We start from the raw sequence: 60,948 nt of genomic DNA on the forward strand, positions 1-60,948 counted from the left end.
TGAAGACGCTGGTGATACTCCTCTAGTATGATGCATGCCGCATCCCTTCTCTCTTATGCCAAATTCAAATCGGTTGCTAGTATGTTTTCATTCAAACCCGCTTCCACTGCCTTTGTTCACGTTGTGGCTACCACCATTTCCGGGGGATCACGGTCTCAACGCCGTAAGCTAGAGAGAATGGAGTTTCACCGGTGGATGTTCGCAGGCGTGGTTCTATAAGCCCATAGAATGTTATTCAGTTCGTCTACCCACACACCTTTCTTATCCTCTAGCTTTCTCTTGAGATTGTTCATAATGGTTTTATTATAGGATTCCGCCTGCCCATTGTCTTCAGGATTGTATGGAGCCGAGAACCCTTGTTTCACCTTGTATGCTTGTAGGAACGCCTGCACCTTTGCTCCCGTGAACTGAGTTCCATTGTCCGCAATGATAGTATACGGCAATCCAAATCTACATATGATGTTTTCCCATAAGAATTTAATCACTTGCGCCTCATTCACCTGCTGCAGGGATACAACCTCTATCCACTTGGTGAAATAGTCGGTGGCCACTAGCATGAACCTCCTTTTACCACTGGTTATGGGCAGCGGACCTACTATATCCATCACCCACATCGCGAATGGCCATGGGCTTGACACGTGATAAGCACCCAAAAGTGTATTATGAAACCCCATTGAGACATATAAATTTGGTTAACTATGTGTTTAATAATCATAAAATAAATATGTTTTCATACTTTTGCAGGTATTCGCGATGAACATGGAAATATGGTTTAAACCCGCGATAAAGCACGAGGAACAACATATATATGAAATCTTCCAAATCCGCACAGAAGCATCAAACTTCCGAGGCTCCTACCTCTTGAACCAGGACTCCAAATGCGACAAGTGAGATGCTCAGACAATCAGGGCGATGAACTCTACGCATAGGCGGAAGTTGTAAAATTGCCCAAATACTGGACCGCCACTGGACTGCACATAGGACCCACTATACGGGCCCGCAAGATTGGATGAGTCATCAATCATGGAGCATGTCAAGACAAAAATGACAAATTATTGGTGCAAAGTTGACACCTTGCATGTAATTAATTAGATTAGGTGTTAATAGTGAAAAAAGGCAAGGTGTCACTTTGTTTTAATGTGGTGGATAAAAATGGAGTAAATGTGGTTTGATGTTTCACATGGGAGGAAATGAGATGTCTCTCAAATGAAGAAGAAAACAAAACAAAGGGGGGACACTCCATTTACTCCCTTGACTTCTTTTCCTTACCTTGTATTATTTTAGTTCCTTAGTCATTCATATTATTTAGTTTTTTGTTTGGTAATAAAGCTTGTAATAGTTTTAATGGAGGAAACCTTGGTTTTCTTCTAAGAAATAAATAAAAAGCAAGTGAGTTTAGTTAGTTTTTTTTCTTCTTCTTTCTCTCTCTTTTGTTCTTCTAGCTTGTAATTCATCATCCCAAGGATCATGGGCTAACTTCTCTTTTGGGGAGTTAATCCATCTCATGTGAGAGAGAATATTTGTGGTTGGCTTGATAGGTTGTTAGGAAGAACAACTAGACCTACATCCTATCCCAAAATGATAGTTGGTGTAGTGTCTAGTTAGGAATCAAAGTAATGAGCTTAGAGATAAGTCATTGCTTGGTTCCACTTGCTAGCATGTATGAACTCTTTAATGAGCCATACATGTTAGGGATCAAGTTTTCTTCCATTAGGGCTTGTCTATGAGTCTAGGAAGAATCAAATGAACCTTTTCAAATCAACAACTAAATGTTATTTTCACATGAGGAGGATTAGCTCTCCACCTTTTCTTTACTAAATTGAATTTTGTATTAATTGCATGATTTCAAATCTTAATGTTTTTTTTTCTTTAATGTTTGTATAGGAAAGAAACCTAGCAGTAGTAGTAAACTTACTCACTAGTTCCCTAAGAGTAACAACCAATTTGTAGTTGTCCTAGACTTTAGGTTGGTTTGAATCCTTATTCCAACTTTACGAAACGAAGATCGTGAGTAAGGAACTTTGAGTTCGCTTTCGCATCAAATTAGAGAGTCAAATCTCTAAGTAGTAAAAAAAGCTAATATCAACACACTATGTAGTGGTTCTGTTGGTGCAAAGATCATATGAGCAAATCTCTGACATTTATCACATCGCTTAGCATATTTCACTGCATCCATCTTCATATGGGGCCAAAAGTAGCCCTGCGTTATCAATCGGTGCGCTGTGGTTCTCCCCACTGAATGGCTTCCATAATCTCCCTCATGTAACTCTGCTAGCACCTCTAAGGCCAGCCTTGGCCCGAGACACTTCAACAAAGGCCCGTTAAAGTTCTTTCGATATAACTCTCCTTCTAACAGAACGTACCTATGAGAAGATTATTCCAATCTCATACTCTCCTTTTTATCCGTCACCAAGTCACCAGATAAAAAGCACTTGATAGGATTCATCCAACTCTCCTCTTCCTCCTCGGTCTGACATACCTCCACCACTTCCTCTGTGTTGGGTTTTTCCAATCTCTTTATATTTATCACTCTCTCCTCATACCCGGGTATTACCGTGGCCACATATGCTAGGGCATCAGCATGTCTGTTCTCGCCGCGACCCAAATGCACGAACTTGATCTTTACAAACCTGGTGGATCTCTTTTGTAACACTTTTAGATACCTTGCCATCTGCGGACACCATGCGGCTAACCCCCCATTCGCCTGACATACTACTAGATTCGAGTCCAAATACACCGTCAGCTCTTTTACCCCCACATCCTCAGCCATTCTCAATCCCGCTATCACCGCCTCATACTCTGATTCATTGTTAGATGCCACGAATCCTAGTTTCATGGTTAGTTCCATCCTGTTGTTATATGGTGTAACCAATATAATCCCTATCCCACTGCATGCATCCGTGGCCGATCTATCGGCAAACACTCTCCACCCATTTCTCTTGTCCCAAGGGTCCAAGAAATCCCGCTTAATGGTTTTTTCCGGCTCCATGACCATCTCTTCTCCCCAGGTGGGATCCTCCGCTAGAAATTCTGCCACAACCTGCGCCTTCTCCGCAGTCCTGATTTGATATTGTATCTTGTAAGAACTCAACATTACTGCCCACTTTAGCATTCTCCCATATTTTTCCACTTTTAACGCTTGTTTTAAGGGCAAATTTGTTACTACCACTACCAAGTGCGCTTTGAAATACGGTTTCAACTTCAAGGCAGAAAAACCAACGCCAAAGCATACTTTTCGACTCTACTATACCGGGTCTCGGCATCCAACAACGTTTTACTTTGGAAGTAAACCGGCTTCTCTATTTTACTAACGATTCGAACTAGCACTGAGCTAACTACATATTCCGTGACCCCCAGATACAAGTAAAGTTTCTCTTCCTGTTCAGGTAGTGACAACAGAGGAGCCTTGCCCAGATAACTCTTCAATTCCTGAAATGCCTCCTAACACTCTGTGGTTCATAAGAAATTTGGAGTGTTTCTTAGCAACCGATACAGCGGCCTACACTTGTCTGACGACTTAGAGATGAATCTGTTCAATGCTGCGACCCTTCCCAAAGTCTTTGCACCTCTTTGATGTCCTGCGGCGATGTCATCTCCACCAAGGCTCTTATCTGCTCAGGGTTAGCCTCTATCCCCCGGTAAGTAACAATGTAGATCAGGAACGTCTCCGTGGTCACGCCGAACATACACTTATATGGGTTGAGCTTCAAATTGTGCATCCGCAATATACCGAACGTCTCCTTCAGACCCTCTAAGTTCTCCTCCTCTGACATGCTCTTCTCCATCATGTCGTCTATGTATATCTCAATCCCCTTTCGGATCTTGCTTTCAAACATTTTCTCTCCTAGCCATTGAAATGTAGCCTCGGTGTTCTTCAATCCAAACGACATTCTTGTATAACAATACGTCGCACCTCCTACCACAAAGCCTGTCTTTTCCTGATCTGTCCCATACATCGCGACTTGGTTGTATCCCATAGACGCATCCATGAAAGAGAATATTTTGAACCCTGCAGTTCTATCCACCAATTCATCCACTCTCGGCATGGGGTAGCTGTCTTTAGGACATTCTGAGTTAACATCGGTAAAATCGACACACATACGAACCTTGCCATTCTTCTTCGGTACCGCGACCATGTTAGACAACCAGTCGGTGAATGCCACCTCTCGTATTATACCAGCTCCCTTCAACCTCGAGACCTCCTCACGGATCCCTTCGGCATATTTAGGCCTATATATTTTGTCTCACAGGCTTAACATCTTTCTTTATATACAACTGATGACATGCGAATCCCGGGTCCAACCTTGTGACATCCTCAATCGTCCATGCAAATACCTCTTTATTGGCAGACAAAAATTGTACTAATTTAATCTTCCACTCCTCAGACAAACTAGAACCTATTGATGTGAACTTCTCCTCCTCCCCTTCCCCTAAATTTACTATCTCTATCTCATCCAGGGTCTTCGGCCCCTCTGCCGACTTAGCCTCTTCCTCCCCGGAGGCACATTGTAATTGCTATGCTTGCCTCTTCCTGGAATGCAAAGTCTCTCCCTTTGATCTACGGACCAATCACTTCACTGTACTCTGATGACTGTTCTTAGCCGTCACCTGATCACCGCGGACCTCATACACCCCGGTCGGGGTAGGAAATCGGATCACTTGGTAGTAGGTGGAGGGAATCACTTTCATCTCATGAATCCACCTTCTTTTCAATATTGCTTTCAATATTGCGAATCGGCATCCACCACCTTGAACCGAGAGAACACTGTAATCGGTCCTGTGGTCACTGGGAGTAAGAGCTCCCCCAGAGGCTCAGTCATGCTTCCGTTGAACCCATACAAATTGGTCTGCGAGGGTCTTAGCTGCTTCCTTTCTATCTTCATTTCCTCCATTGTCCCTCAATGATCTATACATCTCACTAGCAATGAATACAGAATAATCAAGTCAAAACCTAAGCTAATATATGCATAATAATCAATTATCTACGAATAAACATATATACAATGAGTAATACTATGAAATGCACTAACAGGTTCGTTTCTAAAACTTTGGAATAGCGTCTTTAAGTAGGTCCTCACATAAATGTCAAGACAAAAATACTCTGATTTTTCCGCTCAAGTTTCGCTACTCCAGTGTGCAGTGGGCACACTTTACCTTACAATCTCAATGACACACAAGGAAGCCGAAGTCGATCAAATACATCTGCCACTTACTATCACACTAACCTATTCCTAATTGAGCTAGAGGTCTTTATTAGGTATTGTGGGGATTATGTGATGGTTTAAGAATGAAGAAAGTGGATATTCAAAAAGGACAAGTTTGAGATAATAGAGTCTTCATATTATGTAACTAGAGAAAACCTTGTTCTTACTTTGCTTCTACACTTTGTTTCCATCCTTAGCCATTTTTTTTTCTTTGGCTTTTGACTCCTTTGATTCTATTTTTAGAGTTCTAACTCTTTATTTTATTTTATTTTATTTTATTTTTATATTTTATTTTTCTTTTCTTTGGATGGAAACTTTCTTTTCTTATTTGAAGCAACTAACAAATTTCTTGATTTCAAAAGTCTTTTTCTTTTCTATTTTTCATCTCTATTCTCAGACTCATCCAAAGAATGGGTAGGTTGATTTTTTATTTTGTTTTGTTTTTGTAAAAGGTTAAAGGATTTGTGGTTTATGAAAGGCTAAAGAAAGGTTCAGAGGGGACTAGCGGAAAATAATTCATAGGTTTGAATTTTTGGCTATATCGATCCAAAGAAGGCCTAAATTCTCGCTTAGGATATGGTACAGTGATCAAGCAAGTGGACGTGTGATTTCTTTATGCGGATTTTACTTCTCCCTTATGTCATTTCTCAAATGTTTCACTCATATAAGGCTTTAGGCGATATTCTCACAGAATTTGTAGAATAAGTACTCTAGCTTAGATTTCAGAAACTTACTGCCAAACAATCATAGATACTCATGCAATATATTTATAGAAATATGCAAAGATTATTACCTACATATTAACCTAAGTTTCTAAAAACTATTATAATGCAAAAGCTAACGTGAAACTTCTAGATTATTAAGAGCATAGATAAAGAAACAATACCAATATTCATAAGTGCATAACATAACTTTTTATTTATATTTTTAAATTTTTGAAATTTTTTCTAGAAAATAAGCGCATATTGTACATATCTATGTCGTAACAGATGCCTTAATTACACGTGTTTCTATGCCACCCCCAAACAAGAAGCATGCTTTGTCCTCAAAGTATTGAAATAAAAAGGGTAGAAAAATACATTGGAAACGCGTGAAATTTTGGAACATCTGTGAAACAAAGTTAAAACATACTAATATAGAAAAAGAAAAACAAACGCAACTCTATATGAGTTCCACCCGTTATGGGGTTACAAGAAGTAAATTGCTTGGGACGTAAGCACACACGAACTGAAACTAAAAACTTACCTTAACTCCATCGTTTAAGCGTCATCCTCCTCCTCTTCTATAAAGAAATGAGGTTCCTTCGCATCCTACCATGCCATGATGATTTGCCAGGCTTCATGCCATTTATCATCTACGATCGCTAACATGTTAAGTGTCACTTGGTCGGATGGGGTGTAAGGTGCAACCTGATGAGGTTATATCCTCCACCATTGCCAAGTCATTGCACAGAAAGATCGAATAATATAATTGGTGGGTCTCACAATGTTGACCCCAACCCAATCCGTGAAGTAGGCACAAAAATAGGGAAGAAACATAGCATAATACGATAAACTAAAACAGGCATAAGAAGGTACTTATGCCTCATGCTATGGGCTCATGCTAAACTAGATATTAAGGTTTGGGGAATATTATAAAGTATACGTCCCCCAGCTAAAGCAAGGAAAATATCACAAATTTTGTCATTCGCAGAAGAATAACGCATTCCCCTCTAATGTTTAGCATGATCCAAAATATAACAGTGCCCACGTTCATGGACAGGCTTCCAAGGGCGACGTTATATTTCCTTTGGTCCTTTATTCTAAAGATTCCTGCCCCATAATGGTCATGCAAATTCTCGTAGTTATAAAGGTACATATTATTGACCAAATAGGCTTGTGAGTCTTGTATTTCAGCAGGCATAGCAAGTCCAAGAACAAAGACTAGCAAGAACCTGGTAATTTCCATTGGTTCATCCTCAATGGTGATAGAGAACACTTGTTCTCCATCCGATCTATCAAAGAACTTACAATTATCATAAAAATAAGATGTAAGTGCCAGAGAATAATGTCCATCAGGTCTTACCATTATCGGTTCCCAGCCTACGTGTATAATCACCTCCCGAAACCAAGCACCATAGGTGTCGCTTTAGAACAAATCTTCAAAAGACTGCTCTGGTATGATTGTGGGAGATGTCATCACAATAAACACACTCTAGAAGTGCTGCAAACAACCCTGGAACAACTCACAAAAAATCATAAATTTCCTGGGATACGAAGGTTAGGGCGCGGGGTGCGCTCCGGAATAGCCTTAGTAGGGCGTGGTCGCACTTAGGTCTAAATCGAGTTACAGTATTTTCAGCGCTAGGCGTACTCAGAATTGGTCTTGCTAGGGAGCGAGGTGCGCTCCGTGTGTGAAGAGCAAGATGAAGTAAAAAATAAAAGGAAAAATGTAGAGGTTCAGGGTGAGAGATGAAAGTGAGATGTGTGGGTTTTGTGTGTAGAATGAATCAAGTATATATAGGGTTTTAGTTTCTAAATCGAATCGACAAGTTACCAAAAAAAATTTAAGGCAATTGTCGAAAACAAAATATTTCCAAAACCTAAAATGGAAATAACCCATATTCTTTATTCCAAAACAAACCTAATATCTTTTAGATTGAATTTAGAATAGCAACTTCCTAAGTCATTGAAATTTCATCCTACCACAATATCTAATCATAGCCACACCAATAATAGCAACATTCTCGACCAACTCATTGCAAAATTACTTCTAAAATGGTGGATCAGATAAAAGCAATGCTAAAAATTATAATACCACCCCCAAACAATTCGAGAATGTGGGATTACGCAAAAATCATCGCATACTTAGACAAAACCCAATTTAAATTAAAATAGAAATTCAAATAACAATTAACTACGAAATTCAAATTTAACTACTGAATTTAACAACTTAACATCCAATCTACTAAAAACAATAAAAACAACATCAAAACAACAAAGTGAGTCTTTTATAGTCAGATACTCAAGACTATATCTAAAACATATGTATATAATGAACATGCAGTTTACCATATATCAACAACCGAAATAGTTGTGGATCTTGCCATAAATAATTAACATGGAATGCACCCCCAAACAGAATGAAGCACCAAGATTTTCTACGACACAACTTAGTGAAATGAAAGCGAAGTCTGATAGACCTAGAACGTAACCGAGCATACACCTTCTTCTTCATCTTTAAACAAAAGGGTGTCAAAGTGAATGATCGTGAGAAAATGGATGTTTGTGGAAGATATGTTGGATATGTATAAGTTTTATAAGGAAAGAATGGAAAAAATGGGAATGTGGGTTTAGCATAAAACTCATTCATGGTGTAGGTAGGAACTATCTCAATTCTGAAAATGAAGGTATCAAGTGCCTTTTCCTTGGGAATTATTTTCGTATTAGGAGGATTTAGAAAATTATGAAGCACAGGAGAAACAAGAGGGTCAAGTGCAAACTCAAGGTTCCTTTGAAAAGGTGGAAGATGGGGAAAATTGGTGATGAAAGATGAATGAGTGACAAGATGATGTGAGGTGGATGAATGGGGCTCGACTAGAGCTCTCAGGTCTAGATCATCAGAAGCCTTGAGATAAGCAAGACATTTCTCAATAGGTGGGTCAAAAGAATCACTGGGATAGAGGGTGAAAAATTTATCTTCCGTCATAGCATCAAGGAATGAATGGATATTGACAGGGAGGGACTCGCGAGGTGGCAAGGAAGAGTTGCAAAAGAGTCGAAGAAAATCTTCCTCGACTTCTAGGGAGTTCTCGTCGAAGTTGGAACTTCCAAAGGAAAGGAATTTGTGCATCTAATTATCAGGAAACGTGGTTTTGAAATAATCTTGAGTTAAGCTCTCGATCATGCTAACCTCTCCATCCGAAGTTGTATATAAGAACTATTTCTTCGTTTTAAAAACATTTACCTCAACAGAAAGATGGCCAAAAAACATGGACATCGAACCATCACGACAGTTTATGAGCCAAAAAAGGGCGCCCTAAAATGATCGGAACAGAGTCGTTAACGACTTCTGTATCAAGGATAACAAAATCAGTAGGATAGTAGAAATCCTGAACCTTAACAAGCACGTTTTCAACCACACCCTTAGGATACTTAATAGACCAATCAGCTAATTGTAATGTCATTTTAGTTGGTTGCATTTCCTGTAGACCTATTTGTTTATATAAATAATACGGGAGTAAGTTAACACTCGCCCCCAGGTCTAATAAAGCGGTTGTCATGTGGAAATCTCCTAAGGTGCATTGTACAATAGGACGACCAGGGTCCTTGTACTTAACGATTCCATTATGTTCGGTTAAAGTTGGAAACTATTCAGTTAAAAATGTGTCTTTAGGAATATTTGTCTTACGCCTAGTAGTATACAACTCTTTGAGAAACTTAGCATGGTGAGGTAACTTTTTAATCGCTTCGAGAAAAGGTAGGTTTATCGTTAGATTTTTAAAAACCTCCCTAATCTTATCAAAATTTGTATCCTTGTTCAACATAGCTAATCTTTGGGGAAACGGTGGTTTCTCTCTATATTTAGTATATGGATCAACAGAATGTTTAACCTTGGCTTTTTGTTTCTTAGGTTGTGGTTTAACTGGTACCTCTACTAAGGTAGGATCTTCAGTTATCATTTTGGTATCTAGTTCAATATCCGGTGTAGGGGCTATAGGTAGGGTAACTACAGGCATAGTTACGGCGTTATCAACTACTCTGCCAGAACGGAGAGTGGTGATGGCATTTAGCTCACCTACATTTGCATTGTCCTTACTAGTATTACCGTTTACCTCAAAGGCTGTGTTTGTTATTTTAGGATTAGGTATCGCTTGACCTGGAAACACATCTTTGGATTGTATTTTCTCTTGGGATAACTGCTGTAAGAAAAGTTGGATGGCTTGTAAAATCTGTTGTTGGGATTGCATAAAGGCGTCAAAATGATCCGGTTGTGGAGGAGTGTTTGTTACAGGTTGTGTGACAAGAACTATGTCACGTTGATTATTAATAGGTGGGTTGTGATAGTTATAATTAACTGGAACGATACTTCTATTATCATTATAATTATTATTATTATAATTACCCTGACCTTGTCATTGTCCTTGTCGTGGTGGAGCTTGGTTATAATTGTTTACTGGCCTAACATTTTGATTATTATACCCTGGAGGTGTAACTTGTTGATTATTTCTCCAACTGAATTTGGGATGTTGTCTCCAAGGGGCGTTAAGAATAGGATAACTATTAATTGAGAAAACATTATCTTGTTGTGATGTTTGTTGTTCATATGCGAGAGGACAATAGGAGTCGGGATGCTCAGGACTTAAACAAAAATTACATGGATTAGAGTTGACATTCATGACGGGGACAAACTTTTGTTGAACAGAAATAGCTTCTACCTTTTTAGTTAGAGATTCGATTAAAGTTTTAAGCTTAGGATCGGGTTTAATCTCAAACATACCGGCGGCCTTAACTATTAAAGAAGAACTAGCGGAGCGGGAGATATCGTCACTACCCCCCAGTTATTATTACGCTTTGTTTGATCTTCTAAAAATTTATATCAAGTATATATTTATGATGGTGTAAAAGTACCTTGAAAAAGGCTCCTTTACTGAGGAAACTACCCCCATTCATTATATCAAGTACTTCTTTATGGTGGTGTAAAAGTCCCTTGAAAAAGGCACGAACTAACGTGTCTTTCGCAAGGTTATGTTGTGGACACTCTATAAGAAGGTCAGTGAAACGATTCCAAGCCTCTTAAAAGGATTCATGAGGATTCTGTCAGAAAAAATGAATCCTGGAAAGCATTTCATCTGTCTTTAATGGTGGGTAAAAATGTTCCATAAACAATTGAACAAGTTTGGCCCATGAGTCCACAAAAATTAGGCACTTGGGCAGTTAACCAAGATGTCGCCTTGTTGGCTAGGGTGAAAGAAAATACCCTAAGTTTAATTTGTTCCGTACCAACAGTATGATGATGGAATGTGGTAAGGACTTGTTCAATCCTACGCATATGCTGATAAGGTTTTTCATGGTCTAACCCATGAAAAATGGGTAACAAATTAAATATATTTGGGGGGATTCGGAAATCCCCCACTGGGTCTGCAAGAACGATGCAAGATTTTGGGCTATCATTCAAGGCTTTGTAAAAGTCAAAGAGAGGAAACTCTCTTTCTTCAGCCATTATTTCAGGTGTAGTGTGTGGTATACTAGCTAGAGGTGTAGTGAGTGGTATACTAGATAGGCGTGTTTGTTGACGTTGATGTTTGATTATGTTAGGTGTTTTTCTTCTACCTGACCTTAATCTCATGCAAGGCTAAGACCAATCTTAACTAAACACGACAAACATCAAAACAATCCTGATATGCTAGTATAAATCCTCTAACAGGAGATGCGAGGAGTGGAAGAAAGAAGTACGTGAATGCCTCCTTGCTTCGCTTATGAATAGCGTCTTGTATACGCGAGCTCAGTGTATTTAACAAGTTAGAAACACTGAATAACTTGAAGAAACTGAAGTTGTTACTAATCGGGAAAATTGGGTTGTTCAAGAAGAGGGCGCGGGTCGCGCTCAAGTCCAACTCGAGTTCCAGCGCTTCAGCACAGGGGGCGCTTTGAAACTTGCCTTGTATGGGCGTGGGTCATGCTCAGGTCCAATCTCGAGTTCCAGACACTTCAACGCAGGGCGCGCTCAAACTTAGCCTTATATGGGCACGGGGCGCGCTCAGGCTTGTTCTTGGATTTTTTTTTTCTGAACCAAACAAGGGTGGGTGGGTTTAATAGGACTTTGGGAAGACTAACAATACTAATGTAAACAATTCTAAACGGAACTAAGATGGCAGTGGCTGCCATTTGATATAATGTAAAATGATAGTTTTACTTACGCATAAGCTATGAGACTCACACTCAAGTAAAACTAAAACTAATTTCAGCTTAATTATCAAAGTTTTCTACTCACAATGCTATTGTAATATAGTTGGAATAGAAAGTTCATTCCACTTCTAGTTCTTTAGAATTTAAGTTAACTAAGATTATCAGTTTTATCAAAGTCGATGAGAGTAATGATGGAAATTAAATTAATCAAGATGTGACAATTCAAAATACTAAAATACTAAATTGACTATATGATAATGAATTAGGAAAATTTGATTCCACCTTAACTCGACTTAATTTACTAACGAAGAATTGTTGTAATCCGAATTGCAATGCTTCCGCATAACAATTGGGTGTTTCTAATCCCTAATTGTTCATGATAATCTCTACCAACTAACAACTAGTATGTGAAGAAATCAAACCCATTCTCATGGTGAAATAATTACTTTCTAGAATGGAATAACACATTACGAACTATTCTACGCTAATCGAAATCAAGTTTCATCAAGACTTCTTCAAACCCCTCTAATAGAGGTTTTAGCCTTGAATCATTACACTTTCATTTCTTAAACAAGAATAAATATAACAACTCATTATTGAATAAATGGTTGAACTTTATAATCTAAATTAATAATAGTCTAAGATTCAAAATGGATTAAACCGAATTTAAAACTAATTTTGAACTAAGATTATGAATACTAATTATCAAATTAAAACAACTAATTATGAGTTTAAGACAACTAAATCTAAATAAGAATTGAATCAATAAACTAAATTAAAATAAAAAACTAATACTTTATTATAAAACTAAATCTGATTCTAAATAATAATCTACTTTGTTCTAAAACTAATTAATTGAATGTAAAAAACTAGATCTAAAACTAAGTTATTGGATAATGGCTAACTAAAAAACTATATTAAAAAACTAATTGACTAAGTAAAAACTAAGCTTTTAACTATTTTTTGATCTAGATCTAACTATGCTTAAGAGCTAAGTCTTTGTTTGTTAAATGGAGGAGACCAAGATCCACAAAATCGTGCATGGGCTAAGGAACCTGTTTTGGGCCGGAAAAATGAGCCCAAAACCTCAGTACTTCAGTCCACAAAGGGTTTTTCAGTTAGATTTGACTTAAACAGCTTTTTATCCACTTTTCCTCCTCTTATTAGGTTAAGACTTGGACCGTTGGAAATCTCTTTCCAAGCCGGTCGTTTTGACATAAGGTAGGCCTAATTCTGAGGTCTAGTCCAAAGATACGGCCTTTGGATGTTCTGTTGACTTTTGTGTACTGTTTCTGCCCACGTTGACTTTGACTTTTCAGCTTTGACTGGGCTTTAAAAAGGCCTTTTCTCCTTCAATCTTGGCCTTCTATCATAGAACTTCTTAGCAACCAACCTTTGCTCCATTATCTCGCAAAAGGGGCGTATTTCTACACATATTCAACTCCAATGCCTGAAATACATAAGAACACGATAATAGTACTAACTCTTACTTATTAATCATATAATTAGTCTAAAAGTAATATTGTTAATGGGTTAAAACTACAGTTTTGGGCTATTATCAGGTATAGATCTTGTAATGTCGCAATTTCATTATTGGCTACCGACTCATGTTCCCTCGTCCCTGGACGTACACCTCTCTTAAAAGCTATCACCACAGTCTTTTCATCCAAGTTCTCCACTTTCAAAGTCTCTGCCTTGAATCTGCACAAGAAATCCCTCACAGACTCTACAGATCTTTGTCTTACATTGAACAAGGCTGCGATGTCAACTACTCGCTTTTTTTGGTGTACGAAGTGATCTATGAATGCCTGCTCTAACTCCTAAAAGTTGTTGATACACTTACACGATAACCGGTAAAACTAGTCTGAGCCCTTTTAAGCTCGCCGAGAACATCATGCACCTCAACCCATCATACCGGGGCTCCTGCTGAAAATTGGTGGATGTGGTCCGCTAGGTCCCCCGTCCCATCATACCTCTCAAACCTTGGTTGGTTGAATCTCTTTGGCACCTCGGACTTCCAAACTGCGTCCGCCAACAGGTTGCAGTTTAATCCCGCCACCACCTGGCTTGCCACTCCACCCACGCCCTTGGCCTATTCCAGGTTAGCTTTTAGATCGCTGGCGATCATTTCCCTCACTTGGTCCATTGTGAGTCCAGCCACCGCCTGATCTACCAAATCTGGCCTCCCTTCCTCCTTTCTCTCTGCCTTCGACGCCTCCCTCTTAAACTCCTCTATGGTCTCCTTCTCTCTCCTTAACCCATCATTTTCTTCTCTCAACCTTGCTATCTCCTCATGTAACAGCCTCATTTTCTCCGAATCTAACACTATTGTCTCCTCCCCGCCTCGCTCTCCCCCTTCACTCCTTACTGACTTTACGTCCTCCTCGGTGACCGCCGCCTTTCTCGGTCGGTCCATTCCTCTTTTCGCCCTCGTCACCATCTCTCTATTTGTCTCTCTCGTTCTCACAGACGGCGCCAAATGTAGTAACCTCTTTTTCACCCTCTAAAACTCACCTCTTTCTTTTCTGTTCAACCCCTTCTTTTGCACCTCTCACCTCCTCTTTTTTCCTCCTTTCTCCTCACTCCACTATTCTCTTTATACCCCCTCTCACTCCCTTGTGGCCCTCCATCTGTCCCTCGATCTCTCGGTCCATTTGTTGCCGCATGTAGGGTTTTCGTACATGCCATAGGGTTCCCCCCATACCTTATGTCACGCGTGTATCATGCTTGCCTGACTCTAGGCTCACCCCACCCTTGACTCGCGACCTTCCCCTGTCAGCTCTAGGCCTTAGGTGTTCATCCCCTTCCCACTGTATTCCGGTGGCCACGACCTTGCTAGGATGCCTCCCATTCCACTGTCTATCTTATTTCCATGTCCATTTGCCACCGGTCTTCCGGCAGTCATAATTTAGGTCGCTACAGCAACCTTATATAAAAGAATGATAGACTGCAGAATATGCTTCCAAGATTATATTAGTTACACTAGTTCTTCTTTCCATTGATTTGATTATAATTGTGTAGCTACTATCATTTGCTAATAATAGTATCATCATTAGTTACCAAAAAAAAGTATGTGAAAACTGCGTACTAGGACTTGGTAGTCAGCTCAGCATTTGGTCAGCTGAATTCAAGCGGTGCACTCATTTACGTGTGTTAAAAAGTTACAAATAAGAATGTAATAAAACTATAATCCGACCTCTCCAGAAATTGTGAAAAAATAATTTGAATTTCAATATTTCAAAGTGATTAATATAATTTGAATCATCTTCGACAAGAAGCAGAAAAACCACACGAGGTCCTCCCCGAGATGAATCATGAATAGCAAAGATCTCTTCCCCGACGAAAAAGTATCATTATTATCAATGTAAAACATAATCTACGCATATCATCGCTAGTACCAACCGTTACCATAACTTTCAACAAGAAATTATTCACCAAAAATCACGACTGATTCAACAATTGTGCTTCAAGTCTTGCTTGTCTAGCAATGCTTTATCGGACCTATGTCAACTGAAGTTCATAGTTATAGGCGGTGTTATCGACCGGCTGGCCCGTGGTTTGACCTGTGTTAATCGGTTAAATTGCTCTGCAGCCAGAAGTTGAACCCCGGTTGTTTGTGTAAACCAACAATTGACCTACCACTTCTCGCTACACATTATTACTTGATAGAACCTAACACCTCAAGCTATATGACATAAATAGAAATACTTATATACACACACAAAAGTTTTATGCGGTTCAACCAAGATGTTTTTATCGGGTTGGATCGCCAACCTAGTGACCCATCCTCACACCGGGTTGAGGTCCGAAGCTAGGTTTGATAGCATTGGTTATAGGTCAATGCAAAACCATAAGAAACCGAATCATTTCTTTTCATTTTCTAGATTTTCAAAACGACCAAGTAAACCCCTTTGTTTGTAACAATGCCAATTCCATCATGTTTAGAAAAATTGACATATGAATCTGTGAAAGGTAAAATAGTTGATGATTTACCCAGCACTTGATTAGTTTAGTTGGTTCTGCTATTGAGGATTTATCGATTGGATTTGATGGTGTTGTCATTCTGTTAAGTTAGACATCTCTCTGCATATGGTGCTTTTTTCTGAGACGACTTGGTGAGTAGATGTTTCAGCTTCAGTGCAGATCTCCAATGCCATCTTAGTGTTTGAAGAAAGGCATGCATCAGTTTGCTTCTCCATTTCTATACACCCCATATCCTTGTTAGCAATTCGCTGAATTATTCGCGGATAATTTGCAAATTGAATTTTTGAAGGGCAATACATATAATACTTCCGAATGTTTGAAAGATTCGAATAATTCCCAATTTTTTGCCTTGGAAGTTGGAACATATAATACGTTTTTGGCGAATTTTTCAAAAATTCGGCTAAAAAATATAAAAATAAAAAAAATAATGAAAATTCGGTTGCACTTTTGTTATTTTTTATGTACTTTATGTCCTCACTCTTACTTTAAGTCCCCCACTCTTACATTCTTAGTGATAAATTAATCCAAAAGTTTTGCTTATATATTTTTTGGGCAAAATTTAAATGTTGTCATGACATGGTGTGTATATTTTGAAGTTTGAACTGTAATTTCAATCCAAATTAAAAACAAATAAATGAAGGCACATATGTGGACCGTTCAATTGGTTTCAATGTTTTTGTAGCTAAATTGCTTAAATATGTTTGTTATGTTGTAAAGAATGACAACTATTATTAATATTTACTAACATAATATCATTAATTTTTTACTTCTGAATTTTTGTAACCAAACGTTTAAAACGCGTATTAATTAAACACCGCATAATTTCCGTATATATTACTAATTTTTTACCGTACCGTTTTTTTGACTCACCGAATAATTCTTGAATTATTCCCGTATCGAATTTTTGCCATATCCCAAATTACTAATAAGGCCCCATTTCATTTAGCAACTTAAATAACCTGTCAAATTGTTCATCCATCCTTTTCTCATAAAGATCAAATCTGACATCTATTTTCTCCAATCTGATCAGTTCTTCCACCTCTACCAACGTCATCTTTGCCAAAAATGAACTGCTCTGATACCAATTGTCCTGTTATGAAGATATTTAATAAGAGATACACAAAATAAAATAGAGAATAAACAAAAGAAATCCCTGATTCAAAAGAATAAGGTTGGAATTTGAGCCGAGCGGCTCGAGCTCAGCTTGTTTAGTTCAGCTCGAGCTCGTTTGTTTAACTATATGAGCCGAGCTCGAGCTCAAATTAAAACTCGTGTAACAAATGAGCTTGATGAAGCTCAGCTCGTTTGACTCAAATAGTATATTTGTAGTGTAAAATGACCGAGCCACTTGGGCATGGCTCGTTTAAGCTCGGCTCGAGCTCGCTCGTTTAACTATATGAGCCGAGCTAGAGCTCAATTGAAAGCTCATGTAATTAACGAGCTGAAATTGAGCATGGTAAAACTCAGCTCATTTAGCTCGAATTCCACCCTACAAAAGAATACAGAGCCTAAATCTCTGTTTCAAAAGAAACTATAGCTTAATATTTGTTTCACTGAAGAAACTAGAGCCGGAGTTTTCACTTTTTAGTTATTAGCTTTTTTTTACAATGAGTTTATCTCTTTATTTAATACACCAAATCCAAGAGCCTCTATCTTTACCATACACGTGTTCAAATCCTTACAGACCTTAGTGTATGAACCGTTATTTAAGAATGCAAAATTTCTACAAACCGCGAAAACCCACGCACAGCAGAATTAATGGGGTTTACAGTTTTGGATTAGAGAACATACTTTTTAGATCCGGTTTTGATAACTCTGAGAATCCAAGCTTTATGAATCCGAATCAACAATCAACCCCTTAATCTTCTATTGTATTCCTTTATAATAGATTGGACGTTGTGTGGGCAACGATCTACCAACCCCTTTCTTTCTCACAAAGCTAGATCCAATTTTGATCTATCTTTCCTTGCCTCTCTTTTCTGTTCCAGTGAATAATGATTTCGGCCAAGAGAAAAGAGATTCTATTTATAGGCTACAACAGGGACCATGAGGAGAAATTAAGGTTGGGCCTCCTAACGGGCTTGGGCTTCCCATGTTCCCCCAGAACACACAGCCCAAGTCTGTCAACAAATGGTTTATTCCACTAAAGGTTATTGTTGCACTACCGCCCTAATCCCAAATTACGTGTCAACATTTATGGGCTCCATATTATATGGTCGTTGATCTCCCCATGTTTAAGATATCGAATGTTCGTTGATTAAGTCAAGTTAGTGACAACAACATCAATCAACTTCTTATGTCCTTGAGTAGTACCACTCAACCTCATTGTCATGTCGGATCAAATCCACTTGCAGGGTTTAGATGACAATCCTTATAAGCTCCTCAAGGGCACATCATCAGCCCGACTTCTTGGGGACACAGATTCCTTCTATAATCAACATCACACCTTACATACAATGTCATTACCCAATCCATCGAGTTTGTTGATTCACAAATGAATCTCACTCATTGATGATTTAAAGCAATGTACAATGCACGTTAGTGCCCATTATTATATCCGGATTAGGACGACAAACATCCATAATAACAGAGGTGTTTGTTCTCTTATATAGTCAGTATAAAGAGAAACAACCTCACTCGGTCCTATTCAATACACACAAAGTGTACTAGTGTAATCCTATAATCAAGATAGACTAATACCAGATTATACTACAACCGTACCAATGGTTTGTCCAAATCCATCTAGGTTGTGAACGATTACTTATACTTTATAAGGTACTGATGATATGATCTTATGTGTGTTCACACCATATTATCTACAACATAAAGTATTAGACACATGCATATAACTAATAACATATATAATATGCATAATATTTACCTATATGATTCTCATTCAAAATATAAAGAATTAGAGTTAATACAAAAGTAATGCTTTTAGTATATAACCCTATCACTTAGTTATTACAATCACTAAACTACCCTTATGAACTGAAGTAGTAACTTTGCCAGTTCGTGTAAGACATAACCGTTTTGCTAGATCTAGTAGGTCATGACATTAACCTGCTCTGAATCCGACCTGTGGCAGTGAATTTGACCTTAGTTGGCCAATTAAAATTGTTTCTTCTTCCAATTTTACCCTCACTCTCTTGGAAAACTTCACAAAAATTTTCATTTTCCATCAATCACTTCTCCGCCTTTTTTTCATCTTTCTTTTGAAACTAGTGATGTAGTTTTAACAAATTAACTTTGTAATAAAGATTAGATCCATTATCTATAGTATTTCCTTTAATTGAGCAGATTTAGACCTATGAAAATTATATAGATAAAGCTAGTTTAAACACTTAGGATTGTAATGAGATGGTGTGTCATCAACAAATATGATAATCTGGTTGACTAAAAATTATGTGATTATTAAATTATTGTAGAGGTGCATTTTAGTCACGATCTTACCATCTTGGAGAATATGGTTTGTATAAGATATTTGACTGAACTCAGGTTGGTGTTCTGAGCTGCCTATGTATCCAGTTCTCTAATGAACTAGAATTAAGTTAGATATAGTTCATCTTGAGTGATTGAGTTGGAGATAGAGAGAATGTGAACCTCCCCCTTAAGAATGGAGAAGATGCCTCCTTTTATAGGTGTAGATCCCCCTTTTGTGTTGTCTTGATGATTGCTTTTACTCCTTTTGTTACGAAGTAATAATCTGTCATTAATGATGTTGTTGACTAGTTTGCAGCAGTTACGTTTTCTAGGTCGTTTGGATGACATGACCTTAGGTCGTATGCACGTCTTACTTGTAGTCTGGACACGTGGTCTGCCACGAGTGGTTGAGAGTGGAGGGTACTGACATAGCCCCTTTTCTTTATATCACTATTTGTAGAATAGTGGTGTAAAGAAAGATAATAAAGGAGACCGTGTGTCTTACTTGGTTGAAAATGGAGATTGCTACGAATTGAATTTTCTATGTTTGTAGGCTGGATGTCGTTTGTTGCTTAGAGCTTTGTTGGGAGTTGATGTGGTAGGTCCTACGTCGTAGTGCGCAGATCGTAGCTCATAGTGCGTAGATCGTAAATCGTATGTCATAACTCATAGTGCGTAGATTGGATTTGACTAATAATTAGCATTTGAGTGGTAATTACAGTTGAATCAAGTTTAACTCTATCAAAGGCCTTAAGTTGATTTGTGGTCCTTTTGGGAGTACCGTGGATTGGATTTGACTGATAATTAGCCTTTGAGTGGTAATTACAGTTGAATCAAGCTTAACCCTGGCGTTGGTGTTAAATTGATTTGTACGCCTTTTGGGGGCATTTTTGTTGATAGTTAACCTTTTGGGGGCATCACTATGGTTGATAGCTAGCCTTTTAGGGGCATCACTATGGTTGTTTCCCATTGAGCGTCCTTGATTATGATCTGACATCGTAGCAGGGTGTCAAGCTGATTGGTTGATAGCTACCCTTTTGGGGGCGCTATTGTTGTCGTCGATGCCGTTTGAGTTGGCTGATTAGTAAGCCTTTTGGGGGCATTACTATGATCGTAGATGCCAATTTGGTTGGTTGATAGTAAGCCTTTTGGGGGCATTACTATGATTGATAGTTAGCCTTGAGCTAGCGTGCTTATAGCTAGCCCCCAGTTCGTAGTAGAAGCAGCCTTTTGTGGGTGTTATGTTGTTTTGCCCCAGTGTTGGAGCTTGGTTGACATGTTTAGATGGCAATAACTTATCCCAGTTCAGAGATGGCTATGGCTAGCCCCCAACTTGATTAGCTTGCAATAAACTGCAAGGGAGTAAGCTTTTATTTTGCAATTCGATCGACTCACTAGTTTGTAATATATGTGAACTGTTAAGGAGGGAACTACGTGCTTTGAATTGTCGTTATATCTGATTCGAGAACACTTGGATGCTTCTCGGTTTGGAATTGTTGATTCCTTGATTCGACAAAGTATTGCTTCCCCTTGATTTGTTATTTCAATTGATGATGGATATGCTGGCAACTTTTTGTGTGTGGTATAACTCCATGGTGAGCGAGCTTTGCGGTGTGGTCAGTCTGGGACAACCTAGAATATTGATGTTCGTTCAAGCTCTAGTGAACTGATGACAACCTGTGTACAAGCTGAACTGACAGTGATTGTGTTCTAGTTGAACTGATATGATAGTTGGAATATTGGTTGCTTCTTCCAGGTTATGGACCTGCTCTGACCTGACTTGAGGATGACTTGATCTGAGGATGACCTGACTTGAGGAAGACCTGAGCTGAGGATGACCTGATCAGAGGATGAGCTAATCTGAGGATGACCTGACTTGAGGACGACCTGAGTTGAGGATGAGCTGATCTGAGGACGGCCTAACTTGAGGATGACCTGTCCTGAGGAAGACCTATGCTGAGGACGACATGATCAGAGGATGAGCTGATATGAGTATGACCTGGCTGAGAGATGCAGGAGGATCTGAGTCAGATGATGCTGAGTTGTCAGATTATGCTGAGTTGTCAGATTGCACATTGATGGTACTAAATGCTCTGTTTGGTTCACTGTAATGGGATGCATTTGCACCCATTTCCCACTAACTACCCATTTATTGGTGTTTGAACCACTAATGCAAAGTGGCAGTTATGCAAATAAGTTGCACTCATGTGTACTGTATAAATAGGTCAGGAGACAACGTGTTGCAGCCAAAAAAACAGCGTAACTATTTGCAATCTCTCTCTGAATCTCTTTGCTCTCTCTTAGCTTTTTTTGGTAACTTCCTCCTCTTTTGTAGCTGCCACCAAGAAGAAAAAATAAAAATTTAGTTTTTCATCTCAATTTCTCCTCTCTCCTCTCTATGAAGATTTAAACCAACTCAAATCAACTAATTTTGTTGAATCTCCTCATTTAAAATTAGATAAAAAATTAAGGGAAAAAAAATATTTTAGGTAGTTTTTATGGATGAGATCTGAAAATAAACTGTTCAGTATTTAAAGATTTGTTTTAATCTTAAAGTGTGTATTTAGAATTTGGAATTATGGAGAGGAGAAAATCATCTGGTTATTTAGTTATGTATTTGTTAAGAAGATGAAAAAAATATAGGGTGCTTTTGCACTACTCTAACAGGTGAAGTGAATTGTCATTGCAATTTTTGTCGTGCATTACGATGTAATTGCACTCATTTACTATTTGCACTTGCTTGCATCGAACCAAATACAGCATAAAGTATCATGAGTTGGCGGATCAGCGCAAAGATGGCAAGTAATCGTGATCTTTAGCTAATTGGAGTAAGTTTGGATGCGTTTTGGTATTTTGGCCATAACTTTGGTTACAGCTGTTAGAATCACATGTGCGACCCCAATTCGAAAAGATCTCGACCGCGAGCATGTTGTCACCACCGAGTTATGCTCCGTGGTGGCCATTTTTGAGGTCAAAATCCACTGTTTTCTCTTGCATATTCACTTTTTTATGTTTTTGTCTGACCTGAGCTGATGATGTGCTAATCTGATGGACGACCTGGCTGAGGACGACCTGGAGGAGGACGACCTAGAGGAGGATGACCTGGAGGAGGACAACCTGGCTGAGGATGACATAACTGATGGCGACATGGCTGATGGAAGGCTGATGGACGACCTGGTGGAGGTCTTTGCATGAGATATGGATGAGGTTTTGATATAGCTCTGTGATAAGTTGTGTTGGTGTGCACTTTTCCTCATTGATATAGGTCCATAGATTAACATGCTCTGAAATTTTTATTTGAGATTGGTTGAACCAACACCTTAGTTGACCTGGTAAGGAGCAACCTGTAAGCTGGATTCCTATATGTATTGTCATCGATTCGCCGTAAAGGAACGTGTGACATGGTGGTAGTTGCAGCCCTCGAGGTTGGTACGGGATCAATTGCAAGTGATTTGTAAGTATAAAGTATATCTTGCAACATAGAAGTGTGCACAGATTATCCGAACTGATCCAAAGATTAAAGATTAGTATAAAGAAAGGATAGTTGAATGTAGACTTATCTCTTAGAATGCTGACTTTTCGCTTACTGCCATTGATACTTGAATGGAAGAATGCTGACTATTCTTCCATGGTGGTTTTACCAAGTTTCATGGGCTTGAGAAAATGGTGTGAATGCTTTTTCTCAAGAAAACGAACTGGTAGACGGCGCCAATGTAGAGGTGCATTTTAGTCACGACCTTACAATATCGGAGAATAAGGTTTGTATAAGATGTTTGACTGAACTCAGGTCGGTATTCTGAGCTGCCTACGTATCCAGTTCTCTGATGAACTGGAATCAAGTCAGATGTAGTTCATCTTGAGTGATTGAGTTGGAGATGGAGAGAATGTGAGCCTCCCTTTGAGAATGGAGAAGACGCCTTGTCGGGGGAAAAAGTTAACCCGACACTCCCGATGTAGTGGTGCTTCCAAAAGCTCGAAAGAGATGGGGATTAGGTTTTTTTTTTGAGAAAGAGAGACTGCACCAACATTCTGGTTGCCTACGTACCCAGTGAGGAATCCGGGATCAAGTATCTTAAAACGTAGTTTTGGAGGCTACAAAAGCCTCCGTATATATAGCAATCTCCTACCTTGGCATGGCGGCCAAGAAAGTGATTCTCGGAGATTGCCTTCCTTGATGAATCCTAGTATGATCCTACTTCTCAAATAGGATCATTCCCCAAGATTCCATTCTAGCCTTGTGCAAGATCTTATCGGATTGCACTAGGGTTTCTTGCTTCCGCAGATCGAATTACTGGATCCGAGTGATCAGGACGGATTGGGTCCATGAACTTGGGCAGTCCGGATGGGCCCTGGACCTATTGTAAACTTTGAAGGATTAGAGAACCGGATGATCCACAACGTTTTTAACAACTACTAGGCTGGTCCGTCGCTAGGCCCACACCTGGTCAATGGTCCAAGTACACTCTAAACTGAAAATATGACGTAGGGTTCGCTGGTCCCACACCCAGTCCATGGTGCGAGTCCACTTTGAACCGAAAATATGATGTAGGGTATACACATTGCCCCCTCTTCAACAGATGAGCAAACAAAGATGAAGGTGATATGTTGAAGAATTAAAGTATCAATATCAAAAAAAAAAAAAAAAATATATATATATATATATATATATATATATATATATATATATATATATATATATATAAAGCGGTTGGTTTTTATCTTTGTTATATCGAGCGATCGAGGAGAAAGCAGTTTTGGGATGATCCTACGGTCATAAATCAATTTATTTTAAGAGTCCTACTTACTCTAAACTAAACTAAAGAGGAATAAGATATTATAAAGGATAAAAACAATTTTATCTTTTATCTTTTAATACGTCTATGTCTTGATTCCATTGATATTAATCCTCATTGATATTAATCCTCATATATTAAATTAAATTATATCTGATATCTATATAAATCTAATCTAAGCAGCTTGGTTTTTTATGCTGTTATATCGAGCGGTTGGGAAGAAAGTAGTTTTGGGATGATCTTACGGTCATAAATCAATTTATTTTAAGAGTCCTACTTACTCTAAACTAAACTAAAGAAAAATAAGCTATTATAAAAGATAAAAACAGTTTTATCTTTTATCTTTTAGTACGTCTTGATTCCATTGATATTAATCTTCATAGATATATATATTAAATTATATCTGATATCTATATAAATCTAATCTAAGTTGATTCCAATTAGAAAACTACTACTCAAAGATACTGATTGATCCAACACTATATAAATCTAATCCAGACTGACTGACTATTGCAACACTATAATTAAAAAAGAACAAGGAGAGTACCTATTATCTCCATTGAAGAAGGTTACTGAAGAAGAATTGAACCTAGAGCTTGCTAGAGAGCGCCTTTTTTTTTGGGCATGAAGAGGAAGGGGTTTTTTCTTGCCGTGAAGAGGGGAAAAGCAGTGGGATGATCCTACGGTCATAAATCAATTTATTTTAAGAGTCCTACTTACTCTAAACTAAACTAAAGAGGAATAAGCTATTATAAAGGATAAAAACAATTTTATCTTTTATCTTTTAGTACGTCTTGATTCCATTGATATTAATCCTCATAAATATATATATTAAATTATATCTGATATCTATATAAATCTAATCTAAGTTGATTCCAATTAGGAAACTACTACTCAAAGATATTGATTGATCCAACGCTATATAAATCTAATCCAAAAGAAAGTATTCAATTGCCGCCAGAAATTCAAAATTGAAGCAATCTCCATGACTTGCTAAATAATGTATATCCCGATCTAAGTGAGTAGTATGAAGCTTACCCAAATTATTTGACCGAGCGGACTATACTTTCAGCACGCAACGATGATGTTAGCACTATAAATTATACTGCACTAGATATGTTTCCTGGGGAAGAAATTGTTTGCTTAGGTGCTGACAAGTTAGGCGTTGCCAGTGTTGTTGATAGTAGTAATGCAAATAGCTATCCGACAGAGTACTTGAACTCACTCGATCCTTCTGGGTTGCCTCCATTCAAGCTTACTCTCAAGAAGGGATGCCTAGTAATGTTGCTGAGAAATATAGTGCCAATAGATAGACTTTGTAACTGAACGCGCCTGATGATTGTGTGCACAAAGCCACATGTGGTGCAAGTTCTAATCTTAACTAGAGAAAAAACAGGGAATGTACGCTTTATCCCGAGAATATCATTAACGCCTTCGACCAATGAAATACCATTTCAAATGACCAACCGACAGTTTCCGATTCGATTGTCGTTTGCAATGACGATAAACAAATCATAAGGGCAGTCTGTTAAGTACGTTGGTATTGATTTGCGAAACCAGGTGTTTATCCATGGTCAATTATATGTTGCGTTATCAAGATGCACTTCTTCAAAATGAATCAGTGTCATCCTTCCTCCTGATTCTTCAAACCACACAACTAATATCGTGTATCCTGAAGTCCTGCTTTAGTTTGAGAGAAGGTGTATTTCGTAACTTTTGAGCTTTGATGTTTATTTCTCAATTTCTTTTTATACATATGGTTATGAAATAAGGAACCCTTCATTATATGTGAGGATTTGAATATAGATTAGCTAACAACGAGTGTGAAATATTGACTGGTTGTTATGTCGTAGCATTTTGCTAGATAGAGGAATTTGCTTTTTAGATATTTTTAGATAAAAAAAAAATACAATATTTGATAGGATAATGACTTCTTAAATTTTCTGATAAATAAATGAATTTGATGCATATGTTTATATAACAAAGGTCATCCTAATCCAAAACAATCTAAGTAGCATACACCCTCCATAAGCACTCAATAGTAATTTTGTAAATAATAGTTATTAGATTTTTGTGTTTCTTTTGTAGCTTTTAATTTAATTAATAAAAAAAATGAATAACATTATAACTCGAGTGGCGTAGCCACGGGTTAATTTCTAATATATATATATATATATTATAAGAAAACATGAAAAAGGGATTTAAGTGAAAAAGTTTTACAATGAGGGACTAAGTTAAAAATTGAGATAAGTTGGTATAAAGGAATGAATAATGTGAACAAAAGAGGGACTAAAGTCAAAAGTTGGGAAAAGTAAAAAGGGTTGGTGGGGACTAAAGTCAAAAATTGGAAAAAGTTAAAAAGGTTGGTGGGGTGAAGTTGAAGATGTGCATAACAATTAGGTGGGTGGGAAGTGAAAGAATGAGATAAGAAGAAAAGGAGGAAGACGAGGACAAGTGAAGAACAAAACATTACAATGTAAGTATGCTTCCATTTTTCACTATTACCTTTGTGTAGTTGTGATTAGATGTTAACTAGGTAAAACATATCACTTCTTATGATCTTGAGGTGATCACATAAAACACAAAGGCATTAGTGAAAAATGGAAGCATACTTACATTGTAATGTTTTGTTCTTCACTTGTCCTCTTCTTCCTCTTTTTCTTCTTATCTCATTCTTTCACTTGTAGGGTGCTTGGGTGGATTAGTTCTGGAGCTTAATTGTTTCACCTTTCTCTATAGCGAGATTGAACAGTGTGCTCAGCCTCTTCTTCGTTTTCATATTGTATTGAAAACGTTCAACGAAGATATCACTGAGCTTGGTAAATTAATCAATTGAACGCGGCATCAACTTGTTGAACCATGACAGTGCATATCCTTTCAATGTTGCTGGAAAAATACACACATTAATGACTCATGAAATTCCCATAAGGTCATAGCCGCTTGGTAGCTCATGACGTGCTCATTTGGACAGCCATCCACGTCATCATAAGTCGAAAGAGGGGGCTGTTTGAATGCCTCAGGATGAACATAATTCCTGATGTCATTTACAAAGGGTGAAAATTCCGGACCTCGCACAGCCCTTTTCAAGAGGGGATCGTCTCGGATGGTTTGCCTGGTCACGGCTTGGTTAATCAATTCATTAACCCTTTGTTCATTCATATTCTCATAGCCATCTTCATCTTGATTCTCTTCTCTCTAGATCCGTTCATTGCGGGCTAATATTCGATTGGGATTCAGTCGTTGCCGACGTTCAATTCTACCCTGCCTTCTCCCTGCCACTTTGTTAGCAGGTAGTGAACTATCATTCCGATTTGTGCGCTGGGATCCATATCTTGATCCGGACACTTCCACGGATGCTGGCGTTTTATAACTGGAACTCAATGCAGTTGCTGGCATTCTAGATTGTTGTGACTGGTTTGTCTGAGGATTTGTGCCCAAACGATCCCAGACATTGTTTGACTGTGAGTGAGTGGAGACAGGCATGATAGGGTGGATAGTCTGGCTTTGGCTTGGATCTCTAACTCGACCATTATTGTGAATAAGGTTTTGGCCATTGTTAGAATCTTCGCGATCGTCCCCTGTTCGCCCGCGTTTTGCCTTTTACTACGTTGCTCGCACAAATGTGACTCGATAAAACCGATTGGTGCTCCTCAGGGTCTCTGGGCCATTTGCCTAGTTGATTTCTCAAACTCTTGTTTTCCACAACTATTCTTGTCAAAAGAGATATGAGAGTTGGATCCGATTGGTATTGCAAGTTCCGAATGGAGGCTCGTGGGTTAGCATGGTGGCCTCCCCCCTTCTAGGACGTCGCGCGGTAACATTGCGGGTGGGTTTAGCAGGACCATCCCTGATGTGTATTTTGGCAGCTCTTGTGTTCGCGATAAGCGTTCGGCGGCCGAGGACATGGAGATTAGATCCCCGAGTCCCTAGCTGCTCCAGAGTATGTGGAACTGCTTCAGACAGTTCGTTTCCTCCGTTATGAGAAAAAGATCTACGACGGCTCGACTGCCCCACCTCTGTAGTGGTGCATGGAATAGTCTCCATGTTCTGTCAAGTTGCTACATGCTGATTGGCAGCTTCTGCATTACTCATCACAATTTGTTCAACCATGGTAACAAGGACGTATGAAAAATAAGGCCGAGGATATCAAGCTCCGACGGAATACCACGTGGTCCTGGGTTCGATCCCCACAGACAGCGCCAAAGAATGTCGAGGTAAAAAGTTAACTCGACACTCCCGATGTAGTGGTGCTTCCGAAAGCTCGAAAGAGATGGGTATTAGGTTTTTTTTTTAGAAAGAGAGACTGCACCAACGTTCTAGTTGCCTACGTACCCAGTGAGGAATTCGGGATCAAGTCTCTTAAAACGTAGTTCGATCTGGAGGCTGCAGAAGCCTCCATATATATAGCAATCTCCTGCCTTGGCTGCCAAGAAAGTGATTCTCGGAGATTGCCTTCCTTGATGAATCCTAGTATGATCCTACTTCTCAAATAGGATCATTCCCCAAGATTCCATTTTAGCCTTGTGCAAGATCTTATCGGATTGCACTAGGGTTTCTTGCTTCCGCGGATCGAATTACTGGATCCGAGTGATCAATACGGATTGGGTCCATGAACTTAGGCAGTCCGGATGGGCTCCGGACCTGTTGTAAACTTTGACGGATTAGAGAACCGGATGATCCACAACGTTTTTAACAGCTACTAGGCTGGTTCGCCGCCGGGCCCACACCTGATCCATGGTCCGAGTACACTCTAGACCGAATATATGACGTAGGGTTCGCTGGTCCCACACCCGGTCCATGGTGTGAGTCCACTTTGGACCGGAAATATGATATAGGGTACACACACGCCTCCTTTTATAGACATAGATCCCCCTTTTGCGTTGTCTTGATGATTGCTTTTACTCCTTCCGTTACGGAGTACTGATATGTCATTAATGACGTTGTTGACTAACTTACAACGGTTACGTTTTCTAGGTCGTTTGGACGACCTGACCTTAGGTCATATGCACGACCTGCTTGTAGTCTGGACACGTGGTCTGCCACGAGTGGTTGAGAGTGAAGGGTACTGACAATTATGTTTTAAGAAAGCACCCTAATGTGCTCTATACTATTATCTCAATCTCAAAATTCTTACTTATTGTTGTGTTAAACACTAACGTTGCAAAGACGAAGGTTGTTGTATTTATATCGGATAAAAAATCGTATTCACGTGTCTTATGCGGTTTCGAGGATGTCTAATAATATGATCGCGATTATTTCAAGATCTTGATATCCGAAAAACATATCATTTACGTTACGATATAAAAATAATTTACATTACGATGTATATCCATTCTCTCAAGATGTTAGTTCCCACTTGAAAATTAATTAATTGGTGTGTTTAGCAATTTATAAAAAAAAATATTTTTGTCTAGAGAAACCAATTTCAATAGTTCGCTACAACTGAAAAATTGGAAACCCAACCTATATTTACTTTAGCAAAATTTAGGAATACTTATTATTCCAAAATTTAGGGCATGGCTACTATAAAAACTAAGTATTATGACACATGCTACAGACACTGTCTTTTATTTTACAGGGACCCACAACAGAGAGAGAGGGGTATGGTTTTTTTTTTTTTTTTTTTTTTTTTTTTTTTTAATGGGGGCCCTAGAATACATTAAAAAAATGACAACAACAAGAAACATAAAACAACAAAAAAAAATGTGAACACCATTATGGCTTCTCAGTTGGCTCCTATGTGCCTCATTAGTAGTAGTAAAGATTGTTTCAGACATTTTCACATTTGCCAAAAACATATATCATTTTTTCCAAAAAAAAAAATCTAAGTGAACCTTAGAAATATAGAAACACTTTAATTTTTTTTTAGTAATTTATTAATAAAGAAGATTAATATAAAATGATGGTAGACGAAGAGTCCAGCAGAAGGACTGAAGGAGGATAATAGGAAGGACGATGAGATAGTAAGTTTATGATGATTATATTATTATTTAATTTTTTGTTTGATTAGAGTTCCGTGTTTTATAGATTAAACTGAAATAAAAAATCAGACGTCTTAAGAGGGAAGCTGAGGAGTAGAAGATATGTATATAAAGTTATTATAGTTTTTAGTTCTGGCTCGTTTTTTATTTTATTTGACACTTGCTAGTTCTTGTAGGTCATGACCATTTTGCCAATTTTAGTGGGTCATGACATTAACCTACTCTAAATCCAATCCAACTTGTGGCAGTGAATCCGACCTTAATTAGTTGGCCAATTAAAAAAATAATCTTCTAATTTTACCCTCACTCTCTTGAAAAACTTCACAAAAATTTTCATTTCCCATCAATCACTTTTCCGCCTTTTTTTTTCATATCCCTCTTTTGAAACTCTAGTGATGTAGTTTTAACAAATTAACTCTGTAATAAATATTAGATATGTTATCTCTAGTGTTTTCTTTAATCGAGCATATTTAGACGTATGAAAATTGTATAGATAAAGCTAATTTAAACACTTAGGATTGCAATGAGATGGCGTGTCATCAACAAATATGATATTCTAGTTGACTAAAAATTATGTGATCATTAAATTATGTTTTAAGAAAGCACCCGCCTAATGTGCTCTATAATATTATCTCAATTTCAAAATTCTTACTTATTGTGTTAAACAGTAACGCTGCAAAGACGAAGGTTGTTGTATTTGTCTCAGATAAAAAATTGTATTCACGTGTCTTATGCAGTGCAAGGATGTCTAATAATAATATGATCGCCATGATTTCAAGATCTTGGTATCAGGAAAACCAAGAGCGGGAAAATGACAATATGAATAATTGAGACATCCAACGGTAGTGTTCCATTTTATTTTATTTTTGCTCTAAAAGCATACTATAGTCCATAACTCCACGTACAAAAAAAAAATGAATGCACTCCTCGCTCCCCTAGGGCCGGCCCTGGGGACAATCCACACAAGCGGCTGGCTGGGGCCCCGGAACTTGGCCCAAAATAAGGGCCCCTAAGTCGACAATCAGTTGGGATCTACTGTTCTTTTCGGTCCAAAATTCGGCTCTAAATTTGGCCCAATATAAAGTCTTTAACAAATAATAAGCCCGCCTGTTCTTTTTTCAGCCCAACTTTGGACTCAAAATTTGGCAAGCCTTCAACAAATAAAAGGCAAATAAAGCCCAAAAACCACAATAGTAAAATCATCGCACTCAATCCTATTCTAAGTAGTAGACTTGATTAAACTACTAAACGTCTAAACCGTACGGTTGTTCTTCTCTCCAATTCTCCAACAGGCTCTCCACCATATTGTTTTCGAACCGTGTAACTCTCAAGTAACAAATCAAAGACTTTTGTTTTGTTTACTTAATAAATATTAATTGTTTAATACTTTAAGCCTATTTGTTTGCAAAAACACTTAATAGACAAAATGTACAACGTACTATACATTTTTTTACATATTAGGTGAGTATATATATAATCCTATTTTAAATGAACGGACATGTTTTGCCTATTAAGTGATTTTGCACTGCAGTACATTATACAATTAGGTTTATTGCATGCACTTTGAAACTATGACTCAATTCTGGTCAGTCAATGCAGATGTGGCCACCAGAATACACAACGTGTCCGTTCATTTCATTAGGTGGCACAAATAATACATGTGAGAAGCACGTGATGTTGGTTTTTATTTATTTCTTTTTTCTAAAAACTAAAAATTAAATACCAAAATTCAAATCCAGCACTCAAAACCAAAAATCACAACTTCTTCTGTACAAAACCAAAAAACAAATTCTTAGGTGATAAAAAAAACACCAACTTTTTGGAATGAGACTTGGTCAACAAATTGGTGGGTGTCGAAATGGGGTTGAAATTATTATTTAAAAGTTCTTTATACAATTTCTTGATTTATGAAAGCTTCTGAAGATAAGAAACTGCGGCGTGATTAGCGGATTTGATGTTTTGAGGAATGAATGGAGAATGAGAAGTTTGTAATTGAAGATAAGAAGATTCGAAAGATGAAATTGTAATAAAAAGAGAGAAAATTAGGTTTGGGTAATTGGGATTTGTTTGTTTTGGTGAGTGGAATTGGGTTTAAGTACTACAACTTGTTAGTTGTTAGTGATAATTTCTTCTTCTGAAAGAGAAAGTGTTTGGAACTTGTTGTTTTAAAGTGATGATTTTTCTTCTTTGGCAAAGAATTTAATTGTTTCGGCTTTGAATGCTATGCCAAAAGTTTGAGATATTTCTGAAATTTGGGAAAAATGGGGAAGGAGAGTGAAAATGGGGTCACATGCCTCATGGGTTGTTTTTAGTTGTTGTGGCATACCAAACAGACGTGACGCCACATTAGCAAGCAAAAATAACTTGTCAGCATTTTTTGACCGGAATTTGGCCCATGGTCATTACCTGAAAGAAAATTCATTGTACAATGTATTGCAGAAAAAAAAAAAAAAAAAAAGGATACCTAAATTGCAAAAAGATATATAGTACGTTGTACATTTTGTCTATTAAGTGTTTGCAAAAAATATGACTTATTTATAAATTTTGTTATCCTTCATCGATAAGGGTCACACTTTAGGAACTCGCCTAGGGCTCCCAAAACTCAGGGCCGCCCCCTGCGCTCCCCAATTATGGTTCCTTGTGTAGATGATGAGGAGAGTACTTCCACGAGTTGGTGTACTAGTTTCGTCTTTACTCCAACAATTACATGTCATCGTGGTTCTTTGTTGAGAAATTGAGTTTTAACAAATTAAAATTAAGGGTGATCTTGGACATACCTATAAAAACACTCTCGTACCCCATAATTAATATAAGTTTTTGTTATACCCCAATAATTGTCTAAATCTAATAATATCTCCCAAATAATTTGGGGTATTTCCAATAAGGGCAGGAGGCAAAAGGAATAAAAACAAAAAACAAAAAACAAAATACGCTTTTTAGTAAAAGTTTCTTTCGCATTCTTCTTCGTCCCTCTCACTGTAAAAACCTTACGAGCCTTACCTTGCAAACACATATTAATTATTATATCCTGATCTCTATTTATGTTGTGTGAACTTTTTTTAGATTTTCAGTCCAATAAATAGGTCTTTAACAATTTGCTCTGAGCAGGTGCTTTCTACTAACCATGCAGGGAAAGACCTTGCGGACACTAAATATCCGCAACATAACTCCATGTAAACCCAACGTTCCGTAGCAAATTATTTAAACACATGATGGCTGGAAAAGGTTTATATGTCTTGCTGGGTTTCCTAAGACACGATGATTGTTTAAAATACAACTCTTTCAACACTAGGGAATATTGAAGCCAGGAATGAGGCCATCCCATTTTTTCAGTTTTACAGACTTTTTGCAAAATTCAACATTTTTATGGTCAAATTTATATTTTTACTTATAAGAATCACAAATCTCTTCTAGTTTAAAGATTTTCAGTTCTTACTCAGCCTAGCAAGACTCCATGAGAGACGCCAATTCGAGAGCAATGTATTTTGTGGTATGGCAAGCCGTGCGTTTCGAAAGCAACAACTCCAACCACGATGTTTTGGTGAATTGTGGAACTAAATATAAGTAAGAACAAGATGTAAATAATCCATACCATAACAAGAGAAATTGATTTTTTAATCCAGGAAGAGAAGTGGAAGAGGAGTTAAGCATACATGTATACTAAAAGTTTAAAAAGGTTTTTGATCCATGGGGAGGAAGTCCATTGATTACTCCATGGTACTTTACTATCGTCACAAGTTCCCATAGGATGACCCCAAAACTATAAATGTCGGTGGATTTCTCATTAGAGGGTTCTCCACCTCCCTTATGTTAAGAAATTTTTTGGAGGCATCCACTAAGATCGGGCTAAAAATAAAAGCGAGAATTACACGTGGGTGGATGCACTGTGATTTTCTTTTCTCAAAAATTGTGTGGTTATGGGTGGACTATACAGATTTATTAATTAAGTGGGATTTGGGAGAATGCCCTTTTTTCCCCGATAAAGAAGGTGACATTGCATTAGCTTGAAAAATCAGGACGAATCAAGGCTTGAAAAAACACAAAAGATATTATTCATTGGATAGTGGATGTGTTTACTTGACAATTAGGAGGATTCAATATTACGAACAAGAGACAATATCCACATGCATAATAGACTGATACCCACACCATTACAGAAGATATTCAAAAACTTAATACAACTATAGCAAGTATATTATATATGGCGGTGAAATAATAACTTTAGAAAAGAGTTGGGTAGCGTGTATCTTAGGTGTAGAAACAAATTACAGATTCACTAGGTTGGCCAACAATCTTAATGAAGATAGCAGAACAAGAAGTTCTCGAAATAATCATTATGAGTACATAGTATTACTAAAACTAATCCAAAGTATAATAGTCTTCTGCATTTTCCCATTTGTCAAAATTTGATTTTGAATTTTTTTCTTCATCCTCATTCGGTTGTTATTCATCCTCATTACTTTGGTATGATTGATTCAAATCAAAAGTGAGTGTTTGCATGTTTATTGACGAGATAAAAGAATAAGAGGTTATTGGATAAGAAGGAAAACAAAAAAAAAGTCTTTTTCTTCTGCAACTGAATCCCGTAGAGTAAATGACTTGTTTTAGTCAATAAATATTTAAATATTTAGGCCTAATAAAAAAAAATGATAATTTAGGAAGCTAAATGTGTCTAAAATTATTTTATTTATTTATTTTAAAATTGGAATACAGGAGTGTTTTGTTGGGTATGTCCAAGATCACCCAAAATTAACTCGGTAATAAAGATTAGATCTTTTCATTTTTAAAACTCCATATGCTATAAATAAAATATTAGATCGGATCAAACTGGAGAAAAGTGGCGTGCCCACCCGACACGTATGGAGGTAGAATTTTATTAAAATCTTAAAGTCTAAAGTACACGTGGTATTGTTTTTGTTTTATCTACTTGTATTGGAGCATCTATTTCATCAAAACAAGATGTGGATTTTCAATGGTTTTTTATGAGTTGTACAATTAGATCAACATCGACAACAACATTTCCCTTCCTAATAAACACCGAATATTTTCCTCCTCATAAGTCATAACAACCAAACTAAATACAACTTGTTATCTTTTTAAAACAAATTTATTGATTAATAGGCTTTCACGATTATAATTACAAGGAAGTAAATTGGGTTGAAATTGAGTAAAAGCATTTATTTTCCTTTTCCAGTTTTACCCTCAGTCTCTTGAAAAACTGGACAAAATTTTTTTCATTCATCTCTCTCTTTGTTCCATAGATAAAGGTATTTTACTGTTTCCCTTTATTTTTAATAACAAGATCAGTCTGTTTTTGGTAGAATTATGTTGGATTGTTTGTTTGTTTATGTATTTGTAGATCCTATATGAATTGAATTATAGTTTTATGGAGTGTCTTCCCGTTGAAGTGATTGGGAACATACTTTCTCGGCTAGGAGCTGCTCGAGATGTGGTGATTGCTTCTGCAACATGCAAAAAATGGAGAGAAGCCTGCAGACATCACCTCCAAACTCTCTCATTTAACTCCATTGATTGGCCCGTGTACCGCGACCTTACAACCAGTCAGTTGGAGATCCTTATAACTCAAACGATTTTCCAAACCACGGGTTTACACTGCCTCTCAATATTAATGGACGATGTTGAAGAGTTCTCTGCTGCTCCAGTCATTGCTTGGCTCATGTATACGAGGGAAAGTCTGCGGCAACTGTTTTATAACGTCCGGACTACCCCAAATGTTAATATTCTCGAGAAATGTGGGAGGCAGAAACTTGAGATATTGGCCTTGGCTCATAATTCCATCACAGGCGTTGAATTCAGTTACCAAAGATATCCTTGCCTCAGATCCCTCTGTTTGAGTTATGTTAGTATCTCTGCATTGGATCTTAGCCTTCTAATCACTGCTTGCCCAAAGATTGAGTCACTGGCTCTTGTCAATCCAGAAATTGCCATGTCCGATGCACAGGCAACAATGGAATTGACTAGTCCCACTCTAAAGGATATATATGTTGAAGCAATTAGTTTGGACAAATTTATATTGGAGGCAGATTCTCTCGAGTGTTTACACATTAAGGACTGCACCCTTGAGCTCTTTGAGCTTATTGGCAAAGGGACTTTGAAGCATCTCAAGATTGATGATGTTAGTGTCATCCATCTTGATATTGGTGAGAGTACCGAGAATCTAGAGGTCGTTGATGTTAGCAATTTCACAATCATGTGGCCTAAATTTTACCAGATGATTTCAAGGTCATCGAGATTGAGGAGGCTTCGGCTTTGGAGTGTGGTGTTTGACGATGATGATGAGATTGTGGATGTCGAAACTATTGCTGTTTGCTTTCCTCGGCTCTGCCATCTTTCTCTTAGTTATGATCTCAGAGATGGACTGCTTCATTATGGCTTGCAAGGATCATCTCGGTTGGAGAATGTGGCTGTTCTGGAACTTGGATGGACCTTAATTACCGATCTCTTTTCATACTGGGTTGGAGGACTTCTTGAAAGATGTCCTAATCTGAAGAAGCTAGTGATCCATGGGGTTGTTTCTGAGGTGAAAACCAGTGAAGAATGCCAATCACTGGCGAACTTTTCTACTTTCATTGTTCGAGTTATGAAGAAATACATGCATGTAGAAGTGCAGTTTGAGTACGAGTAAGAGCCGTCAAAAATTTCATTTGGATATTCAAATTTTGTCTACTTTGAGTTTTATAAGAAGGTAAGTCATACTGCATGTAGAGTTTGAGCATTATTTTTTTTTTTGTTCTTCCTTTTTGTATTTGTATAATCAAAATTCATCTCTCACTAATGGATATATTGTGCTTGGCCATCTGTAAACTGAAGTTATTCTTTGTGGAGAATAAACATCTTTTTGTCGTATCTATGTTTTAGACTCAATGCTTTTGCACTTTTATGCATTTCCAAGTGTGAACTTTAACCTATATATGTGGGTTGGTATGCCTAATAGTTTTTGTTCAACAGTTGAAATCACCAAATTCCGTCGGTTTGAGCTTTCTAGGAGCAACTAATTGGTTGAGTTTAAAGTAATGTGAGTACTGAGGTTCGATTTGTTATAGACTTAGTCCACCATCCGGAGCTTTCATGGTTAAAGGCAATTTCTTGTATGTGAAATATTTCCCCCTTTTCAAGTAATACTATTTTATACGTACCAATATTGACGCACCATTGAAGGTAAGTGTGGTAAAATTTTAAAATGTCAAAACATTGCCCCTTTTTCTTGAGTAATAATATTTTATACGTACCAATACACACTGTGGAAGGTATATATATAGTACATAATTAATCACATCTGGTGATTTATTCTTTTGGTGTGTGTTGGGGGGGGGGGGTTGGGGTTATGTAAGCTTGTTCTCTTACGGTATGGTTTGTAGGTGAGGTCATACAGTATTTTGGAGGTCATGGGTTTGTTTTGTTCCTTCTTGTATTTTAGCGTAGTTGGTAGTACTATGAGTAGGTGCAGTCCTTCCTCTTATACTAGGCACCTACTGTAAGCATTCATGACTACACTAATATTCTCGGACAGTTTATAATGTCGTAGATCCAATTTGACTGTCATTATGTTTATGACTTCTTTCTGGTTGTTTTCCACTTTTAAGATTATTTAATGGTAATTTGGGTTTCCTGGTTGCTAAGTTTAGGGATGGCATTACGACTTCTAAGTTTCCTTCTATTTAAGGTAAAACCTTAGTTTTTAGCAACCCACTCGTCTTGATGAATTCTCCACCTGTAGCATTGGCCATATCCTTCTTGCATATTTTTGCAAAGTAGCTCAGCTAACACCTTGGAGCTTAGTTTAGAAAATCCTAAGACGGGGAGAACCAGCGACACCAACGGCATATCCTCTAGTAAGGCATCCATGTGTTTGGATCTAAGCACATTTAGCAGAGGGTCAGCTGTAGCATCAGAAACTTAACTTTGTTTCGATCGCAATAATATTTGAAAGCTGTGGGATTCGAACTGCTGCCTTAGACTACTTGGCCACACTGTAGCGTAAATGATCAGTTTTGTGACCAAGACATACCAAAGTACTCTTAAAAGGTTTATGAGTAGGATAATGAATTTATTTAGGATGCTTGCAAGGCATCTACAATTATATGATCTGGCAACATCTTTATAAACTTATAATATCCCAAGTGGGAAGTATTATTGTTGTATGTTCTAAAGTGTCTTTTTTAGGAATTCCAAATCTCTCTTGCATCGTGGATCTCTATTGCCTGGAAAGTTTATCCAACTGCAACGACAATGCCTTGTCCCAAACTCTCAGTACTTTCCTTGATATCTGAGAAGGATTAAATCAGGTTGGCAGCCAGTTCAGAACTTTTTTGTTCTCATCCTGCTGAAGTACTGATAATTTTCATTTTTCAATTTAGAGTAAGATGCAGTGTGATTCCTAGATGCATCCATTTGAAGCCTGAAAAATGGACTAGATTCTGTTTCTTATATAAAAATTAATAGACCAATCAACTGCTGATGTAGAGAAGAAAACCAATTCTAGAGTTCCTCTATAAATGTTATAATATCATGTCACACATTGGAAGCAGTTTTTTTAGGTGAAAGTTAAATTGTATCTGAAGGCAATTCTTTTATTTCTATTTGTAGAATTACTTTAGCTAATATGAAGCTCTCTCTCTCTCTTCAAGTCTATTTTCATTTACACTACTTACACTTTTCTTGGTTAGTTGGTTGTGTACCCATCTTAGCTGAAATTTTTGATTAGTCAAGTTATTACTCTATTCGAATATCCGAACTTAAAACTAGGCTACTCAAATCATGTATTTCAAATTCGAACTTATTGGTACTAGTATAAATGAGAGAAATGAAATAATAGAAATTTTCTTTCTCAGTAGGATCTTTTGTCATTGTGGAAAGTGTCTTCCAACCAAATGGTGCAGGTCTGCAGCATTTGGTATCCCTTTTCATAGATCTTTAGATCATGAAATTTATGGATGAATATTTAGCGGTGATGTGCTAAATGTGCATGTACTTGCAGCCATTCTAGGCTCAAGTATTTTTTTTTGTTTGTGTGTGCTTTATACTCAAGGGCAGGATGAAGTGGAAGACTCTGTAAGTCAATGCAGTATAGAGTCTAGAAATGCTTATCTTTTTTTCTTTACTATCATAAAGTCCTACAAACACTGGGAAACTTTTCCATTCTATATTATCAGGACTGAATAGTTGTGAAAAGCTATTAGTGGGAGCAGGGTACTAAATAAGTTTTGGTTTAATGAAATTACTGCACTTTCCGACTTCAGAGTCACACATGTGATTTCTCTGTTTAATGATGGTCTGTCTTGTTCAATTTTGACAGTTGTAATTTTATTAGTGGGTGGTTCAAGTCTAATTGATTCGTGTTGGGTGTCAACCAAGCTCCTTTGCAGTCAGAGTGTCGAAAGTCTCATATACAGGAAATATCTGTGCTGGCAATGTTCTGATATATCCTAAGCATTTGTTCACTCCTCTGGTTAAAGAGTACTTACTGAGAGCATGAATCCTTCGCGAGGAATGTGATTCAACATCTAAAATGGGAGGCTGTCATGCAATTGAAAGATGGAAGAAGATGATCTACACCGGGGAGTTGGGTTGCAACCCTCCTCCCTGTACATTTTCCTTCTCAGTGGGTCTACTCTGGTGCTTAATTTACTGGAAAGGTTTGTGTTTCGGCTTTTGAATGAACATGGTAACCGAGAAATGGGACAAATGGACGGACAGATAGGAGAGTTGCAACCCGACTTGCGGTTTCTTTTTGCCTACCTATTTTCATGTTCACAAGGTATGTATATCAGTTTAGCTAGCTAACCATGTGTATCTTATTATATATGTCTTTTGCTCAATGCATACGATTGGTGTGTTTTTTAAGTCTCTTTCTTTTTTCTTTATGGGTAAAGTGTTTTTGTAAGTTGACATATTTTTCTTTCATGTGTTCTTATTCATGTGCTTGGGGAGGCTGGCCTCACTCTGCAGTGTATCCCATAAGTTTCTCCTTATCCATGTCATTGCTCTTTGAGAAAGGGTGTCCTCGAGTTCTTATGTGTGGCTAATTAAACTACTGTTGTTACATTGCTTTTTGAGACCATACTTCACTGAGTGTGCAAATTGTTAGTCAATTCTGAACGATTTAGAGAGGATTTAAGCTCGAAACTAACCACTTTGCCAACCTGCATCCTTGCCTCAGTTTATCTCTCATGTTGCAACACCAATATATGGCGAAAAGATTTATACCAACAGAAAAAGTGTGTAACTATGAAAACCCAGTGAAAGTAGTTGGGTCTAGGTTTTCGTTTTGTTTTGTTTTGCTTTGTTTTTCCTTTTTTTTTGAAAAAGCTGATGGGTTAGGCAGACCCTAAACCTGTATTAAACCTCAAAACAATATGTCCTGCTTTATCCTCCTCAACAAAAGAATTCAGTTGACTTCCTAGAGGAGGTCTAGGCTTTTGTTGGTGCAGGGGAAGGCTAGATTGAGGGCAATTGTTGTTTGATATCCGAGAAGCTGATCCTGCTCTGGTTATATTCAAACATTTTCATGGTTTTCCTTTTTATCGACTTGGCTAGGATTGACCATCCTGATATAGAAAAAGTAAATTTAATTTATTTGGTTTTACTTATTATTGACTTGGCGAGGTTTGCCCATTCTTACCCACCCTGCCCCGCCCACTTAAATTTTGTTGGCAGTGGATTGTCATTAAACACAGTTTTTTCAAAAAAATATCATTAAACACTGTTTATAAAAATACTGGTTATTTTGAATTCATCGTCATAGGTCAGGCTTTTCAGCTAATGAAGTTGTGATTGCTGTAGTTTAACACTTGACTAGTCTGTGAATTCTGGCTTATCAAGTAAAAAATAACGAAATCAGGCAAGTTGGGTTGACTGTAAATTAATAGTGCAGTCCACTTTCTCACTACTGAATATCACTTGGCAAGCAGTTACTTGGCCACGGATATAGCTATGATGGTTCTTTGTTGATCAGTGGGGTTAGGCAGACCCTTGCCTTCCATGTTACCAATATTAGAGTCAATAAAGACACTACCAGAAAATACTTGTTTGTGATAGTGAGGTGAATGGCCAGAATTTATATTGTAAATGGGTAAACAGTTTCAGGTTTATGATCCAACCACGTGTCAAGCAGATAATTACCATAATATTATCTTATGAATTGATAAATTGAAATGATATTTTTTTTATCAACTGATTGTTACAGTGCAATGAAGATTACAACCGAGTCATTCCTTTCGATGACTTTATCTGATTTCTGTGCTGTACAGAGACTTGGTGCTTTAAGCAAATTCAAATCTGACATTTTATTTGACTCTGTTATGGTTCAGTTGATGATGCCTCTTCGTTATTTTTTTTCCTTATTTCAGTCGGGTTACCCTGTTGAATGAAGTTTATATACTTTAGGTCACTTTTATATGTGAAATGCTTTATATCACTGTTCTTGGACAAGATTAGTGAAACAAAAGCTTATCAGCATTACAAACACTATACTCTAAAATCTAATTCAATTTGCTTCTGTAATGTGCGGACGACTTCATTTTCTCTACTAGTGCCCCAGATTGACACCTATATTCTAATTGTTTTTGACACTTTCAGATATACATTTTATGTCTTGAAACACCTGGTCGGTTTTTGTCAACCATCTGTGTTAGGATCCACTTGCGAGTTGTGAACCTCCTTAGATGTAAATTTACTAGGGAGATGAGTTGGGATTTGGGAGGACAATCTTAGGCATCTATTCTTTTGCCCTGATCTTTGCTGGTTATAAAATAGAAATCAAATTTTAGAGCTACATAACCGCCCAAATATCTTGTTTGTAGTTTCTGTAAAGAATCTGGACAAACTTACTCTGTCATCAAATCCATAGGATCTTTGTACTTTCTCAAAGATGGCACAGGTTTGGGAAGTCCTTATAATAATCCTGTGAAGTCCTTATAATATTCCATTGTTCTCAAGAAGAGTTGAAGAACAGAGTGCAATGAACTAGCGCAACCATCTACATTTTAACAACTAACAGAGAAATCAATTCCTTGAACTACTTTAATGTTAAGGTCAATGGTTGTGTGTATGTACCAAGAATAAAAAATTTAATAAACAAAAGGATGGGCACCTACTTTCTTGCATGATTAGCTCAGAAGTCTATTTATGTTCAAATATATTGTTTTTTCTCTACCCTTTCAAAAACCAGTATGTCATCGAACAGATCCAGTCATACATATAACATATTCCTGATAATGATTTTACATATTTCCTTTAGCCATAACGTGGTTTTTTTTGCGATTTATGCCGTATTATGACAGTCATCTTTCATAATCTGAAAATGTCAAAGAGCTAAGTTTGCATTCCTGAGGTCTTCGTGTCAACGCTATCATGGCAAGCAAGTTGTTCAACAATAAGTCTATGTTATACACCTAAGTACATCACCAGTTCATATCTACATAACAAAGACTTTGATTAAGTCTGAAATTAGTAAACCTGATTCTGACCAATATGCGTATAGCCTTTCGAAATTCGAATGAAGTCAAAGCCCCGTGATCCTGAACAGAGTGCTGGAACAATGTCAAGCTTATTCAGATTCACTGAAGTATATATGCAACATAAAAAGACATGATCTAACTATCTAAGTTAGCTTAGTCAGAATATTAATTATGTCGAATATTGTTTTGCTTTGTACACTTTATCTGATGAACCAAACATTTATTAGGCCAATCATTGGCATGAAATGGAATAATAGGTAGAGAGCATATGACCTAACAAGTAAGTAGATAGATACAACATAGAATATAAGCTTCTCCTATCTATTAGAGGCATCTGGGTCCATGATCCCATCTCTCTCTCTCTCTTAATATGTGAGGACCCTAAATATTGGCTTCCACTCTTAATTTCCACATATGTAAAGAGATTAACAAACTTAAAAACAATAATAATAACAACAACTATATAAAGTTAATGCCTAACTAGGGAAAGGAATATTGGGGTGGCATGGTTTTAGTAGTTGAAAGGAGATGGATGTTGACCCATCAACAAATATAGGATAATACATTTTTTTTGGAGCTAAATAGAGGATAATACCAAATAAACCCATCTCAAGAGCAGATTATTAATACTAGTGGAATGTTTATTGTAATGTTCTTGTTGAGATAGTATTTCAGCACATAGAAAGGACTGAAATTTGGACAAGTCAAAATCTCAGAATCTCGGAGTTTTCTGATACTTGTCAGTGGATTCAGTAAGTGTATATCGGTATATATATATATCATGTAATCTATGCCGAGTTGGAGAAAATCTATAATTTTCACCAAATCTTGGGCATTTCAAACGAAATTGATGTCTATGGTATTTAGCCAAAACTAAAATAAACAATATTTTCTCAAGGGCCATGAGTTAGTTGTCAAAGTAAACTAATCTTCTGTATGGAGTATAATGAGAGCAGGACAAACTGATTAAACAACTTTCTTTCTTTAATGAAAGAAAAGTTTGTCTACTCTCATATCTTTTTCAAACCTGAAGTTGTTTACTAGTTATATTATTTTCTCTTAGATTGAGCACTTAATAATAAGAGAAAATGCTCATATATATAATTAAACGAACCAATGACAGAACACAGTCGGTTAAGAAGAGAGTGGAGTGGGAGTCAGTGATTCTAGTGGGTTCATGCCAAAGACCCCACATCTTTGTTTTATTTCATGTATATTTTTGTTTTCAAGCCCCACATTTTTCAGACAAGTTTGCAAGGACAAGATCTTCTGTTTCAGTCTGTACCAAGGATGAGTTTCAAAATCTAATGATATTTACTGTAGTGAGAAAAGGGTGATAAAGCCATAAAGCAACTCAACCTTCAGTTTAGACTCAGGTGTTGTGACTTCTGAGAGAGAGAGAGAGGGCCCCATGTGTACGTCCATACTAGAAAAGAAAGATATAATAGCTATAATATTATTATGTGTTGTGTGGTATGGCTTTCAACTTCAGTTTAAGCTTCTTTTCTAGAGCACTTCAATGAGATTTTCAAATTAAAGATACTTATAGAGGTAGACATCTTTTTTGATATCTATTATTATTCTTCACAGAACTATCCTTATACATGTTTTCACAAAACAAGTTTATCTTTGGGATTGTTTTCTTTACAGAATTTTGTCTTTTTATTTTATCTGCAGAAGAAGTTGTTTAAAGATCATCAGAAAGTTGAGATGGTCTGATGAAAAGCTTTTGCATGGCAGGTCATAGAGTCGGAGACAGTGGTGTATCAAGTTCAGGCCCATCAGATCATCATACATCATATGCAGTCTTACATGATATTAATCCTCCTTCCACCACTTTCATGTATTATTCTTGAAATATTTTCATGGGCCTTCTTCATTTTCTTCTTTTATACAAAACCCAGGACTTGTTTCATCTTGGGGTTGCTTCATGTTCTTCCTTTCTTCTATATACTTTGTTTCTTTTGGTGATCAGGGATCAACAAGGTTCTGCCTTTGATTTTGGGGAGCTGGAAGAAGCTATTGCTCTTCAAGGAGCCAAGTTTAGAGATGATGAAGCCAAAAGATGTAGGCATCTTTACCTTTTCTTCTTTCTATGATGTTAAGCATAACCAACTCCAAAAAGAGGAGAGAGATCGAGCATGTAAGCGTGTTTGAAATAGTCCATCCAAGTCTCAAGGTGGTGGGTTTCCTTATACAGTACATAATCATTCACACACGGGAAAACTTGAATGGTGTGAAGCATCAGACTTGGAAACTTGAATCTTTTGACATGATTTACTAGCTCTTGTAACTGCAGAAAAGAGAATAAAGTTCATCCTTTTATTGTTCACAAGAAAAAAAAAAATCCTGGTCCACTTTATTTGCTGATCCTCTTAAGATTTTGCTTTTTGTGTTTTTGCAGCTTTCTTCACTACAAGACCAGCTACTACACTAGAAATGTTTCCTTCATGGCCCTTGAGATTCCAGCAGACTCCCATAGTACTTCTTTCTCTCCTCTTGCATTTTAAATAAGTTTAAACTTTTACCTATATCTACTCTACACAAGTCTTGGTTACAGACTTCTAGTAGAATTGTGGAAGTGCAAGAAAATATTCTGTTTTTATTTTTTGTGTCATTCAGTGTAGGTTTTATGTGCTGTGAGTTGATTCTTATATTCCCATTTGAATTTCTGACTTCAACTTTCACTCAAAGGCAGAAAACTTTGAGCACACATTTTTAACTTTTTGTCTTTTTTTGTTCAGGGAAGTTCAAAATCAGGAGAGAGTACAGATTCAGGATCTGCACAGAATACTATTTCCTATAAAGCTGATGATGCTCAGTTAGAACCAGAGTCTCCTAGCAGCAAGAAGACATCAAACGAGCATCTTGACCAGAAACAGCAGCAACAACAATTGATAAAGATGGCAAGTGATGTGTCCAGAACAGGACCACTACCTAATCAGCAAACCAAAACACTAGAAAAGGTTCTTATTATTACCTGTTCTAATTCCTAACTCCTTTTCTCTTAAACCAAATCCCAACAACTATTGAAAAGTTGGTCTAGCTATACTGTAATTGATCTGAATAAAGAATATACTTAAAAATCTAATCAATGAACTGAAAAGTCCCACAGAATCAACTATGTAAAGTCTTTTGTTTTTCCATCCTTGTAAATGATTTCTTTCTGACTTATGGTCTAAGTTCTGACATCTTAGGATAGAGTTCAATTCACATCCCAAGAAATGTAGATTCTATCATTCTACCAATTTTATTTTCATTTTACCATGGGGCCTAAGGCCCAGTGCATGGCTATAGAAAGACCTCCCTTTACCTCTCTTCTCTCAGCTTCAAAATAAATTTCAAATCCAAACACAAAACTTAGCCAGTAGCCACCATCATGTACATTCATGATTCATTTCTTAAAAGTTCAGGAAGATCATCATTTGATCCAACAGTAAATAATGACTTTGTCTTGGTAGTTGAAGTTTGTCAACTTCAAATAGAACAAGTTTTTATCAGGTATGATTATCGATCACCAGCTCCCAAGATGCAAAACTTGTGTACTATCCCACTATTCATGCTCAAATCCCCAAAATTTAGGAAATGTTTATGATCAAGTGCTTTGGTCCAACTCTCTGAGATTAATCATTAATGCAACCCCCTCCCTTGTTTGTGAGTTGTGACTATCATAACTAAATCTACTATTCTGGCAACTTGGACTTATGTATGCATAATAGAGTTGGTTAGGACTTAGGAGGCGACATTTTGAAAATAAAGTATATGCTGAATGAATATATGCAATACTAGAAAAATGATAACAATAATATCCACAAGTATTTCAAATGGGGCTTGACTTTCTGCCTAGCTAGCAAGGATGCCATGCTTAGAGGTAAGCCCACCGCTACGTTGCATACACACCACCTCACCAGTCACTAAAAGACCCACCCGCTTTTTTGTCTAAGGAATTTCAAACTGTATTTAAGTTCATACTAAGACAACAAAAAAAGTATTTTTAGTGTGGTTTGATTTATGCAGCTCTCTTGTCCATCACTTTTATTGCTCAAAGTTGCAAGTAGAAAGAGAATGTATATTTGTTATTTTGGAAATCAAACAATTATTTTCTATGTTGCAGAGGAAGGGAGCTGGTTCAACTTCAGATAAACCACTTGATGCAAAGGTCCTGAATACTACATTTCTCATTTCCATCTCCCCACCCACACACACACACACACACAGAGAAGAACACGCATACACCTTTAAACATAGAAGTATATATAATTAAAGTTTGCCTTTCTTGTTACAGACACTGAGGCGCTTAGCTCAGAACAGAGAGGCTGCTAGAAAGAGCCGCTTAAGAAAAAAGGTGGGTGAAGTCCCAATGACTTAAGTTCACCTCAAAATCTTAAATCCTGGTCAAGTTTCAGGTGTCCATCCATATGTTTAGGATCATTACGTTTTCTTTTGCAGGCTTATGTACAGCAGTTGGAATCAAGTAGGATAAAGCTTAGTCAAATTGAACAAGATCTTCAAAGGGCAAGATCTCAGGTTCCTCATATACTTTGCTTTTTCTTTAAACTGGTAAGTGAAGGTTTCTGTCCATTTTTTTTAATGTTTGAAGTATTGCTTTTCAGGGTCTGTTCCTAGGTGCTGGAGCAGGTGGAAATCTTAGCTCTGGTGAGTTTTCTGCATATATTCTTGTGTAGCTGCATGGGGAATCCGCTTAAGTTGATTCCACTATATGGTATTTATGTTTGCAGTAGCAGTTAGCTTATAGCGTAGTAAACTTTCACAAAACTCAAGCCCAACCATGTGCATATATATATACTCATGTTCGGGTTGCCTGCTAGCGGGATGTTGTTGGTTAGGGTATGTACACGATCTTTAGAGGAAAAGGAAAGTTGAAATAACATACACAACAAATAGAAATGTCAAACAAGGTAAACAAATCAATCTCTTTGTCCTGGAGCCTCAAAATAAGAGAACCAATTAAGTAATAACTATCTTCGAATGTGATACAACATCCATATAGCACTATGTAAAACACATTGTTATAGTTTTTACCCTAGTTTTTAATCATCTGTTTTTTTAAATGGTAATCTTCAGGTGCTGCAATCTTCGACATGGAATATGCGAGATGGCTAGAAGAGAACCAAAGGCACATGTCAGAGCTCCGAACTGGATTGCAATCACACTTATCCGATAATGATCTAAGGCTTATACTAGACGGATATTTGACCCATTATGATGAAATCTTCAGGCTTAAGGGAGTGGCTGCCAAATCAGACGTATTCCATCTCATCACGGGATTGTGGGTAACTGCTGCTGAGCGGTGCTTCCTCTGGATGGGAGGATTTCGACCTTCTGAACTCCTTAAGGTCTATTGCTCTTTATTCGTCATTGTTGTTGTTTTCCTCACTCCTTGTGGATATAGAAGCATTGTTTTAACTTAGAATATTAGTCTTTAATGAGAACTGAAACAGCTCAATGATGCTATATATGTACATTGTTGCTACATTACAAATATTCTCATTCTCTTATATATGTGGCTTTCTGTGTGTGTTTAATCAGATGCTTACGCCACAGTTAGACCCATTAACAGAGCAGCAATTGATGGGCATCTGCAACCTCCAACATTCGTCACAACAAGCAGAAGAGGCTCTCTCGCAAGGGATGGAACAGCTACACCAGTCTTTGTCGGAAACTATTGGTGGTGGTGGTTCTTTGAGTGATGGGAGCAATGTCCAAAATTATATGAGTCAGATGGCACTTGCATTGAGCCAGATCTCTAATCTGGAAGGCTTCATTCGTCAGGTAATTATCAAACCTATGTAACTTATTTCTTGCCACATCATTCAAAACTAATGATTAACATGAGAGTGGTATACACATAATCATGATATATATTATATTTCTTTCTGCACAAATAAGGATTTTAACGATTTATATCCTTATAGAATTTGTGAAAGAACTGGGATTGGCAAGCACATCCAAGTTTTGGCTCCTTTTTGGTCTGCCAAAATTTGAATTGCACCAATATGCAATAGATTCTTGTCATCCTTTCTTGTTTTAGCTAAAGTGATCCCAATTTACAAGTCTCTATAGTAGCTCATGCATGCTAGCCTCCCGACTTCAAACAATTCAAAAAAGGCTCATTTGTGTTCATGAAAGTAGCTATATGTTACCGCTGCCTTGCTGCTGAAAATTTTGCTTCTCGCCATGTTGATCGAGGTTATCATGCATTGTACGCTGTAGTTCCTTTTTTGCCTTTTTCCACCTCTTCATCATGCTCCTAGGGAACTTGCTAGTTAGTACCAAACGCCATCACAGATGTTTGACAGTCTTTCTATAACATTTACTATAAAAAAAACAGTCTACTTTTCTTTGTTTTGCATTTTTCAAATTTTTAATGCATGGTTTTGTGACTAAATTAAGGACCTTTTCATCGTAGGTTTATTTACTGGCTTTTTTAAATGACTAGAGCCCATATGTATTGCCACCAAGTCGACAAAGAAATGGAAAGTAGTTTACTCACTATTTACTATTTTTATACAATAATCATGATATTACAAGATCATTTTCATTCGGAAAAGGTTGAGGGCGACGCATAACACAACTTTATGTGTGCCTGAATCTAAAGATTATATGATGATAAATTCAGTATGGATAAAATTATTTATTGGAAAATCTACGTGGTGATATTGTTTACTTCGTGCACTCAGATAAAAGAACTTTCCCTAGCTAGTTATTGTAAGAGATCCTACACACAAGTTGATTATACTATATGCTTTTGATATAATGTAATTAAATCAGTAAAAGCTTTCAATCAAGACATGGTGAGAACTGAGAAAGCAACCCAACTAACATAAATTAATTAATTAAAAAAACATGTTAAAAGAAAACGTCATTTTAAAATATTGAAGAATTGTAAAATATGAATTATTTAACATATAACTAAATAACTTTAAGATATATTTGTTTTTCATCTATTATTGGAGGAGCCCAACTGTCAACTAGTCATGCTCCCAAAAAATTTATTGTTTATGGTTTTATAATCCTCCTGAATTTTTTTAGTAGTTGTGCAGTTGTGCTGCCCATGCACTATGTTATGGAATTAGACTATTAGATGGATTGGATATATATATGTTCACATAAAAATAACATGTCTCGTATTTTACTTAATAGATGATAAACTCATAATCTAATTCCTTTTTTTTTAGGCTGATAACTTAAGACAGCAAACTCTTCATCAGATGCGTCGGATTTTGACAGTCCGACAGGCAGCTAGGTGTTTTCTGGTGATTGGGGAGTATTATAATCGATTGCGAGCATTGAGTTCCATTTGGGCATCCCGCCCTCGCGAGTAAGATCTTATACTATACATGCTTATCAGAAAATTAAATAAATAAAATAAAATACATACGAATATCAGAATATGCATTGTTTAAATTTTAGGAAAATGAATTAAATCACTGAGTTTGATCACTATAACAATGCTCATTTTTACTTTCGGAATGAACATTTTTTCTTTTGGTTAGAGAAAGTCACTCGAGAGAAATTACAATTAGATAAGTGGGTGATCAATAGCAATTTCGTTTCTGAAAATTATACCCCTTTGGATTGTGATTGCCTGATGGCGATCTCTTTTGTAAGAATTGTAAAGGAATCAGTCAGCTATTTGTTAGTTGGACTTGGTGTTCAGGTTCAGGTTCACCTGTGTAAGGCTGTACTTTTACTTGTACAACAGTTGTACAAGGAAACTTTTTCCTCACTCACGCACCTAGATTTTAGTAGAGAATCTTCTTCATTTTTCAATTTCATCTTAAGAAGTTGTTCATTAATAGACCAGTGAATTTTATATGCGGGCAACTATTCTATGTGGGTTTGTGGGACAAATAGAAAGTTGACACTTGTCAATAGTTTTTGGTTAATATCAACTGCTACTATTTGGGAAACAAAAAAAAGACTTCCGAGTAAACTCTTCGTAATTTTTTTATTTTCGTATGATGTCCCTAGTTTGGTTTTACAAAGTAGGAGAACTGATCCTATCATTTGTGAGTTGTGACCCAGCCAAGTAAGCATTTTGAGAATCAAAGAAAACAATGGATAATTGTAATTTTGGCATGCAGATATAAGGGATAAATATATATAAGAAATTGTGATCGAATTTGCACATGAAATCATGTACTTCAGTACTTTCTGATTGGTTTACAACATACCAACTTTGCGTTTGGAGATTTTTTATCAAAAGGAAATCGATAACTTATTCTACCTTGTGGCTCATAAGAAATAAGACTAGTGTACGGTCAAGCAGTACATTTACAATCATAAAATGTTTCTCTAGATAATAAAACAACCTGCCAAAGAGTATGGCTAAGAAGTTAGCGCAGTGACATACTCGCATGGTGTCAGCCAGGGGTTTTTGGAAGCTCATAAACTATTTGATTCAGTATCTACAAAACAATTAAGGTGAAACAAACTAATATTTATATTTCTTTTGGTTCCTAAATTGTAGCATTTGATAATCTTAATAGATTCTACATTAATTAATTTATAATTAAATCTTATTTCATTTGCTAACCGTAGTTTAGAATGAGTTAGAACTTAGTGTTAAGTTCCTATTTGTCCCACAAGCCTACGTAGAATAGTTGCCCACATATAAAAATCACTCTTCGTAAGACTTGGTGGTCAAGTGGCATAATGGTTCCTTCTCCGTACACAAACGTTGCTATGAATGATATTACCACATATTTTTCACATTGTTATAATGTTGAACTTCTAATGCTAGCAGGAGCTTGATCAGCGACGATAGCTCATGCCAAACGACCACCGATTTACAAATTGTTCAAGCCCAGCACAATCATTTCTCAAACTTTTGATCCATTGCCATGACAGGGTACTAGGCGTTAACTTGCTTGCTGACTTTCTTCTCGCGATTGCCTCACTATTGGACTTCATCGAGCTACTGAAGAGAAGAGAGAGAATTGTATTTTGATTCCACGTCATGGAAATGTAGATTAATTTTATATCCTTCGATAAAGTATCGCATTACTAGTAAAATAGAAATAGAAGGAAGAAAATGGCAATATATATATATATATATATACATCAAAAAATATATGGAAATCTCATTGAAGGTTAGATCATCTGACTGCGTTAAGCAACGGATATTGAGCTCCCATCATAGGAACACTACTTTTTGACGGCTCGTGTAAATTTATGCCAAAAAGTTGTGTTTTCTGTTGGATCTGCTCCCTTCTCGCTGATGACCAATATTTTCTCATGGCACGACGTAGTTTTTCAAATATATATATATATACAAAAATGCTCTTATGCGGACTCCCAAACCAGACCCACTTTTATTTTCTTTTTCTCATGCTCTCTCTCTCTCTCCAGTGTAGTAATACGAGTCTGATAATACCTCTCTCTTTTTTTGCTGCCCACTCTTCCTAACTTCCAACCCCACACACTCTCTCTCCTCTTTTTTTGCTGCCCACTCTTCCTAACTTCCAACCCCACACACTCTCGTTGAATCTTAGTTCTGTAATTGTAACTCTGAACTACATTACTATATGGAATGGGAAAAAAAATGTATTATAGCAAAAAGAGAGAGCGTGAGAAAAAAGAAAACAAATATGGGCCCGGTTTTTTGTTTAGAATTTAGATATAGAATTGAGATTCTTTTAGGTCCGGATTTTATTTGTTTAGAATTTATATATATATATATATATATATATATATATATATATATATATATATATATATATATATATCCTTCTACATTAAAATAGCTACTTAAGTTAATTTTAAAATAAGTACGTAAGTAAAACTTCACCTACAAAATGAATTAAACCTATTTTTTTGTGGATATGATATACTCAATATTAAGATCATCTCTACAAAATTTCAGCTCATTTTGAAACCTCTAACATTGGTAAAAAATAATTACAAAAATTCAACATTTCTAAACCGTTAGATTTCTTTTTAAAGATGACAACAATTATTATCTATATTAGAGATTTCCAAATAAGCTGAAATTTTGAGAAGATAATCATTATGGTGAGTGCTTTATAATCACAAAAAATTAGGTTTGAATTCATTTTGTAGGTGAAGTTTTACATACGTACTTATTTTAAGTTAACTTAAGTAGCTACTTTCTAGAGAATTACTGTATATATATAATTCTCTAAAAAGTAGTTACTTAAGCTAACGTAAAATAAGTACATACGTAAAACTTCACCTACAAAATGAATTCAAATCTAATTTTTTGTGGTTATGAAGTACTCACCATAATTATTATCTTCCCAAAATTTCAGCTCATTTGGAAACCTCTAACATAGATAAAAATTGTTGACATCTTTAAAAAGAAATCTAACAGTCCATAAATGTTAAGTTTTTGTAATCGTTTTTTGCCAATGTTAGATGTTTCCAAATGAGCTGAAATTTTGTAGAGATGATCTTAATATTGAGTATATCATATCCACAAAAAAAAAATAGGTTTGAATTCATTTTGTAGGTAAAATTTTGTTTACGCACTTATTTTAAAGTTAACTTAAGTAGCTACTTTTTAGAGAATGACTGTATATATAATATATATATCAGTTTTGCTCTCATGGGCGGACTGTTAAGTTACATACTTGGAGCGGATTCAAACTCAAAAGGAAACTCACACTTCTAATTTAGTATTTCGTATTCTTTCATTAAATATAACTAAATTGGGTCCCACAAATATATTCACGTGACTCTCTTTCTTAATTCTCTCTCTTCATTTTATCTCCTTACACAACACACGCTCTCTCTCTCTCCTCACTAGGGCAGGGAGTCGGGTCGGGTAGACTCGAATGCGACCCGACCCGATTACCAAATACATCGGGTTCGGGTCGATTTTTATATCCGTTTATATAATCGGGTCGGGTTCAGGTTCGGGTATGTCGGGTTCGGGTTCGGATTCGGATATAATTTTTGGGCTTTTTTTTAATTTTTAGTGTTATCCGATCGGGTTAGTCGGATTCGGATATAATCGGGTTCGGGTTCGGATTCGGATATTATGAAACTATTCGGATTCGGATTCGGATATAGCCATATCCGACCCGATCCCTGCCCTACTCCTCACTCTCTTTCCAAAAGTAATTTCTCTCTCCTTATTTGACTTCAATTAATCTATTTTTTCTCACGCTCTCTCTCCTACCTATCTCTCTCTCCACTTTTTTTTGCTGTTATGTACTCTTCTCTATTTCCGACCCTCTTCTCTATTTCCGACCCCACACACATAGTCTCTCACCTTAATCTCACTACCACACACTTTTTTTTTCTTTTCTTTTTGGACTGTTCTTACGTAGAACAAAATAATATAGCTGAAGTTGTTTTTCGGCATCCCCATGCCAGTATGTTCAATTTTGTTTTAGTTTTTTTTGCTCAATTTTTTTTATTATTAAATGGTTATTACGTATACTCCCTATTCAGGGTCTCGTAGTGTTATGTTCAATTTATTTACAATTTAATTTTCAATAATTCTTATTAAATGATAATTAATTACAATTTTATTTATGTGTAGTATCTATTAAATGAATATGGAGTTTGAACAATTGAACTCAGATGAAGAAGAACAATCTTATATGGTTTATATGCCTGAAATAAAAGAAGATTGCAAACCGAAAATAGGACAAGAATTTCAGTCTTTGGATAAAGCTTATGAATTTTACAACAATTATGCAAAAGTGGCTGAGTTTAGTATACAAAGTAGTTCTACTAAGAAGGATAAAGAAGATAATGAAATAACTAGGAAGGAGTACTGTTGTTTCAAAAAGGGGAAACCTAAACAGAAAAATGAGAAAGAAAGAAAGAAAAAAATGCGTCAGGGGATTGTTCGTGAGAGTTGCAAGGCAAAATTGTCAGTTTTGAAGAGATCGGGTTACATTGTTGGCCAGTTTATCGAGAGTCACAACCATTCTCTTTCAACCCCTCATAAAGTATATTTGTTGAGATCCCACCGCGGCGTATCTGAAACAAAAAAAGTTATTGTCTCAACTTTTTTCTTCGGCCAATATACCTATAAACCAGCAAATAAGTATTCTTTCAATGGAAGCGGGTGGAATAGAAAATATTGGTTGTACAGAAAAAGACCTTAGGAATTTTGTTAGGGATGCAAAGAACTTGGTAGATGGGCATGATGCAGAGATATTGATGGAATACTTTTTGTTAAAGCAAAAAAAAAAATTCTTCATTTTCTTTCAGAATTGAGACAGACGACGAAAATAGGTTGACTCATTGTTTCTGGGCTGATGTGAAGGCAATAAGAGCGTACAAACTTTATGGTGATGTAGTAGTGTTTGATACAACCTACAACACCAATAAATATGATATGATATTTGCACCATTTGCAGGGGTAAATAAACATCGTCAGACTGTAATATTTGGTTGTGCATTCCTGTGTGACGAGACGACAAAATCATTCATTTGGCTACTCCAACAATGGATGGAAATAATGTCAGTTGGCTCTCCCAAAATGATTATCACCGATCAAGACCCCGCTATGTCAAAAGCTATTGCTCAAGCTCTTCCAAATACATATCATCGATACTGCATTTGGCATATTCTGAACAAGTTTTCTGAAAAATTGGATGTTATCATTTATAGAGATCACTATAATGTTTTTCAAAAATACATTTGGAATATCGAGTCTGGTGAAGAGTTTGAGGCAATGTGGCAAGATACAATAGGGAAAAGCGAACTAAAAGATAACACTTGGCTAGTTGCATTGTATGGTATGTGTTCTAGGTGGATTCCGTCATTTGTGAAACACATTTTCGCTGCCGACATGTCAAGTAATCAAAGAGCGGAAAGTTCACATGCATTTTTCAAGAGATATGTCTCTAAAGAAAATTCTTTAAATGAATTTGTTTCGCGATTTAATCATGCACTTGAATACCAATGTCATAAAGAATTGCAAACTGATCGTGTTGATAGCAATGAGCGTCTCGTGATGAAAACCCCAATTTCTATGGAGAAGCAGATGGTAGATATATATACCTTGTCTTTTTTTTTTTTTTTAATTTCAGAATGAGTTGTGGGAGAGTTTGGAGTACTTGATTGAAAGTTCAGTAGATGATGAAAAACAGGTTGTCTATATGGTGAAAAGGCCAAGTACAAGAGATTCTAGACCGTAGAAAGTTGTATATGATAAGACTCTAAATTTTGCTACATGTAGCTGCAAAAAATTTGAATTTAAAGGAATTCCTTGTAGACACATTTTGGCTTACTTGAAAGTTAGTCAAATTGTTTACTTGTCGGATATTTATATATTTAGTAGATGGAGGAAAGATACAAAATTGGAAGAAATAATAGCAGATGGTGGGAAAAAGGTGAAAGAAAGTAGTAACGACTTTATGTTGTTGAGGCACACAAAATTATCTCACCTTACTTCAAGGGTACTTGATGACGATGTAGCTTGTGAAGAGGCAAGTGAAATCTATGAGCAACATTTGAAAGTGGTACATGAAATGATTAAGGAAGTGTTGGCTATTAAAGGAGTTGGAATTTCTCAGAAGGAAAAAATGCCTTGACATGTGACTTTGAATGAGTTGAATCTAGCTAAAGCAAAGGGGAGTGGGAAACATAGATTGCAAGGGGGAAAAGAGAAGGCACAGGTTCAAGCACACGTTTAAGCAAGGCGTTGTAATGGATGTGGACTTACCGGGCAATCACACGACAAAAGAAACTGTCTGAAGTTGATTGGTAATGTTTCGATTGTTTATTATTTTTATTTAATACGTACTCTTTTATTTTTAATTTGTATTGAGGTTAATATTGGCCTTTGCAGATGGTGGTGGTAACTCGTCAATCTCTACACAGGTTGAACGTTTGCCTTGAGTGGATCATGATTGTGAGAGAATCAAGTGTGAAAATAATGAACTAGTGGCATTTTTATTCGGTAAATTAAATGGAGTCTGTAGTTAGAATTAGCGTTGTTTTTTTGTATGTGAATTGAGGTGTTCCTCTATTATTTTTAAACTTATCATTTTAAGTACCTTTAGCTAGTTCACGGTACATGTTTGCTAAATGATTTGATTCCAAGTTTCCAACCAAGTGAAGCTCACGTACTGTTTGTCTTGTTCCACTATTTCTGACATCAGTTTTTGACAGTACAAATTGGTGTGACAAAAAACCACAAGTACAGTTGTAGTCCCACATACTTATATTATATATATACTAATATACATATTCATTTTCATCTAACCAACATGAGAAATCATCCGCACTATAGGCCAAGTATGTGAATGTCTGAGGACTATTTACTGTTTTTCTTTTTATTCTTTCAAAGAAATAGCACTGTACTTCTCACAGTTACAAAACTTTGAAGATTCATCAACAAGTATTCCATTTTTCCCACAAAAATATCCAAGTAACCCAGCAACAACAAATTGTTATACATTTTCTTCTTTTTTCATGCTTGAATAAATTCTTCATTCTGTAAATCCAATTCTAGCGTGGATGGCAAACATCCTAGATAGCTTCAAACAAGCATTTTTCGTATCAACCCCTATTAAATCTCTAAAGAAAAAGTGGATAGATTTGAATGTAAAATTGTTGTCGTAAAGATTTTTTATGAACTAGAATACTAATTAGCTGGCCTAATGACCTGAATTCTAAAGATTTGATAACAACTAGTGACAGCAGCAAAAAGTGGAGAGAGAGATTGGTAGGAGAGAGGGCATGAGAAAAAATAGATTAATTGAAGTCAAATAAGGAGAGAGAAATTACTTTTGGAGAGAGAGCGTGTGTTGTGTGGGGAGATAAAATGGAGAGAGATGAGAATTAAGAAAGAGAGTCACGTGAATATATTTGTGGGACCCAATTTAGTTATATTTAATGAAAGAATACGAAATACTAAATTAGAAGTGTAAGTTTCCTTTTGAATTTGAGTCCGCTCGAAGTATGTAACTTAACAGTCCACCATGAGAGCAAAACTGATATATATATATATATATATATATATATATATAGGGTTAGGATACGACCAAAGTCTTCAGAGCCACATTGTGGACACAGCCGATCCACACCTTTCATCACACCTTTCATCTCCCCATAAACCCAACTGATCCTACGGACAACAGAAATCAGAAAAACAAAAAACGAAATTCCAGAAAAACCAAAATTTCAGGAATTTTGAAAACAAAAAACACGAAATCAGACATAAACACGAAATGTTTACCTTCTTCTCCAATTAGTTCATCGTTGTGAAAAACAAAATCTCCTCCAATTTCACCGATCTCTCTCCAAAATCTATAAAGGAGAAAGCGAAAACAAATCTATAAAGAGATTCATTTGAAGAAGAAATTAGGTATAACTATTCTCTCAACTTAATCTTATTTGGTATTAATGGTTCTTGACTGATTATGTATTTATGTGTAGTGATGATTAACCTTTATGTATTCTCCACAAATTCGTATTAATGGTTCTTGACTGACAGTTCACAAATTCGTATTAATCTTATTTGGTATTAATGGTTCTTGACTGACAGAGTTCACAAATTTCTTCTTCACGAATTTATGTGTGACTAATTATGATTATGTATTCTTTTCCTTGCAATGAGATAAGCTAGTGTGTAGTGATGATTAACCTTTATGTTTCTTATGTCATCTCATGGAGCATTCTTCATGACTTTAAACAGCCTACCCCAACTACACAAGCAACTGCTCCACCTACCTCTGCACCCGACCCACCAAAGACCAGAATTCTCCTCTTCCGTGAGTTGCCATGTGGTTCTAACTTATTATTGTACACTTAGTTTGTTGATCTCAAGTACTATACTCTTACGGTTTCGTAATTGAATTTACCTGTTGCAGGGCCCCAGTAAGCACTTGATCTGATTCGCCACGGGAAATCCAAATAGTAAAGAATTTTTTTCTTTTAATAATTTGTTTCTAATTTTGATAATTTTTTTTTTTTGTACTTTCATGTTAAACACAATCTTTCATGTGATACATGAAGTTTTTGGTTCACTTGATGAATCGACTTTATGATGTCAATCGACACCGTAAATTACTACCGAGATAGTAAAATGTTGGTTGTTAAAACTTATATGTGATGGTTTTGGTTCATGAATCGGACTTTATGATGTCAAACACTGAAATTACTACCGGTTAAAATGTTGGTTGTTAAAACTTATATGTGATGGTCATTGGCTCGACTATGCAAGTAAATGTTTTGATAATCGATATGAAAAATGCATCCGCTTTGACTTGACCGTGATATTGAGCAAGTATTGCACCAATTATTATGGAAGTCTTCCTTTTTTGTAGGACAAGCTTTAGTTAGTCCGGCCGATGTTGTGTAAAAATTTAGAAACCACAACCTCTACTTACTCATTAGTGAGTATTATCTAGATCTCTAAATTGTTGAATGAAAGGGAACTATTAATTGAGCTGACAACCCAGCTTGTACTCATACAATCCAATAAATATGTCACCAATTGGATTAATATTATTTAAAGCCGGTAAAGTTACATCATATATGATTAGAAACCACAACCTCTACTTACTCATTAGTAATACATCAGATATGATTAAACTTTACCGGCTTTAAATAATATTAATCCAATTGGTTTTGAACTCTATCAGAGTTTTGAACTCTGTCAGAGTTCAGAGTTCGGTGAACTCTGTCAGAGTTTTGAACTCTATCAGAGTTTTGAACTCTTTCAATGAGTTTGTTCTTTTCGCGATTTCTTCTTCAATTTTTTTTTTCTTTAAAGGTTCATAGATGTAAGGTGCGTGAATCAGACATTTGGTATGGCAGGAGTGTGAACGGATAAAATGTTATAAACCTAGAAGCACTACTCTAATTCAGTTTTTTCTTTTTGTCCTAGAACTTTGACACGTTAAACTTAGTTATTTCTTTTATTTCTACCATCCTTTCTTTCATCCGGGTCAATATCCAATTTCTATTTTTTTAGGACGTAAAAATTTGCAACATATTTAATATTGTTCGAATTGAGTAGCAGGGACAACTAAGTTGGTAGATACAAAGGCCCATTGATTAAGGTATGCGGTTATTAGAACTCATTGAAAAACTTTAGTCTACCAATCTCACCGTCGGTGTTCAGAGTTTTGAACTCTTTTCGGGTGTTCGGTGAACTTTGAACTCGTCGAGTTCGGAACTCTATCCTCTATCGAGTTTTGAACTCGCCGAGTTCAGAGTTTTGAACTCGTCGAGTTCGGTGAACTCTTTCAGAGTTCGTAGTTCAGAGTTTTGAACTCGTTAGAGTTCGTGAACTCTTTCGAGTTTTGAACTCGTCGAGTTCGTGAACTCTTTCGAGTTAAGAGTTTTGAACTCTTTCGAGTTTTGAACTCTTTAAGAGTTCGTGAACTCTATCGAGTTTTGAACTCTTTTCGAGTTTTGAACTCGCTGTCGAGTTGAGTTCAGAGTTTTGAACTCGGCGAGTTCGGTGAACTCTTTCGAGTTCGAGTTTTGAACTCTTCGTTAGAGTTCGCGAACTCTTTCAGAGTTTTGAACTCGTCGAGTTCGTGAACTCTTTCGAGTTAAGAGTTTTGAACTCAGTAAGAGTTCGTGAACTATGTAAGAGTTTTGAACTCTTTTTCAGAGTTCGGTGAACTCGTCGAGTTTTGAACTCTGTTAGAGTTCGGTGAACTCGGCCGAAGTTTTGAACTTAGATATAGATTGGCATGCACACGCCTTATTTCGTTCTTTGTTTTTCACGTTGGTATTGCAACAATTTGAATTAGTTGAATGTCTTATTTTTAACTCCTATTTATTTTGTAGCAATGCCTCGAACAAAGAATCTGAATGTGAAGAATGCAAAGAAAAAGTGTTTTCACGGGTGCTAAGAAGTTGTTAGGTGGGGAGTAGTAGTTCGGTCGCGATGAGGAGCCCGAGAAAAAAGAGAGGAAGGAGAACAACCACTTCGGCATCAAGAGAGGGGATCGGAAAGCGGATGATCCCAAAGAATGTTGTAAGTGGTGTAGAGTTAGGAAATCAAAGAGAAGAAAGGGGACAGTTCTTAGTGATGTAGATGTAGATGTAGATTTAGATTTAGATGTAGATGTAGATGTAGATGTAGATGACGATGACGATGATGACGATGGCGATGGCGATGGCGATGACGTAAATATGGATCGGGGAAGAGTGTAGTTCTAAGTCATCTTTGATAGTGAAGAAGAGGGTGTTGATGATGCGTAGAAGAAGAGACCGACGAGGAGGAA

The 60,948-nt window shown here is 36.7% G+C and overlaps 4 protein-coding genes across 11 annotated transcripts; 3 read left to right on the forward strand and 1 right to left on the reverse strand.

Moving 5' to 3' along the window:
* Positions 1 to 2,374: 2,374 nt before the first annotated feature.
* On the reverse strand, positions 2,375 to 3,094 carry LOC147489206 (uncharacterized). Its single transcript, XM_086574594.1, has one exon. The coding sequence runs from the start codon at positions 3,092 to 3,094 to the stop codon at positions 2,375 to 2,377; it is 720 nt and encodes a 239-aa protein (XP_086430720.1).
* A 32,134-nt stretch (positions 3,095 to 35,228) lies between these two features.
* Positions 35,229 to 40,156, forward strand: LOC147489207 (F-box/RNI-like superfamily protein). Of its 7 annotated transcripts, none has more exons than XR_015202010.1 (3): positions 35,234 to 36,978; positions 38,457 to 38,578; positions 39,589 to 40,156. XR_015202010.1 is itself a non-coding variant. In XM_086572485.1 (2 exons), exon 2 carries the CDS (start codon positions 35,659 to 35,661, stop codon positions 36,916 to 36,918), a length of 1,260 nt encoding a protein of 419 aa, XP_086428611.1. In that variant the 5' UTR covers positions 35,229 to 35,539; positions 35,655 to 35,658; the 3' UTR covers positions 36,919 to 37,137. The 7 variants fall into 7 exon arrangements, 3 of the variants coding, with proteins under 3 accessions (XP_086428611.1, XP_086428609.1, XP_086428612.1); XR_015202012.1 differs by having other exon boundaries at positions 39,648 to 40,156; XM_086572485.1 differs by lacking the exons at positions 38,457 to 38,578; positions 39,589 to 40,156 and having other exon boundaries at positions 35,229 to 35,539; positions 35,655 to 37,137.
* A 3,705-nt stretch (positions 40,157 to 43,861) lies between these two features.
* Positions 43,862 to 51,790, forward strand: LOC147489208 (transcription factor TGA9-like). Of its 2 annotated transcripts, XM_086575143.1 has the most exons (13): positions 43,862 to 44,302; positions 44,429 to 44,594; positions 44,727 to 44,818; positions 45,156 to 45,232; positions 45,496 to 45,717; positions 46,866 to 46,910; positions 47,037 to 47,096; positions 47,201 to 47,278; positions 47,365 to 47,407; positions 47,837 to 48,108; positions 48,302 to 48,544; positions 49,951 to 50,093; positions 51,522 to 51,790. In XM_086575143.1, the coding sequence occupies exons 2-13, from the start codon at positions 44,470 to 44,472 to the stop codon at positions 51,607 to 51,609; spliced, it is 1,488 nt and encodes a 495-aa protein (XP_086431269.1). In that variant the 5' UTR covers positions 43,862 to 44,302; positions 44,429 to 44,469; the 3' UTR covers positions 51,610 to 51,790. The 2 variants fall into 2 exon arrangements, with proteins under 2 accessions (XP_086431269.1, XP_086431268.1); XM_086575142.1 differs by lacking the exon at positions 43,862 to 44,302 and having other exon boundaries at positions 44,318 to 44,594.
* A 2,510-nt stretch (positions 51,791 to 54,300) lies between these two features.
* LOC147489209 (protein FAR1-RELATED SEQUENCE 5-like) lies at positions 54,301 to 56,292 on the forward strand. Its single transcript, XM_086574595.1, has 4 exons — positions 54,301 to 54,699; positions 55,020 to 55,745; positions 55,789 to 55,892; positions 55,938 to 56,292. Exons 1-4 carry the CDS (start codon positions 54,301 to 54,303, stop codon positions 56,290 to 56,292), a joined length of 1,584 nt encoding a protein of 527 aa, XP_086430721.1.
* The last annotated feature ends 4,656 nt before the right edge of the window (positions 56,293 to 60,948 follow it).

The sequence above is a fragment of the Coptis chinensis genome, chromosome 7, assembly GCF_015680905.1.
Source record: "Coptis chinensis isolate HL-2020 chromosome 7, ASM1568090v1, whole genome shotgun sequence".
Taxonomy (NCBI): Eukaryota; Viridiplantae; Streptophyta; class Magnoliopsida; order Ranunculales; family Ranunculaceae; genus Coptis; species Coptis chinensis.

What these genes read in the sequence shown, in the direction of transcription:
- LOC147489209 (XM_086574595.1), top strand. Translation starts at nt 54,301, where the DNA reads ATGGAGTTTGAACAATTGAACTCAGATGAAGAAGAACAATCTTATATG. An exon ending in CTCTTTCAACCCCTCATAAA is followed by an intron (nt 54,700 to 55,019) that starts GTATATTTGTTG and finishes GCTGATGTGAAG; the next exon opens with GCAATAAGAGCGTACAAACT. An exon ending in TTTCTATGGAGAAGCAGATG is followed by an intron (nt 55,746 to 55,788) that starts GTAGATATATAT and finishes TTTTAATTTCAG; the next exon opens with AATGAGTTGTGGGAGAGTTT.
- LOC147489207 (XM_086572485.1), top strand. Translation starts at nt 35,659, where the DNA reads ATGGAGTGTCTTCCCGTTGAAGTGATTGGGAACATACTTTCTCGGCTA.
- LOC147489208 (XM_086575143.1), top strand. Translation starts at nt 44,470, where the DNA reads ATGAAAAGCTTTTGCATGGCAGGTCATAGAGTCGGAGACAGTGGTGTA. An exon ending in TTCAAAGGGCAAGATCTCAG is followed by an intron (nt 47,279 to 47,364) that starts GTTCCTCATATA and finishes ATTGCTTTTCAG; the next exon opens with GGTCTGTTCCTAGGTGCTGG. An exon ending in AGGTGGAAATCTTAGCTCTG is followed by an intron (nt 47,408 to 47,836) that starts GTGAGTTTTCTG and finishes GGTAATCTTCAG; the next exon opens with GTGCTGCAATCTTCGACATG.
- LOC147489206 (XM_086574594.1), bottom strand. Translation starts at nt 3,094, where the DNA reads ATGTTGAGTTCTTACAAGATACAATATCAAATCAGGACTGCGGAGAAG.